This window comes from Rutidosis leptorrhynchoides, chromosome 4 (assembly GCF_046630445.1).
Source record: "Rutidosis leptorrhynchoides isolate AG116_Rl617_1_P2 chromosome 4, CSIRO_AGI_Rlap_v1, whole genome shotgun sequence".
Lineage (NCBI taxonomy): Eukaryota > Viridiplantae > Streptophyta > Magnoliopsida > Asterales > Asteraceae > Rutidosis > Rutidosis leptorrhynchoides.
The window spans coordinates 572,567,108-572,639,196 of record NC_092336.1 but is presented as its reverse complement, the minus strand read 5'-3'; the positions used below and the strand labels follow the sequence as shown (position 1 = coordinate 572,639,196).

The following is a 72,089-nucleotide window of genomic DNA, read 5'->3' as shown; positions in this document are numbered from 1 at the left end:
CCGTTGGACGAAATCCAAATCAATGAAAAACTTCAATTCATTGAAGAACCCGTCGAAATAATGGATCGTGAGGTTAAGAGACTTAAACAAAACAAGATACCGATTGTTAAGGTTCGATGGAATGATCGTAGAGGACCCGAGTTCACCTGGGAGCGTGAAGATCAGATGAAGAAGAAATACCCGCATTTATTTCCAGAAGATACGTCAACACCTCCAACTGCTTAAAATTTCGGGACGAAATTTATTTAACGGGTAGGTACTGTAGTGACCCGAACTTTTCCATGTTTATATATATATTAAATGAAATTGTTATTTACATGATTAAGTGTTTCCAACATGTTAAGCAATCAAACTTGTTAATACTTGATTAATTGAAATAGGTTTCATATAGACAATTGACCACCCAAGTTGAACGGTGATTCACGAACGTTAAAACTTGTAAAAACTATATGATGACATATATATGGATATATATATAGTTAACATGATACTATGATAAGTAAACATATCATTAAGTATATTAATAATGAACTACATATGTAAAAACAAAACTACTAACTTAATAATTTTTAAACGAGACATATATGTAACGATTATCGTTGTAAAGACATTTAATGTATATATATCATATTAAGAGATATTCATACATGATAATATCATGATAATATAATAATTTAAAATCTCATTTGATATTATAAACATTGGGTTAACAACATTTAACAAGATCGTTAACCTAAAGGTTTCAAAACAACACTTACATGTAACGACTAACGATGACTTAACGACTCAGTTAAAATGTATATACATGTAGTGTTTTAATATGTATTTATACACTTTTTAAAGACTTCAATACACTTATCAAAATACTTCTACTTAACAAAAATTCTTACAATTACATCCTCGTTCAGTTTCATCAACAATTCTACTCGTATGCACCCGTATTCGTACTCGTACAATACACAGCTTTTAGATGTATGCACTATTGGTATATACACTCCAATGATCAGCTCTTAGCAGCCCATGTGAGTCACCTAACACATGTGGGAACCATCATTTGGAAACTAGCATGAAATATCTCATAAAATTACAAAAATATGAGTAATCATTCATGACTTATTTACATGAAAACAAAATTACATATCCTTTATATCTAATCCATACACCAACGACCAAAAACACCTACAAACACTTTCATTCTTCAATTTTCTTCATCTAATTGATCTCTCTCAAGTTCTATCTTCAAGTTCTAAGTGTTCTTCATAAATTCCAAAAGTTCTAGTTTCATAAAATCAAGAATACTTTCAAGTTTGCTAGCTCACTTCCAATCTTGTAAGGTGATCATCCAACCTCAAGAAATCTTTGTTTCTTACAGTAGGTTATCATTCTAATACAAGGTAATAATCATATTCAAACTTTGGTTCAATTTCTATAACTATAACAATCTTATTTCAAGTGATGATCTTACTTGAACTTGTTTTCGTGTCATGATTTTGCTTCAAGAACTTCGAGCCATCCAAGGATCCGTTGAAGCTAGATCCATTTTTCTCTTTTAAAGTAGGTTTATCCAAGGAACTTAAGGTAGTAATGATTTTCATAACATCATTCGATTCATACATAAAAAGCTATCATATTCGAAGTGGTAAACTTGTAATCACTAGAACATAGTTTAGTTAATTCTAAACTTGTTCGCAAATAAAAGTTAATCCTTCTAACTTGACTTTTAAAATCAACTAAACACATGTTCTATATCTATATGATATGCTAACTTAATGATTTAAAACCTGGAAACACGAAAAATACCGTAAAACCGGATTTACGCCGTCGTAGTAACACCGCGGGCTGTTTTGGGCTAGTTAATTAAAAACTATGATAAACTTTGATTTAAAAGTTGTTATTCTGGGAAAATTATTTTTATTATGAACATGAAACTATATCCAAAAATTATGGTTAAACTCAAAGTGGAAGTATGTTTTCTAAAATGGTCATCTAGACGTCGTTCTTTCGACTGAAATGACTACCTTTACAAAAACGACTTGTAACTTATTTTTCCGACTATAAACCTATACTTTTTCTGTTTAGATTCATAAAATAGAGTTCAATATGAAACCATAGCAATTTGATTCACTCAAAACGGATTTAAAATGAAGAAGTTATGGGTAAAACAAGATTGGATAATTTTTCTCATTTTAGCTACGTGAAAATTGGTAACAAATCTATTCCAACCATAACTTAATCAACTTGTATTGTATATTATGTAATCTTGAGATACCATAGACACGTATACAATGTTTCGACCTATCATGTCGACACATCTATATATATTTCGGAACAACCATAGACACTCTATATGTTAATGTTGGAGTTAGCTATACAGGGTTGAGGTTGATTCCAAAATATATATAGTTTGAGTTGTGATCAATACTGAGATACGTATACACTGGGTCGTGGATTGATTCAAGATAATATTTATCGATTTATTTCTGTACATCTAACTGTGGACAACTAGTTGTAGGTTACTAACGAGGACAGCTGACTTAATAAACTTAAAACATCAAAATATATTAAAATTGTTGTAAATATATTTTGAACATACTTTGATATATATGTATATATTGTTATAGGTTCGTGAATCAACCAGTGGCCAAGTCTTACTTCCCGACGAAGTAAAAATCTGTGAAAGTGAGTTATAGTCCCACTTTTAAAATATAATATTTTTGGGATGAGAATACATGCAGGTTTTATAAATGATTTACAAAATAGACACAAGTACGTGAAACTACATTCTATGGTTGAATTATCGAAATCGAATATGGCCCTTTTTATTAAGTCTGGTAATCTAAGAATTAGGGAACAGACACCCTAATTGACGCGAATCCTAAAGATAGATCTATTGGGCCTAACAAACCCCATCCAAAGTACCGGATGCTTTAGTACTTCGAAATTTATATCATATCCGAAGGGTGTCCCGGAATGATGGGGATATTCTTATATATGCATCTTGTTAATGTCGGTTACCAGGTGTTCACCATATGAATGATTTTTATCTCTATGTATGGGATGTGTATTGAAATATGAAATCTTGTGGTCTATTATTATGATTTGATATATATATAGGTTAAACCTATAACTCACCAACATTTTTTGTTGACGTTTTAAGCATGTTTATTCTCAGGTGATTATTAAGAGCTTCCGCTGTCGCATACTTAAATAAGGACGAGATTTGGTGTCCATGCTTGTATGATATTGTGTAAAAACTGCATTCAAGAAACTTATTTTGTTGTAACATATTTGTATTGTAAACCATTATGTAATGGTCGTGTGTAAACAGGATATTTTAGATTATCATTATTTGATAATCTACGTAAAGCTTTTTAAACCTTTATTGATGAAATAAAGGTTATGGTTTGTTTTAAAATGAATGCAGTTTTTGAAAAACGTCTCATATAGAGGTCAAAACCTCGCAACGAAATCAATTAATATGGAACGTTTTTAATCAATAAGAATGGGACATTTCATGTGAGGTGCGGCGCTCCTTATTCAGGAGCGGCGCTCTTGATGCTGTTTCCTGCTCTTGTCATTTTCTTTGCACTTTTTGAACATTTCTTGGTCAATTTTACACCAAGTTAGGCATTTTGCCTTGAGTGGACACTTTGGCACAGGAAAACAACTTTAAAGCCCCAACGATCATCAAAACCGAATAAAATGAGGTTGATATTGCGTAATAAATATGTCTAAATGGAGCAATATCAAGAACCCACACACAAACAGAAACTTTGTCAATTCTACTGAGAGTTCATCTGAAATGCAAAAGAATTTTTTTATCAGACGTGACTATTTAGCTTAGTAATTTTTAATTTAAATCCATATTAATTACTCATTAAGTACACAAGGTAGTGTTATCAATCAACTGACCCAAAACAAAAAATGTGAAAATCCGTTGATTCATTATATTACCGTTATTTAAGCTAATGAACCATTTATAGCTTATCATTTTTCATTATTTTTCATCATTAACAAGAAGATTGAATCTAAATTATTAAACAAAGCAAAGCTCTAAACACACTGCAGATTCATGTATGCCACTTGATATATTCTTTGATAGCTTTACTGATCTCCTTCTCAGTTGTGTTTACCTTCAAAAACATTCTCCTATTCCTTTCAATGCATATACAGTACAGTATACTGCAGCAGCAGCAAGCATTATTCTTGTTAAATGGATGTCCAAAATTGACTCACATTTAAATGTGATAGTTTATTATTTGCATTGAAAACATGTGGGTTGCTAGAAATAGTCCAAGACAAGTTTGATTTGGCATGATCACAAGTCTATGTAGGCATGTTTATCATAGTTGCTTTCACATGGAGGTAGTTGTGGCTTGGAAGTATCCTAGCAAGTGTATGCGTGTAAATGTTTCATGTATAAATAGGTGTTTCATGGAGAGAGTTAAAATCATCCACAAAAATAAGATCACAAAAGAAAAACACAGTTGATCAATAATATCAACGGAGAGTGTATTCTTGTAAGGAGTGTAAAAGAGTGTACGGAAAACTTAGATTTTATACTAAAATCTAAGGGGCTTGAGTTTGGGTTTAACTCATAGTGTACTTTTTTCTTGTACCGGGTTCTTTTATATTATAAGAATAAAGGAGACTCTTGGGGTGGATGTAGGCAGGGTTTGCCGAACCATGTTAAATCATCGTGTTATCAGTTACTTTATTTGCTTTCTATTGTTTCTCGCAAGTTTTTCTCAAACAAATTATATTCTAGCTTCCGCTGGTGTGAGTGCGCTACGCAAATTGTCATAACAAGTGGTATTAGAGCGTATCCAGGTTTATCGGATATTTTTTGGTTTGAGATGGCGGGAAATAGCGACATGCAGTTTAAGGTGGAGCCATTTGATGGAACCGGAAATTTCACCTTGTGGTAAGCAAGGGTGAAGGATGTCCTGGTTCAACAGGGCTTGGCAAAGCCGTTGAAGGGTAAAAAGGACGGAAAGCCAGAAAAGATGACGGATGACGATTGGAATGACATCGAGGAAAGATGTGTCAGTACCATTCGCCTTTCCATCAGTGATAAGATCATTAATAATGTCAGTGGCGAAACAACCGTGACAGGGTTGTGGGTGGCCCTCGAGAAGTTATATCTCGGGAAGAATATGACCACAAAGCTAAACTTGAAGCGTGATCTTTATCAGTTGAAGATGGAGGATGGCGGGAATATCATTGAACACATGAACGTGTTTAATGGTCTGGTGGATCAACTTGCAAAAGTTGAGGTTAATATTGAGGAAGAAGATAAGACCCTTATTCTTCTTACCTCTCTTCCCAGCTCGTATGATACTTTGGTCACTACTATTCTTTATGGTAAGGCTACTGTAAAGATGGAGGAGGTAGTACCAGCACTTTTATCTCAGGATAAGAGACAAATATCCGATGGCCGTTATGAGCATGAGTTTGCTATGGTTGGTCATGGAAAGGGAAGGTTTGCCGAAAAGAGATCTGGTAATAAAAGTAGGTTCAGATCAAGAGACGGTGTGAAGGGTGTCCAGTGTTTCAAATGTCAAGAGTGGGGTCATTACAAGAAGGATTGTCCACTCTGGAAGAATGGTGAAGATAACTCTGGGGGTTCATCAGCTGCAGTAGCAGTTAATGAGTCGGTTAATTTGGGAGATGTTCTCACAGTCTCCAAAGGTTCTACTTCTGCTCAAGATGAATGGATTTTAGATTCTGGTTGTACGATGCACGTGTGTTTCAAGAAAGCTTATTTTGATAAGCTAATATTAAAGAAAGCGGGGGTGCTGACTTTAGGTGATGGTTCAACATGTGATGTTGAGGGTGTTGGAATTGTGAAAATAAAATTGTTTCACGGAGCTGCTTACACTTTTGGTGGTGTGGCGTACATACCAAAGATGTGTAAGAATCTAATTTCCTTAAGCCAGTTGGATTCTCAAGGATACGGCTATTCGGCCGTAGGTGGAGTTATGAAAATCACACGTGGCAGGAAGGTCCTGATGAAGGGAGAGAAGTATGAGGGTTTATATCGTCTGGTGGCGAGTACCAAATGTACTCGTGTCTCGAAGGTTTGGAAAGTGTGCACACGGGAAAATTGATCGGGAACATGTAACGACATGTTTGATCAAGTTAGACGATGGTGAGAAGGAAAATCCTACTGAGGATGGAGAGGTGATTCGAGACTCCTATCCGGAGTCAACTATGTAAGTTGAAGGGGTCAGCTACACATGTTTATTGGCCGTTTTATTTGAACCAGGTTCAGGACCGAGGTGATTCAAGGTGTGTGCAGCGGTGATAACGGAGGCCAATGGTGAAAGTACTAGGTGTTAGTATTTTCGGTGACGAAGAAGATAAATGTTCGTCAAGGTGGAGATTGTTTGATGGATGTCCAAAATTGACTCACATTTAAATGTGATAGTTTATTATTTGCATTGAAAACATGTGGGTTGCTAGAAATAGTCCCAGACAAGTTTGATTTAGCATGATCACAAGTCTATGTTGGCATGCTTATCATAGTTGCTTTCACATGGAGGTAGTTGTGGCTTGGAAGTATCCTAGCAAGTGTATGCATGTAAATGTTTCATGTATAAATAAGTGTTTCATGGAGAGAGTTAAAATCATCCACAAAAATAAGATCACAAAAGAAAAACACAGTTGATCAATAATATCAACGGAGAGTATGTATTTGTGAGGTTGAGAGTTTTATTCTTGTAAGGAGTGTAAAAGAGTGTACGGGAAACTTAGATTTTATACTAAAATCTAAGGGGCTTGAGTTTGGGTTTAACTCATAGTGTACTTTTTTCTTGTACCAGGTTCTTTTATACTAATAGAATCAAGGAGACTCTTGGGGTGGATGTAGGCAGGGTTTGCCGAACCACGTTAAATCATCGTGTTATCAGTTACTTTATTTGCTTTCTATTATTTCTCGCAAGTTTGTCTCAAACAAATTATATTCTAGCTTCCGCTGGTGTGAGTGCGCTACGCAAATTGTCATAACAAGTCTATTGAGCACATTCCATATGTTTTTTGAACAAGGATATGTTGCCAAGTCCAAAACAATCTTCTTCTTCAAATCATTATTATTTAACCCAGCTCTAAACATCAACAGTCTTAACATCATACTACCAAACTGTGTGATAGTATAGACACATTTGAAAAACAAATGTTCATGAGTCTGATTTCTAATTATATCGTATCAGCATTATAAATCAAATCTAGATACCGATCAATATGATCAGTAACGTGAATAGCTTAAATTACTGAGAATTATGGTTTTAAGATCGAAATTACTTACTGTAGCAATTACTATCTACAATGTTTAAATGTACGTTAAGACAAAAATGCATAAATTGATTGTGTAAATGATTAATTATCACCTCCTGTTGCTTATACGCCTGTAAATCCTAGAGTGTATTTTATTATTACCTCATGTTGCTTAAACGCCTGTAAATCCTAGAGTGTATTTGAATAATTGAATCCATATATAACCATGTGCAACTACGATTTAGGCTGATGATATATTTGATATGAAGCTGATTGTCACACTATTCAAAAGCATGACTACATTGTTATTGATTACGAGTATTATTGTTCTCACACATAGAATTTTACATTGTACATACGCAATGTAACAGACCATTAGCAGGCACATCATGCATCAGATATAAGACCAAAGTCACGAATGGAATTGTGTTACATTTAATTAATTGTTTTTCTCCTTGATCGCTCTCTAATATGATTTATGATTTGTTTTTGATTTGGCACTAGAAAATAAAAGAAGTTTCGTCGCTAACAATGTATAACATTGAAGTTGTGATGTAGTCTAGCTGTTGGTAGCATGCCTCCTTTAGGGGATGCCAGGAGTTCGACCCGTTGGCTACATATTAAAAACACAATTTCATCTCTGCCATGAAGTATCCACCCATGACACATTTCCCATATCGTTTGGGGGTAAAGGGGAGGGAGTTTTACTTGGTCGTGCCCTTGGACCGGTTTCAAGGTTTCCTCCTAGGCAGCGATGGGGGCGGGGTTATTATCGTTGCATCGTCATAGTCGAAACGGGAGATGATCGCAACAGGTGGTTTAGTCCTCCTCGGGTGATCCCAATTGCTGTCAAAAAAAAAAAAAAAAAAAAAAAAACAATGTATAACCGTTTACTAGACCTACCACCTCATAAGAAATTTCTAGACTATGGTGGAGTTGTCAATACCAAAATGAGGGACTTATTGTGGTCGTTCGAATATGTACAAGGGATCTACAATATCCTTAGTTTTTATTATATCCACAAATTTCTATGGTATGCAACAACTTATCTCTTGTATGTATGAATAGTTTACTTTAGAATTCGAACAAACATTTTTAAAGTTATAATTATAATTATCTTGATACGTTATATTGTACTTGTTAGATGTTACAATGATACGTAGATGACTTTTGGATGGTACAACCACTCGATTGTCGGAACTATAGGGATGAAATGAAGTGTTTCTTACGATTACACCCAACAGCCCACTTGAGCAATTTTCCATTCTCCCATTGATTCATATAAAGATAGGAAACTTGTATATCTCATTTTAAAAATCAATCTGCACATCGTGATTAAAAATGGCTTTTATATACAATTTAGACCAAATAATAAAGATTTATAACTATTGTATGTGTCCTGTTAAAATTATATACGGTATCATTTTCTTGTTTGCAACTATTTTTTTATAGAAAAAATACATAATTTAAATTAAAATAAATCAATAGATCTAATTTCTTCTCTAGATATAGCAAAATAATAAGGTAACATTCTTATATACTTAGAACAAAACGTACTACTTTGTATATACTAATAGTTAGGATTTTTTCTAAAAAAAACCATAAATAGTGTCGTTAATGTGTGAGAGGTGGTGATTGGGTGCCCGTTACACAAAAAAAAAAAAAAAAAAAAAAAAAAAAGGTACTGTAGCTACAGTTGAACAGTGGACAAGTGTGGTATTCCAAAAAAGTACTGTAGCTACAGTTGAACAGCGGACAAGTGTGTATTCCATTTACGCAAATTAGTATATAAAATAGTGTCGTTAATGTGTGAGAGGTGGTGATTGGGTGCCCGTTACACAAAAAAAGAAAAAAAAAAGTACTGTAGCTACAGTTGAACAGTGAACAAGTGTGGTATTTCAAAAAAGTACTGTAGCTACAGTTGAACAGCGGAGAAGTGTGTATTCCATTTACGCAAATTAGTATATAGAGTAATGTGCAATGAGATTCTTCTCCATAACGAGTTTTTATTAAATATAAAGGAACGGCTTACAATACTAGTACACTTTTTAATGACAACAATTAAAGTTGTAATTAGAAAATAAAAAAAAAATAAATTTCTTAAAATGAGTACTGCTCCGTGACAATAAAATCAATGATGTGACAACAATTAAAATGATTGTCTTTTAATTTCTCCGTAAATGGTTTAGCATTCATACTAAGGGTGCGTTTGTTTGCCTCTTAATGGAGTGGTTCAGTGCTGAATGCTGAACCATTCAGCATTCAGTGCATTTGTTTCTGACTTCTGAATGACATATGGTGCTGAATGATTCAGAATTCAGTGCTGAACCATTCAGAGATGAAACACTCTCTTAACCATTAAGAGCTTAAATTTTCTGTAATTTTCTCCTCAAATTCTATCATGAACACTTAACTAACAAGTATATTGAATATTTTATTCATGTTACACTTTGATAAGATACTTTTACTCAATTTATATCATTCATTCTAAATGATTATCAAACAGCATATTTTCATTCAGAACAAACTTTATTCAGAGGCTTTGAATCATTCAGATTCCGAACCATTCAGTGCTAAATCATTCAGTTTTATCAAACAGTGTTAAACACATTCAATGTGTTTTTTGGTAATATGTGAATGACAAATGATGTTGAAGCATTGAACAATCTCTACTAAATAACGAATCAAAATACTCTCCTAATCATTAACCATTTCTGTTAGGTACCCGAGAATGAGTCAATCATACTCCTAAGAGATCCTTTAGATGAGGGCTATATAAAGGATCTAGGAACTCCATAGAAGTTAACAATAGTCAATGTTATGTAATGAGATCAAGGAAGCCGTGGAATAGAAAATCTCATTTTCTCTCAACTTCCTTGATTACTTTGTGGCTATTCGTTCCATTCATCGTGTTCATGTTGATCTTAGGATCCAACATGTGGTATCAGAGCGGGATCTTCAACGAAACGAAGATGATCCGCATGAATATCGATGAATGTTCATATCCGACACCTTACACCTTCATACCTTCAACTTGAAGATATTCATATCTTCGAACCTTCATCATGAAGATCTTCATATCTTCATGAAGATCTTCATACCTTCAACCGAAAAATTCCGAAAACACAAAATCATTCCAAACACGTTACCGAATCTCACCAAAAACACAAACACATTCAAATGAGATTTACCGAATCCGAATCTCATTTTACCGAATATAAACCGAAACTTATTCAAATCAAACTCACAACATCAAATCATCACAATTTATTTCACAACCTCATTTCATTACATCAAACTTCATTTCAGATTCAAAACTGAAAATAAAGTACACTGATTCATAATCAAAATAATTCATATATTACTCCTTATTGCTACAGTGCTCGCCATTCATATTCAACATCTTCAATATCTCAATTCTTCAATTCTCACCTACAACATCAGATTTTTCACGATTTCATCTTCCTGAATCTTATAATTACCTTCGTCAATCATTAAATCATGATGAATATCAACAGATTTATCAAATTTCTAAATCTGAAGCTACATCTACTTAAATGATGACATTGAGCTCTCTGGTGAAATTTAGACATCTTCAGTTTTAATTGAGGAGTGATTCGTGTATCTAGATGCTCATAGGTGCTGTATGAATCATCAAATTGAACTGAAAATTATCACAGAAACTCAGATCTTTAAGTCAAACCTCGAAGGTGTTTGGTCAACAATTTAATTGAAGCAAATCACGAAGTTTCAGAGGTTTTGATTGTGTGTCGAGCATTCATGTGATGATTCTAAGTACTTTTGATTCATACATCTTCACATGAAAACAACTGCAAATCGTTTTTGATTTTTACAAGTTCATATGAGGATGCCGACTGTTCATCATCGATTATTGAAAATTGGTGATGTTTTGGCCAATTCTTGTTCACCAAACGTGTGACGACCCGGAAATTTCCGACCAAAATTTAAACTTAATCTTTATATGATAACATTATTCCGACATGATAAGCGATAAATTTTGACAAGTTTTAAAACTTTTGAAATAAGTTTCATACAAACAATTGATCAACCATTTGTTCGACGATTCACGAACATCATAACTTGTATTAAATATATACTTATGTATATATATGGATATATGGATTATATCTAACTTGAATATATGATAGTTAAGTATCTCATTAAGTATATTAATAATGGGTTTTATATATAAATTGAAACTACTAACTTAAGGGTTTCGAAAACAATATATATATATATATATATATATATATATATATATATATATATATATATATATATATATATAACATTTAACGATGTAATAACCCTTATGTTAAAATGAATATATATGTATTGTATTAAGATGTATTAATACACTTTTGAAAGACTTAAATACATATATTAACATACTTATACTCAACAAAGATAGCTGTACTCATATTCTCATTCAATTTCATCAAGAATCCTACTCGTATTTATACGGTATTTATACGCAGCTTCTAGAAGTACTTACAATTGGTATATACCAATAGAAATTTTCAATAATGGAATAATATGTCATGCATGACCTAATGGTTTTTAACTTATACTAGATATTTTTCACAAAATGACAAATTACAACTAGTATATAAAGACACCATATTTGATCAAATTTTTACCATTTCATTTTCTAATTTTTACTTCATGTTTACTTACACACACATACTCTCTCTAGTTATAGTATCCCTTGCTTTGTTCTTCATCTATTTCTAGCAAGTTCAAGCTTCAAAATCAAGGTATTAACCTTGCCTAAATTCTTGTTCAATTCATATGTTTATAGCTATATATATATAAGAAATTTATAAACTAGAACATAGTTTAGTTGATTCTAAACTTATTTGAAAAACTAATCTAATCTTTCTAACTTAACTCTAATAACACTTATTTATATGTATTATGATATTATATTAAGTTAATATAAGAACTTATAACTTGTACATATGAAGAACACCTTGAAACTTAACATATATCGTTTAATCTCCATTCGGTAAAAAGTGGGCTGTTTTGGGTTGGGAATTAAAAACCTATCTTAGACTTTGAGTTCGAGGCTAAGACTTTGGAAATATGTTAATATATGTAAATAAGACTTCCAGTAATTTTTTTCATGATTTTAGACAAAGTGGAAGTATTTTATCAAAAATCATATATTGGGTGGGTGCCTGGATTCTTTCAAATCTGTCCACCGGCACAAAAAGAGGGTAAAACTCTGAATATTAATACATGGGCTAAACTTTTCGAATTGTTTTTGAAAAATTAACTTATTAAGGAATCCATAGCAATTTGAATCACTTTAAACGGAGTTGTAATGAATATTTGGCGAGCAAAATAAAATCTGCTAAAATTAACGTTGTATGGACGAAATTTATATTGTAAAAACTATATTAACCATATCCTTGCTAACTTTTCCTATATCCTATATATATATATATATATATATATATATATATATATATATATATATATATATATATATATATTTGGACATGTTATCATTAGTATAACATAATATTATAATCTTAGTTAATTCCGAGATTGTATATATATATATATATATAATAATCTTGGTACATTCCATGACAATAAGTATACAATACGTTCTGATAAATCCTAAGACAATAAGTATACAATACGTTTTGATAAATTCTAAGACAATACGTATACAATACGTCTCTGGGTTGATGCAAAGACAATACGTATACAATACGTTGTGGGGGTAATTCTAAGATTATATATATACCGATTATTGGACTGTTGGACATTTCGGACTATTTTGGACTACTAACAAAGGACTACTAACATAAAAATGTTAAAAATTAATATATAAGTATTCTATGAACTTGTTTTATTTTATTCACATGTATTATTATCTGAATTGTTATTATTGTTATAGGTTCGTGAATCCAATGACGTCGGCTATATTTTAATAAGTTGAAAGCTTGTTGAAACTATACTTTTACGACAGTGAGTATATAGTCCCATTTTTAAACTCTACAAATATTTTGGGATGAGAATACATGCATTTTATGTTTTACACCATAGACACAAGTACTTAAAATATATTCTACGTTGAGTTGTACCACCTTGCATATCTTTCCTAATAGCTTGGTAACTAATATTTACATGTTGTAAGAACATGTAAGCGCGAATCCTATTGATAGATCTATCGGGTTTGACAACCCCAACCGGGCTAGTCTCTCTAGTATCGTAAACGGTTGCATAGTTTTTTACTACACTTGGTACAGTGTAGGGAGATTTCATAATAAAGGGAATATGCTACATTAATAATTAAGTATGGTTACCAAAGCGCTCAACAACTTATAGAATACTTTTATACACTTGCGAGTGTACATATATTTATAACTATGAAATCTTGTGGTCTATATTTATATCGATGCTAAACCTATATATCTCACCAACCTTTGTGTTGACTGTTTAAGCATGTTTATTCTCAGGTTCTTAAGAAAGTCTTCCGCTGTTGCATTATCTGAGCAAACTGTGCATGGAGTCTCATGCTTTTAATTAAATAAAGTGTTGCATTCAATAAAACTTTTGTCATGTATTATATTCGACTGTTATGTCATGTGTGTAGTATTTGAAAACCGATGTATTATGGGGATTATTCCTTAAATAATCGCCCAATTGTTTAAAACATGCATTATGTATAATAATGGTGTGCTTTTTATGAAACGAATACAATATTTTCTAAAACATATCATATAGAGGTCAAATACCTCGCTATGGGACCAATGAATAACGTACTGCGTTTATAGTAATATGGACGGGTCGTTTCAGTTGGTATCAGAGCGTTGGTCCTAGCGAACCAGTCTTGCATTAGTGTGTCTAACTGATGGTTGTTAGGATGCATTAGTGAGTCTGGACTTCGACCGTGTCTGCATGTCAAAAGTTTTGCTTATCATTCTGTGTCGAAAATTACCTACTTATCATCCTTAAGAAATTACCTGCTTATCATTCTTAGTCTAGACACGTCTTGCTGCATTGATTGCATGAATAGTGTATAGACAAAATTCATATCTTAGCATACCTGCTAAATCATATCTTATCATATCTATTACTGTAAACCTTGCCTGACATATTCCGTAAATCCCTCCGTAATCTACAAAATCTTTTGCTCGACATTTTCCGTAAATCCCTCCGTAATCTACGAAATCTTTTGCTCTATATATATAGATATTCTATGTAATTAGAACACCATCCGATAGCCGAAAATCATTTCATATCAAAAAATCCTTTATTCAATCGAACGAAATGGAATTCGTCATTTCAAGTCCCTTGGATTCTGAAATGGAATCCCACTCAAGCTCCGAAAGCAGTGTGACCGGAATGGATCAACCAATCAGCCATCATCTATTCTGGATGAATTGGGAATGGGTTGATAGCCTCCTCAATCATTGCAAACAAGAAGAAGGTGATCCATTCCATCTACCACATTGCCCTCTTGGCGAAGAACCGGAAGCACTTACCGGCGAACCTGTCCGAAACACCATTTTCTCTCTCATTTCCAGAGTATCTCGTCACAATTATATACTATATCAATTTCTAGATTTTATTTATCCTCTTGTCCGAACCGACAATCATCCCGGCGTAATGGAGGAAGTCAACGAGCTTCGCGCTCGGGTAGTGGCTTTGGAGAATATGGTGCAAAGGTTACAAACACCAGCAGCAGCACCAGCAGCATAACCAGTACCACCATCAACAACACCAATAGTACCACCACCACCTCCAACCGCAACCGCGTCATAAACCTCAACTTTACAATCTGTCCCACGAGCACCAATGTCATACGCTCTGTAGATACCAAGGAATACCAACAATAACAAACGATGAAGTGTTGTTTCATAACTTCACTGGAGAAACATTTTGCGACGATTATGTAGTCTCTAAAGTCTTAGAGATTATCTATTCTAGCCTTAACTAAAAATCAGTTGAGTGAACCAAAATGATAAAAAGAAGAGTAGAAACCCTGACAAGAATGGTGTGTGATTTACAAGTTAGACTTGTTTTACCAGCAGCATCAACAGTACCATTAGCATCACCAGCACAGTCAGTGCCGTCGGTATTGTCAAAATCAGTAGCACCTATAACATCACAAACTCCGCCAGTTCAAGAATCACCGTGAACATCATTACAAGTTAACAACAAGTATGTCATATTAACGAGTTATGAAGTATTAACTCATTTCCACCGAAGGATTTATATGTAGAGCTTATATATATAAATTTTTAAACCATAATAAATCTTTCCGTACTAAGCTATTATGTGTGAATCTTAACTAATCGGTTAATTCATATTACTAATATGCGATGAGGTACGTCCTTCGTCTGCAATCTAACCATCGTTAACTACAATTTCTGTCTCAATTCAATAAATTTCAACTCATAATAAATCAAGTGTATTATTCAAATATATGTTTGATTTTACACTTTCATCATCGATGTACTCGAAACTTTTCAGATAACATCATTCGTACCTTGCGAAATTCACAAGAATTCCACGAACACTAACATCATGCATCAACAAATAACGAAGTATTGATTCATAATTCATTGAAGAAATACTCCGTAAAAGTTATGTAATTTCTAAAGTTTTTAGGAATTATTCAATTCTAGTTTCAACCGTAAAGCAAATGAGTTTAATTTAATATTAACTCATTAAATATATATTACATCTGAAGAAAATATACACATATATATTTTCATAAAGATGGTAATAAAATTCTTTTGTACAAAATATTAATTGTGAAAATTTTTTTACGGGTAGGTAATACCCGAGAGATATATAAATTCACAATTTATATATTACATTCTTCGAATCTGAATTAGCAACCAGCAACTATACTCACTATACATTCTTCCATAGAAAATCAAAACAACCATACTCATTCAAATTCAATTACATATTCTGATTTTGAAATCGCAAAATTCGATTCGAGATATAACCGGTATCATCGCTCTTAGATTACTACATATTTCAAAGCTATACTTTGACTTCAAAACTGTGTTAGAACATCATAGGTATATTAACAATTACAATCTGTGTTCAAACCCTCCGAAATTCCTGAAGACACTCTAAATAATGAGCAATCGAGATGATGATCCAACCACATGTTACCCACAATTATGTACTTGAAAAACCCTCGAAACCAAAGTCATAGTTTAACACGTATCCGTGTCAGACCCTTTGGCATTTACTAGCTAAAACAACTTTTCAATCTCTTTTCAAAATAGACAGTTTTGTCACAGCTCCAACAAATCACCTTCAATTGTTTATTCAAATAAGCCTTACTATAACGATTACCCTTCGTCATTGTTACCGGGGAACCTTTCATATCTTGCCACATTAGCAAAAAAAAACTTATCAGCAACTTCATTGATTTTTAAGCCTCTCCGAATAATCACGATACTTATTTATTGAAACTTTATCAGGTACTCGTCTACATCTTGTAACAATAATTGCCATATCAAGTACCGGGAAATCAGCAAATCAGTATTTTGAATCTCGCAGCGTTTCTACATCAATAGTTATATGTATACATATAACATTTATCTCTTAGAATTATGATCTTCCAACCTGAAATTCTGAAAAGCACTCTAGTCTACGAATCAGTTCTTTAAATTTTGAGAAAGCTAATAAAGCAGCGAAAACTGTTGATGACTTTAACAGTCAAAAGTTTGATGATAAAGAGTAGTGTATTGGCAAAGCTCAGAAAAAGAGAAGGTTTGGAACTGGAAAACGGATTGAGCAAAGTATGAAGGAAGCTGTGGACAAGTCACAAAGACTAAATCTTCCTGCAAAGGATCCAAATGATTCAGTGCCTGCCGAAGTCATTAACGAATACCTTACTCCTGACTCTAAAACCTTTGCGGACAATATTCTTCATCATCCTCTGATATTAGAAATTCTAAGATATCATCATATATTTCATTATAAATATCCTCCATATTTCTGAAGATATTTTCATAACTATTCTTATCTGAAATATTTTATCTCTTCGCGATATCAGTGTTACATAAGAAGGGAAACTGTTTTAGTTTCTAAATTCTGAAACCTTCGAGTTTGAAATATGAATGTTTTTTAAGTAGTGTTGGGAACTGATGCATGAGTTAGTACAATATAATGACACTTGATCAACGTGATTATATTACAGTAAGTCATGCTGAGTTTCTAAATGGAACGTGATGATTCACAGATCATAACATCATCATGTGCTATGTTACACGACTCTTGTATTCTATTTAACCTCTAAAATATCAAGAAAATATTTCTTAATGATTCGGTCTTTTCCAGGGTATTCTGGTAATTTAACAAATCAGAATCGTGCCATTACCATTTCTTTCTTAGAACATTAACAATGTTCATTCCGAAATTTATATCTGCGAATTCTGGACCATTACAACGGTGCTTAATCGCAAGAAGAAGAAACGAAAGGACAAAGCTCCGAAACAGAAATTGGAGTATAAATCGCAGCAAATAAAAGAGAGCATTAACTGGGGATGACAATGATTATAGAAGACAGAAGCAGGGACATCGAAATATAAGGGAAGATATAAAACTCAACAACCCAGAAACTATAAATCGTATATATCGATACATATAGTAATATAAAGACAGGGGAGAACTAAAAACACTATAAAACCAAGAGTATAGTAGAAGTAAATAGATTCTTTCGGAGGAAGATGAAAAAGAAGAACGACAGATATGAAAGTGAGGAGTATATCAAGAATTAGCACTGAATGAAGCATATTGACGAATACTTTAAAATATGAGTTGAGGAAGAAAGAATAGAAGGTGTGAGTTGTAAGGAAACGAAGGAGGTGGATTTATAGTGAAATATCCGACAGAGAAATCAAGATGGGTTATCGCATTAATTCGAAGAGGATCATAATTTCCTTAATTTCTGAAGAATCAAATCTTATTTAGATTTCGAAGATTTTCTTCTAAAATTCCTTGAATTCCAAAAATCTACCGTAGCTACGTCACTAGATAAGACGAACATGTATTTACTCATTTTCACTCTTTTGCGATAGCTTCACTCGTACTCTTCACAAAATCAAATTGATTTATCTATATTACCCAATGATGATAAAACTCTAATTTTCATCTCTTATGCGTCATGAAAACATACTTATTGTCAGCCATGACGATCCCATCCCGAAATTTCTTGAACGGGTAGGTACTGTGACGACCCGGAAATTTCCGACCAAAATTTAAACTTAATCTTTATATGATAACATTATTTCGACATGATAAGCGATAAATTTTGACAAGTTTTAAAACTTTTGAAATAAGTTTCAAACAAATAATTAATCAACCATTTGTTCGACGATTCACGAACATCATAACTTGTATTAAATATATACTTATGTATATATATGGATATATGGATTATATCTAACTTGAATATATGATAGTTAAGTATCTCATTAAGTATATTAATAATGGGTTTTATATATAAATTGAAACAACTAACTTAAGGGTTTCGAAAACAATATATATATATATATATATATATATATATATATATATATATATATATATATATATATATATATATATATATATATATATATATATATATAACATTTAACGATGTAATAACCCTTATGTTAAAATGAATATATATGTATTGTATTAAGATGTATTAATACACTTTTGAAAGACTTAAATACATATATTAACATACTTATACTCAACAAAGATAGCTATACTCATATTCTCATTCAATTTCATCAAGAATCCTACTCGTATTTATACGATATTTATACGCAGCTTCTAGAAGTACGTATAATTGGTATATACCAATAGAAATTTTCAATAATGGAATAATATGTCATGCATGACCTAATGGTTTTTAACTTATACTAGATATTTTTTACAAAATGACAAATTACAACTAGTATATAAAGACACCATATTTGATCAAATTTTTACCATTTCATTTTCTAATTTTTACTTCATGTTTACTTACACACACATACTCTCTCTAGTTCTAGTATCACTTTCTTTGTTCTTCATCTATTTCTAGCAAGTTCAAGCTTCAAAATCAAGGTATTAACCTTGCCTAAATTCTTGTTCAATTCATATGTTTATAGCTATCTATATAAGAAATTTATAAACTAGAACATAGTTTAGTTGATTCTAAACTTATTTGAAAAACTAATCTAATCTTTCTAACTTAACTCTAATAACACTTGTTTATATGTATTATGATATTATATTAAGTTAATATAAGAACTTATAACTTGTACATATGAAGAACACCTTGAAACTTAACATATATATCGTTTAATCTCCATTCGGTAAAACGCGGGCTGTTTTGGGTTGGGAATTAAATACCTATCTTAGACTTTGAGTTCGAGGCTAAGACTTTGGAAATATGTTAATATATATAAATAAGACTTCCAGTATTTTTTTTCATGATTTTAGACAAAGTGGAAGTATTTTATCAAAAATCATATATTGGGTGGGTACCGGAATTCTTCCAAATCTGTCCACCGGCACAAAAAGAGGGTAAAACTCTGAATATTAATACATGGGCTGAACTTTTTGAATTGTTTTTGAAAAATTAACTTCTTAAAGAATCCATAGCAATTTGAATCACTTTAAACGGAGTTGTAATGAATATTTGGCGAGTAAAACAAAATCTGCTAAAATTAACGTTGTATGGACGAAATTTATATTGTAAAAACTATATTAACCATATATTTGCTAACTTTTCCTATATCCTATATATATATTTTGACATGTTATCATTAGTATAACAAAATATTATAATCTTAGTTAATTCCGAGATTGTATATATATATATATATATATATATATATATATATATATATATATATATATATAATAATAATAATAATAATAATAATAATAATAATAATAATCTTGGTACATTCCATGACAATAAGTATGCAATACATTTTGATAAATCCTAAGACAATAAGTATACAATACGTTTTGATAAATTCTAAGACAATACGTATATAATACGTCTCTGGGTTGATGCAAAGACAATACGTATACAATACGTCGTGGGGTAATTCTAAGATTATATATATACCGATTATTGGACTGTTGGACATTTCGGACTATTTTGGACTACTAACATAAAAATGTTAAAAATTAATACATAAGTATTCTATGAACTTGTTTTATTTTATTCACATGTATTATTATCTGAATTGTTATTATTGTTATAGGTTCGTGAATCCAAGGACGTCGGCTATATTTTAATAAGTTGAAAACTTTTTGAAACTATACTTTTACGACAGTGAGTATATAGTCCCATTTTTAAACTCTACAAATATTTTGGGATGAGAATGCATGCATTTTATGTTTTACGCCATAGACACAAGTACTTAAAATATATTCTACGTTGAGTTGTACCACCTTGCATATCTTCCCTAATAGCTTGGTAACTAATATTTACATGTTGTAAGAACATGTAAGCGCGAATCCTATTGATAGATCTATCGGGTTTGACAACCCCAACCGGGCTAGTCTCTCTAGTATCGTAAACGGTTGCATAGTACTTCGTTTTTACTACACTTGGTACAGTGTAGGGAGATTTCATAATAAAGGGAATATGCTACATCAATAGTTAAGTATGGTTACCAAAGCGCTCAACAACTTATAGAATACTTTTATACACTTGCGAGTGTACATATATTTATAACTATGAAATCTTGTGGTCTATATTTATATCGATGCTAAACCTATATATCTCACCAACCTTTGTGTTGACTGTTTAAGCATGTTTATTCTCAGGTCATTCAAAAAGTCTTCCGCTGTTGCATTATCTGAGCAAACTGTGCATGGAGTCTCATGCTTTTAATTAAATAAAGTGTTGCATTCAATAAAACCTTTGTCATGTATTATATTCGACTGTTATGTCACGTGTGTAGTATTTGAAAACCGATGTATTATGGGGATTATTCCTTAAATAATTGCCCAATTGTTTAAAACATGCATTATGTATAATAATGGTGTGCTTTTTATGAAACGAATACAATATTTTCTAAAACGTATCATATAGAGGTCAAATACCTCGCTATGGGACCAATGAATAACGTACTGCGTTTATAGTAATATGGACGGGTCGTTTCAAAACGTGTTAATCGCAGCTTTTGGATACTGTTGTGATTGATTTCATCAATCAATTGGTTCAAATTCGATTTGATGTTCATCCACGATGCAGATGGAGGTTACTGCACATTCGGTATTTACTGATTGACTCTGATTTCGGTATATGATATTGATGAACATTCGGTATTGATGATTGAATTACACATTCGGTATGATTACGATTGATTGGGATTTGCTAATACGTATTCGGTATGGATGAAGCTTGACAGCAGATTCGGTATTTGATTTCTTATTTGGGTTGTTGATGTACATCTAAAGCCCAACAAAGGCTTAAGGCCCAACCGAATCTGCATATAAGCCTCTTTTATTGGGCTTACTTAAACCTGCTTTCCCAAACCGAATCTGGTGATAACTTTTACAGAATCAGTCCCTGATAGTTTCAAGGAATTTGCAAGGGCAGTCCTTTACCGAATCTGAGAGCTTATTTGACAGTTTTGGCCCCTGACTTTTGACAGAATTTTCAGAGATGGTCCTTTACTGAATCTGGACCTCCAAAGCATATTTTTCCGATATTTTTGAGGCTCGGATTCACACGGATTTTCTCATACGCGTTATATTTGATATTTTGGAGATTTGCCGAGCTCATCAACCATTTTAAACAATGAAGCTCTTATTTCATACGATATTCATGTGAGCATCATTGTGGGGGAGATATGTATATGGTTGATGTGCGTGTGACTTCAATACACGTACGGTATTGGACTAGGACTTTAAAGAAGACAAAATCGTTGCGTTACTTGTTTGACGAGTGTGCAAAAGAAAACGAAAAGCGACTTCCACATCCTTGGGGGAGTATTTGAGACGTTAGGAACTTCGAAGGAGCCAATGATCTACACACTTTATGTGACGATCATGTGTTTGATTGAAATCAAACTTGATCGGCCGTGCCCCATATTCTTTGTGAGGGGAGTTTCTCTAGTTTTTCGAGCTTACTAATCAAGGCAAGTGTTGGAGGGGAGTTATATTCTTCAACGACATGAAGTAATGTTACGATGAATGTCACGTGGTTGCGCATTTTCGCTGTGCAAACACAAAGATCATTGAAGGTAGAAGAATTCCAACATTGAAGATCTACTTCAACGGCCATGCAAGATTCGTGAGGGGAGCTAGTTAGCGATAGTATGTTTCTTTCATGTAATTTTTGTATGTATATCCTATGGAGTGTTCGTTTGGAAGTATGATTACCTCATGAGGGGAGATTGTTAGGTACCCGAGAATGAGTCAATCATACTCCCAAGAGATCCTTTAGATGAGGGCTATATAAAGGATCTAGGAACTCCATAGAAGTTAACAATAGCCAATGCTATGTAATGAGATCAAGGAAGCCGTGGAATAGAAAATCTCATTTTCTCTCAACTTCCTTGATTACTTTGTGGCTATTCGTTCCATTCATCGTGTTCATGTTGATCTTAGGATCCAACAATTTCCATTTAATACTCTCTTAATCATTAACCATTTCCATTTAATACTCTCTTAATCATTAACCATTTTCATTTAACTAATAGACTTCTTACACATTGGCGATTCCAAGATTATAATTCAATGGGATCCCAAATTTTTTTCCAGTATTAATTATATTTGAATGCTATTTTAATGATAGTTTAACTTAAAAAAAACTACAAATTCGAAAAATATATGGGGTCCGAGTAGTTAAATTTAGTAGTGTTCTATACAATTTAAAAGAAAAGCTATAAATTTGAAAATATACTGAGTCCTTCTATTAAATTTAGTGGTGTCCTATACAATTTAACGGGTATTTTGTACTAAAAATTTTCGAACTAGTGGTGTACCGTGACCTCATGGGTTTACACTTAGATTCGCCCGTGTTCTTACATAATTTTAATAACACTTATCAAGTAATTATACTTATTATTAGAATTTTTTTTGAACGACGATTTTTGCATCAGCAGATCAGTTATTTCAACGAATCTCATCATTTGCACGTAAGACACACATTCAGGCGGAACCCGAACCCGATCGACGGTACCCGAGAACACATCCATACAGGCAGTGTCCGGATAGAGGTCCGTGAACGGATCCGGAAAACCTTTTAGCCAAGTTTATTTTAATGAGACACCTTTTCTCACGAATAGATTTAAATTGGTGACCTCAACCAGACATTTTACGTAATGTGGGGGTGAACTTAGGAATTAATTGTGTGTGTTAAAATACAATGCAAATTTAGAATAATATGGAATTAGTAAATGTATATGGGTAAAATATCTAGATATTAATATGTATAAGAAAATATCTAGATATTAGAATATGAGAGAAAAATCTAGAAATTGAAATGTAAAAGAAAAATCTAGATATTTGTAGGTTGTAGAAATATCTAGATATTTATATATCCATGGAAATATCTAGGTTCTAGAATGTTCCATGAAGTAGTATAAATATGGGAGGAGATTTCATTTGTGGTGTGTGAAGTTGTGAGAGTGAAATAAGAAGTGAGTTGTGAAGAAGAGAAGAAAAGTGTGAGTTAGCGAAAGTAGAGAAGAGAAAGCTTGTAAGTAATATTGTAATTGTAATTTAATATAAGTGTTTTTGTTAAGTTTCCCGATCAAGCCTTAGTTTGTGTTTAAGTTCTTAGTGCACTTTTGTTGTTCTTATTATATGGTCGGCTCTGCCGCCTAAGTAATACATGGTCGGTTATACCGCCTAAAGATATATGGTCGACACTGTCGCCTAAGTACATTATGCACTAAGGATTTATAAAATTAAAGGCTAACCAACGTCAAAGTGTTGGTGTAGTGAGTCTAGTATAGTCTAGGTCCTCTATAGTGGGTGTGTTGGGCTCGTCGAAGCTTCCAACAATTGGTATCAGAGCAGGTCGTTCGGGACCATTGCTAGTGGAGGTACTCATCGGTAAACGTTGGACGTTTACATCGTCTTGTTAACACCAAGGCCCTAAGGGAGATTCTGTCGGAGCACAGTTAGGAACTGTGAAAGCTCATCGGTCTGGGACCAAGCTTTTTAGACGTTGGACGTCATGATGGCAGATCTTGCAAGTACGAGCAGTGGAATCAAGAGTCTCAATAACCACAACTATGGTTATTGGCGGACTTGCATAGAATCCTACCTACAAGGACAGGATTTATGGGAAATAGTTACTGGCAGTGACACAACGCCTCCACCGAAAGAAAATGCTGAAGCCTTGAGAAAATGGAACATCAAGGCCGGGAAGGCTTTATTTATATTGAAGACTACAATCGAGGAGGATCTATTGGAGCACATCCGTGACGAGAAAACACCAAAGGCAGCTTGGGAAACTTTTGAAAAATTATTTTCAAAGAAGAATGAAGCACGCCTCCAGCTCTTGGAAAATGAGCTCGCGGGTATCTCACAAGGAAGTCTGTCTATTTCTCAGTATTTCACCAAGGTGAAATCAATTTGCCGTGAGATATCTCAACTTGCTCCTGAAGAGAAAGTGAGTGATGCAAAGATGAAGAGAATTATCATCCACGGCTTAAGATCCGAGTATAATGGATTTATAGCCGCTGTGAGAGGATGGCCTACTCAACCATCATTAATAGAGCTGGAGAATCTATTGGCTAATCAAGAGGCATTAGCCAAGCAGATGAATGAAGTGAGCATAAAAGGAGAAGAAGAAGCACTCTTCACCAATAAGAAGAAAGCTATGTCTCGAAGACAAGAGGCGATGAAAGAAAGTAAGACATATGGGTGGAAGGGTCATCTAAAATCAAAAGGCAACGCTTCAGGGGGAGTTCAACAAGGAAGAAGAGATCATCGTCAACAATACGGGGAAAATGATAAGAGAAAGAATGGTGAATGCTTCAATTGTGGTAAGAAGGGTCATTTTGCTCGAGATTGTAGATTCCCAAGAAGGCGAACTTTCGAAGGAAATGTGGCCGCCGCAAGAGATGAGAAGAAAGAGGTCACATTCGAAGCATCCATTAATGAGGAAACATGGGATGCAGAAGCTGGACTCTCTGTTGAAGCTGACATAGATGATCAAGCTCTTACAACAACTTTAAAGTCAAAAATAAACTACAAAGATGATTGGATCATCGATTCTGGGTGCTCAAATCATATGACCAATGATGAAACGAAGCTGCAAGAAATGGAGGATTACAAAGGAAAAAGAGTCGTGTTGACAGCCAACAATTCAAGGTTGTCTATTTCTCACATTGGAAAGACAATAATTCCAAGTGAAGGTGACTCTCATAAGCTCTATCTCGAGAAGGTGTATCTTGTCCCTGGCCTAAAGAAGAATTTACTGTCAGTACCACAATTGACAGCAGAATGGAATTATGTGCTCTTTGGACCAGAAGATGTGTCCGTATTCAAGAGAGTAAAGGTGGTTGGCAATCTAATTATGCAAGGAAGAAGAATAGAGTCGGTTTATGTACTATCTGCTGAAACAGCATATGTGGATAAGACTCGAAAGAATGAGACGGCTGATCTGTGGCATGAACATCTTGGGCATGTGGGATACAATAAGTTAAAGGACATGATGGTGAAACGCATAGTAAATGGGCTTCCTCAAATTGATATCCGAACAGATACAATATGTGCTGGATGTCAATTTGGCAAAGCTCACCAATTGCCATTCAAGGAGTCAGCGCATCAGTCCAAGACACCACTAGAGCTCATACACTCAGATGTCTTCGGCCCAGTGAAACAAACATCACTTGGAGGTATGAAGTATATGGTGACATTCATTGATGACTTCTCAAGGTATGTATGGGTTTACTTCATGAAGGAAAAGTCGGAGACTTTTCAGAAGTTTAAAGAGTTCAAGAACAAGATAGAAAGTGAGCTCAATACTAAGATTCGATGCTTACGCACAGATAATGGAGGAGAATATTTATCAACCGAGTTCAACATCTATCTTGAGAAGCACAAGATCAGAAGGCAATTAACTTGCCCCAATACTCCACAGCAGAATGGAGTGGCGGAACGCAAGAATCGCCACCTTGCCGAAACTTGTCGAAGTATGCTTCATGGTAAGAATGTACCAGGTAGATTTTGGGCCGAATGTATGAGGACGGCGTCGTACGTGATTAACAGACTCCCACAAACAAAGTTGGGATATATTTCACCATATGAAAGATTATGGAAGATCAAACCAACCGTCAACCATCTCAAAGTTTTTGGATGTGTATGCTACGTCTTCGTGCCAGATCATCTACGAAGCAAATTTGAGAAGAAGGCAATTCGGTGCATTTTTGTCGGTTATGATGAATCAAGAAAAGGATGGAGATGTTGTGATCCAAATACCGGAAAGTGTCATACTTCAAGAAATGTGGTATTTGATGAAGCGTCTTCATGGTGGTCACCTCAAAAGATAGAGCTTCCAGAATCTCATGGATTAGAAGAAGGTCCAGAAGAAAAAGAAGAACATAAAGAGCACATATCGGATCCAATTAAAGAAGGAGATGGATCGTACTCTAAGGAAACGAGTCCATGGAAAACTGGGGTACATCAATCTACATTCGAAGAGGTTCGTCCAAGCCAAATGGATGCCGAGGAGCATGTGCAAGAATTACGGAGATCAACAAGGCCGAGGCAACCTAATCCGAGGTATGCCAATGCTGCTCATGTGGATGAATTAATACATATTGAGCCTTCCACTTATGAAGAAGCAGCACAAAGTCAAGAATGGCAGAAAGCGATGGAAAAAGAAATTAATGCACTAAAAGAAAACCAGACATGGAGTTTAGTTCCAAAGCCAAAAGATGTAAAACCAATATCTTGTAAATGGGTTTACAAGGTGAAGACTCGATCAGATGGCTCCATTGAAAGGTATAAAGCTCGACTTGTTGATAGAGGTTTTTCTCAACAATATGGGCTGGATTATGAAGAAACGTTTAGTCCAGTGGCGAAGATCACAACAATTCGAGCTCTACTAGCTTTGGCCGCTAGCAAATCTTGGAAGTTATGGCAGATGGATGTCAAGAACGCTTTCTTACATGGAGAACTTGACAAAGAAATTTATATGGAGCAACCAAGAGGCTTTGAGAACAAGTCCCATCCTGACCATGTCTGCAAATTAAAGAAAGCACTATACGGCTTGAAGCAGGCTCCAAGAGCTTGGTACGGGAAGATTGGCGAGTTCTTAGTACAAAGTGGTTTCACAGTTGCTCCTTCAGATTCTAGTTTATTTGTGAAACAAGATCAAGGAAAACTAGCCATAGTGCTAGTATATGTGGATGACTTAATCATCACGGGAGATCACTATGAGGAGATCCAAAGAACAAGAGAGAATCTGTCTATCAGATTTCATATGAAGGAGCTTGGAGAACTCAAACATTTTCTTGGACTCGAAATAGAGCAGAAAAGAGAAGGATTATTTCTGGGACAACAGAAATATGCGCGAGATCTTTTACAAAAGTACGGAATGCTTAATTGCAAACCTATCTCAACTCCGATGGATCCGAATACAAAACTACGAGCAGATGAAGGAAAAAGTCTTCAAGATGTTACCATGTATCGAAAGATGGTCGGAAGTCTTATTTATCTCACACTAAGCCGGCCAGATATATCTTATGCAGTTGGAGTGGTTAGTCGATACATGAGCAATCCGAAGAAGCCTCACCTTGATGTTGTACGACGCATCTTAAGGTATGTTAAAGGCACTATTAACTTTGGCATTTTGTACAAGAAAACAAAAGAATGTCACGTGACTGGATATTGTGACGCCGATTACGCTGGAGACTATGATACACGACGGTCAACAACTGGATACATGTTTAGTCTTGGATCAGGAGTAATATCATGGTGCAGCAAGAGACAACCAACAGTATCCTTGTCAAGCACTGAAGCAGAATATCGATCGGCATCGTCAGCAACACAAGAAATTACATGGTTGAAACAACTAATGGAAGATCTTCATCAATCAACAGACTATCAAGTAGAGCTTTTCTGCGATAACCTATCAGCTATACGTCTAGCATAGAATCCAGTCTTTCACGCAAGAACAAAACATATAGAAGTACACTATCACTATGTTCGCGAGAAGGTCCTTGAAGGGGAGATCAAGATGGTGCCAACAAAGACAGATGAACAGGTAGCATATATATTCACCAAGAGCCTAAGTAAACCGAAGTTTACAAAATTCAGAGAAGCACTTGGAATGGTCTGCAAGACATCGTTGGAAGAAAATTTGCATTGAGGGGGAGTGTTAAAATACAATGCAAATTTAGAATAATATGGAATTAGTAAATGTATATGGGTAAAATATCTAGATATTAATATGTATAAGAAAATATCTAGATATTAGAATATGAGAGAAAAATCTAGAAATTGAAATGTAAAAGAAAAATCTAGATATTTGTAGGTTGTAGAAATATCTAGATATTTATATATCCATGGAAATATCTAGGTTCTAGAATGTTCCATGGAGTAGTATAAATATGGGAGGAGATTTCATTTGTGGTGTGTGAAGTTGTGAGAGTGAAATAAGAAGTGAGTTGTGAAGAAGAGAAGAAAAGTGTGAGTTAGCGAAAGTAGAGAAGAGAAAGCTTGTAAGTAATATTGTAATTGTAATTTAATATAAGTGTTTTTGTTAAGTTTCCCGATCAAGCCTTAGTTTGTGTTTAAGTTCTTAGTGCACTTTTGTTGTTCTTATTATATGGTCGGCTCTGCCGCCTAAGTAATACATGGTCGGTTATACCGCCTAAAGATATATGGTCGACACTGTCGCCTAAGTACATTGTGCACTAAGGATTTATAAAATTAAAGGCTAACCAACGTCAAAGTGTTGGTGTAGTGAGTCTAGTATAGTCTAGGTCCTCTATAGTGGGTGTGTTGGGCTCGTCGAAGCTTCCAACAATTGGTATCAGAGCAGGTCGTTCGGGACCATTGCTAGTGGAGGTACTCATCGGTAAACGTTGGACGTTTACATCGTCTTGTTAACACCAAGGCCCTAAGGGAGATTCTGTCGGAGCACAGTTAGGAACTGTGAAAGCTCATCGGTCTGGGACCAAGCTTTTTAGACGTTGGACGTCATGATGGCAGATCTTGCAAGTACGAGCAGTGGAATCAAGAGTCTCAATAACCACAACTATGGTTATTGGCGAACTTGCATAGAATCCTACCTACAAGGACAGGATTTATGGGAAATAGTTACTGGCAGTGACACAACGCCTCCACCGAAAGAAAATGCTGAAGCCTTGAGAAAATGGAACATCAAGGCCGGGAAGGCTTTATTTATATTGAAGACTACAATCGAGGAGGATCTATTGGAGCACATCCGTGACGAGAAAACACCAAAGGCAGCTTGGGAAACTTTTGAAAAATTATTTTCAAAGAAGAATGAAGCACGCCTCCAGCTCTTGGAAAATGAGCTCGCGGGTATCTCACAAGGAAGTCTGTCTATTTCTCAGTATTTCACCAAGGTGAAATCAATTTGCCGTGAGATATCTCAACTTGCTCCTGAAGAGAAAGTGAGTGATGCAAGGATGAAGAGAATTATCATCCACGGCTTAAGATCCGAGTATAATGGATTTATAGCCGCTGTGAGAGGATGGCCTACTCAACCATCATTAATAGAGCTGGAGAATCTATTGGCTAATCAAGAGGCATTAGCCAAGCAGATGAATGAAGTGAGCATAAAAGGAGAAGAAGAAGCACTCTTCACCAATAAGAAGAAAGCTATGTCTCGAAGACAAGAGGCGATGAAAGAAAGTAAGACATATGGGTGGAAGGGTCATCTAAAATCAAAAGGCAACGCTTCAGGGGGAGCTCAACAAGGAAGAAGAGATCATCGTCAACAATACGGGGAAAATGATAAGAGAAAGAATGGTGAATGCTTCAATTGTGGTAAGAAGGGTCATTTTGCTCGAGATTGTAGATTCCCAAGAAGGCGAACTTTCGAAGGAAATGTGGCCGCCGCAAGAGATGAGAAGAAAGAGGTCACATTCGAAGCATCCATTAATGAGGAAACATGGGATGCAGAAGCTGGACTCTCTGTTGAAGCTGACATAGATGATCAAGCTCTTACAACAACTTTAAAGTCAAAAATAAACTACAAAGATGATTGGATCATCGATTCTGGGTGCTCAAATCATATGACCAATGATGAAACGAAGCTGCAAGAAATGGAGGATTACAAAGGAAAAAGAGTCGTGTTGACAGCCAACAATTCAAGGTTGTCTATTTCTCACATTGGAAAGACAATAATTCCAAGTGAAGGTGACTCTCATAAGCTCCATCTCGAGAAGGTGTATCTTGTCCCTGGCCTAAAGAAGAATTTACTGTCAGTACCACAATTGACAGCAGAATGGAATTATGTGCTCTTTGGACCAGAAGATGTGTCCGTATTCAAGAGAGTAAAGGTGGTTGGCAATCCAATTATGCAAGGAAGAAGAATAGAGTCGGTTTATGTACTATCTGCTGAAACAGCATATGTGGATAAGACTCGAAAGAATGAGACGGCTGATCTGTGGCATGAACGTCTTGGGCATGTGGGATACAATAAGTTAAAGGACATGATGGTGAAACGCATAGTAAATGGGCTTCCTCAAATTGGTATCCGAACAGATACAATATGTGCTGGATGTCAATTTGGCAAAGCTCACCAATTTCCATTCAAGGAGTCAGCGCATCAGTCCAAGACACCACTAGAGCTCATACACTCAGATGTCTTCGGCCCAGTGAAACAAACATCACTTGGAGGTATGAAGTATATGGTGACATTCATTGATGACTTCTCAAGGTATGTATGGGTTTACTTCATGAAGGAAAAGTCGGAGACTTTTCAGAAGTTTAAAGAGTTCAAGAACAAGATAGAAAGTGAGCTCAATACTAAGATTCGATGCTTACGCACAGATAATGGAGGAGAATATTTATCAACCGAGTTCAACATCTATCTTGAGAAGCACAAGATCAGAAGGCAATTAACTTGCCCCAATACTCCACAGCAGAATGGAGTGGCGGAACGCAAGAATCGCCACCTTGCCGAAACTTGTCGAAGTATGCTTCATGGTAAGAATGTACCAGGTAGATTTTGGGCCGAATGTATGAGGACGGCGTCGTACGTGATTAACAGACTCCCACAAACAAAGTTGGGATATATTTCACCATATGAAAGATTATGGAAGATCAAACCAACCGTCAACCATCTCAAAGTTTTTGGATGTGTATGCTACGTCTTCGTGCCAGATCATCTACGAAGCAAATTTGAGAAGAAGGCAATTCGGTGCATTTTTGTCGGTTATGATGAATCAAGAAAAGGATGGAGATGTTGTGATCCAAATACCGGAAAGTGTCACACTTCAAGAAATGTGGTATTTGATGAAGCGTCTTCATGGTGGTCACCTCAAAAGATAGAGCTTCCAGAATCTCATGGATTAGAAGAAGGTCCAGAAGAAAAAGAAGAACATAAAGAGCACATATCGGATCCAATTAAAGAAGGAGATGGATCGTACTCTAAGGAAACGAGTCCATGGAAAACTGGGGTACATCAATCTACATTCGAAGAGGTTCGTCCAAGCCAAATGGATGCCGAGGAGCATGTGCAAGAATTACGGAGACCAACAAGGCCGAGGCAACCTAATCCGAGGTATGCCAATGCTGCTCATGTGGATGAATTAATACATATTGAGCCTTCCACTTATGAAGAAGCAGCACAAAGTCAAGAATGGCAGAAAGCGATGGAAGAAGAAATTAATGCACTAAAAGAAAACCAGACATGGAGTTTAGTTCCAAAGCCAAAAGATGTAAAACCAATATCTTGTAAATGGGTTTACAAGGTGAAGACTCGATCAGATGGCTCCATTGAAAGGTATAAAGCTCGACTTGTTGCTAGAGGTTTTTCTCAACAATATGGGCTGGATTATGAAGAAACGTTTAGTCCAGTGGCGAAGATCACAACAATTCGAGCTCTACTAGCTTTGGCCGCTAGCAAATCTTGGAAGTTATGGCAGATGGATGTCAAGAACGCTTTCTTACATGGAGAACTTGACAAAGAAATTTATATGGAGCAACCAAGAGGCTTTGAGAACAAGTCCCATCCTGACCATGTCTGCAAATTAAAGAAAGCACTATACGGCTTGAAGCAGGCTCCAAGAGCTTGGTACGGGAAGATTGGCGAGTTCTTAGTACAAAGTGGTTTCACAGTTGCTCCTTCAGATTCTAGTTTATTTGTGAAACAAGATCAAGGAAAACTAGCCATAGTGCTAGTATATGTGGATGACTTAATCATCACGGGAGATCACTATGAGGAGATCCAAAGAACAAGAGAGAATCTGTCTATCAGATTTCATATGAAGGAGCTTGGAGAACTCAAACATTTTCTTGGACTCGAAATAGAGCAGAAAAGAGAAGGATTATTTCTGGGACAACAGAAATATGCGCGAGATCTTTTACAAAAGTACGGAATGCTTAATTGCAAACCTATCTCAACTCCGATGGATCCGAATACAAAACTACGAGCAGATGAAGGAAAAAGTCTTCAAGATGTTACCATGTATCGAAAGATGGTCGGAAGTCTTATTTATCTCACACTAAGCCGGCCAGATATATCTTATGCAGTTGGAGTGGTTAGTCGATACATGAGCAATCCGAAGAAGCCTCACCTTGATGTTGTACGACGCATCTTAAGGTATGTTAAAGGCACTATTAACTTTGGCATTTTGTACAAGAAAACAAAAGAATGTCACGTGACTGGATATTGTGACGCCGATTACGCTGGAGAATATGATACACGACGGTCAACAACTGGATACATGTTTAGTCTTGGATCAGGAGTAATATCATGGTGCAGCAAGAGACAACCAACAGTATCCTTGTCAAGCACTGAAGCAGAATATCGATCGGCATCGTCAGCAACACAAGAAATTACATGGTTGAAACAACTAATGGAAGATCTTCATCAATCAACAGACCATCAAGTAGAGCTTTTCTGCGATAACCTATCAGCTATACGTCTAGCAGAGAATCCAGTCTTTCACGCAAGAACAAAACATATAGAAGTACACTATCACTATGTTCGCGAGAAGGTCCTTGAAGGGGAGATCAAGATGGTGCCAACAAAGACAGATGAACAGGTAGCATATATATTCACCAAGAGCCTAAGTAAACCGAAGTTTACAAAATTCAGAGAAGCACTTGGAATGGTCTGCAAGACATCGTTGGAAGAAAATTTGCATTGAGGGGGAGTGTTAAAATACAATGCAAATTTAGAATAATATGGAATTAGTAAATGTATATGGGTAAAATATCTAGATATTAATATATATAAGAAAATATCTAGATATTAGAATATGAGAGAAAAATCTAGAAATTGAAATGTAAAAGAAAAATCTAGATATTTGTAGGTTGTAGAAATATCTAGATATTTATATATCCATGGAAATATCTAGGTTCTAGAATGTTCCATGGAGTAGTATAAATATGGGAGGAGATTTCATTTGTGGTGTGTGAAGTTGTGAGAGTGAAATAAGAAGTGAGTTGTGAAGAAGAGAAGAAAAGTGTGAGTTAGCGAAAGTAGAGAAGAGAAAGCTTGTAAGTAATATTGTAATTGTAATTTAATATAAGTGTTTTTGTTAAGTTTCTCGATCAAGCCTTAGTTTGTGTTTAAGTTCTTAGTGCACTTTTGTTGTTCTTATTATATGGTCGGCTCTGCCGCCTAAGTAATACATGGTCGGTTATACCGCCTAAAGATATATGGTCGACACTGTCGCCTAAGTACATTGTGCACTAAGGATTTATAAAATTAAAGGCTAACCAACGTCAAAGTGTTGGTGTAGTGAGTCTAGTATAGTCTAGGTCCTCTATAGTGGGTGTGTTGGGCTCGTCGAAGCTTCCAACAGTGTGTGCAAATATTCGAACCCGCATCTCCCGTGTGATAAGACTGCGTCAATCCACTACACCACATTCACAATTATATTAATTTAAATTATATATGATTTATATATTTTTTTTTTTTTTGAAATGACTATTGAACATGTATTTTTTTTTAAAATTAAATCGTGAATTTTTTAAATAATTTAGCCATTAATTTCAATTGATTCTCGTCCCTCACCGGGTACCTCAACAAGTGGTAATCTTCACCGGAAAACATTCATATTTTTGTGAGAAGCTAATCTGAAGGATATTGGCGGTACTTATTTATTTAACACCTACAAAAACGGAGAAAACAAACCGTTAAAAATGGACGAAATGGAGGAATCATGTTTGTCGTTTGAACAATTGCATTTTAACAAAAGTTTCATAAACTATGCCTGATCAATCCACATATCTTCAAGACACGATGCGATGTTAATCAACTTTACTATTCGATTCAAATAATTAACAATGGAAGCATTAACAGAGTGTATCGATTTAATCATAAAAAATCCAAATCAATATTCCTGCAAAATCGCATGGCTTTGCAAACGATGTCCGTCATCGGAATCACTCCTTTCCGGTTGCCCTTGCATTTCACGTTCTCAACTCAACGCCGTTCTCGCAACCGCCAGATTCATCTCACTGTGTCATAATTACGACGATACAAACCCTAGAATGACCGTTTTAGCATTCATTCGTTCAATTCCGTCGTCATTTACCCAATCATTCTGGCCTACATCATTTACAACCGCTTCAATAACTTTATTTTACAATGATTTCTTATCGTACGTCGTAAAAGCGGCCGATCATTATCAGGATTTCAATACTGATGTTGCTGGTTTTATGGGAGGTATTGTGTTTGCTGCACTGGATGATTTTAGTTTTAATAACAATAATAATAATAATGGAGCTAGTAGTGATTTAGGTATATCTAAGGCTTTTTTATACGCGTTGTCCGAAAGTTTTCCGCAGATTGTTCCATTAGATGCGAATAAACTAGTTACTAGGCTACTTGATGTTCCTTTTTCGAGTGTTGATGTAAGTGGTTCGAGTGGTGCTAATAATATGGATGGAGTGAGTACTCCAGCTAATGTAGATAGTAAAGGTGTTTCGTATTTTAAAGACGAGTCTATTGAGTGTTTGGAGAAACAGGAGATCGCATTGAAGTTGATAGAACGCGTTCTTGATAAAGTTCAGATTGATTCTAATCTTCTGGAACAGATACGCCTTATCGCTAAGGAGCAAATGCGGTTGATGATTTCATTTCTGAAGGTATAACAACTTAATGTAGAAACTATCCTTGCTTTATAACAACTACTAGTGAAAACAGATTATGTAAATTGGTGTTTTGATGGCAGATAAGGAAGCATGACTGGACAGAGCAGGGTTCTTCACTGAAAGCTAGAATTAATTTAAAGCTTTCTGTTTATAAGGCTGCTGCTAAATTAAAATATAGAAGCCATGTCATATCTGATTCAGATGGGAAGTTATCGAAGAAGCTGTTGCATGGGGCTCTTGCGTTGCTGGTAGAAGCAGCCGAAGCTTGTCTTTACTCAGTGTGGCGTAGGATGAGAACATGTGAAGATCTTTTCGACACATTGCTTGATGGAATCTCCAAAATTGCTTTTACACGTGGAGGTCATCTACTAAGGGTTCTACTTATCCGGTTTAAGCAGCTTGTGCTAATTACATGTGCTCAGGTTTATATTATTTAGTTATTGATTAAATGCATGCTGGTTTGTGTTACTTTAGTTTGATTATTTATATGCGTTATGATTCTTTGAATAGACCGAGACTTGGGAATGTAGCCAGGGAGCTATGTTAGATAGTGTTTTGAAGACAAGTTGTGAGATAATTGAGTATGGTTGGAACAAAGACCGTACCCCGGTTGATACATTTATCATGGGATTGGCTACAAGTATTCGCGAACACAATGATTATGAGGAAAAGGTTTGTTTTACTCTTTTAACTTATGATGATCTTGCATTTATATAACAATGTGAGATACCTTGAAACTATTATATAATTACTTTTTGTATATACCATTTCAGGATGCTAAAGAGAAGAAGGCTGTGCCTGTTGTACAGCTCAACGTTATCCGATTACTTGCAGAGCTAAATGTACAAGTTAACAAGTCTGAAGTGGTTGACACAATATTGCCCTTATTCATTGAATATTTAGAGGAGGGTGATGCTTCAACACCTAGCTTGTTGCGCCTCCGGGTATGAACAGTAATTGATAAATAAATAAATAAATAAATCACTTTTTAGGTGGTGAGTAAAAATTTTGTTTGTTGAGTCACTGCAGATTCTTGATGCGGTTTCTCGTATGGCAAGTTTAGGGTTTGAGAAGTCGTATCGTGAAGTTGTGGTGTTAATGATGAGGAGTTACATGAGCAAACTGTCCTCCATTGGATCTGCAGAAAGTAATACATTGCCAGAAGAAGCCAATACAGAACGTCTTGAGGTATGTATGTTGGAAATGTTTTTGTTTATTTGATTTATATTTATTGTAGTTAGTTAATCTAGGCAGAAAACATAGCATGTACTATCAGAATTAAACTGTCAAAGAACAATAACGTTTATATTTTGAAACATAATATCATCTTAGATAGATGCTCACTAGTTCAATTAAATTCTAGACTCTTCCTGCAGGATTTCAATTGATAGCTAGAGGCATTACAGACAATAAACTACGAGCCGACTACCGTCATCGCCTGTTATCGTTATGTTCAGATGTGGGCTTGGCTGCTGAGTCCAAAAGCGGAAGGTATGAGTTATTTAAATCCGTTTCATGTTAATATGTTGGCATGAAGTTATATAAAACTAACGTATATTTTTTTTTTGTATAAATTGCAGCTGTGGTGCTGATTTTATGGGGCCTTTACTTCCTGCTGTGGCTGAAATATGTTCTGATTTTGATCCGACGATGGATGTTGAACCTTCACTTATGAAGCTATTTCGTAATCTATGGTTCTATATTGCACTGTTTGGTTTAGCACCTCCCGTGTTAAATTCTTCAAAGTCAAATCCTACAACATCAGTCAGTGCAGGGAGCTCAACCGCAGTTTCTTTACAAGCTGTAAATGGGCCCTACATGTGGAATCCTCAGTGGTCTTCTGCTGTTCAACGTATTTCTCAAGGGACCCCACCCCTGGTGAGTTGATTTGACTTTAAAGTCCAAATATTTAATGTATTGTTCTGGCTTCTGACATGATGATAGTTTTCTGGAAACTTCAGTTTGCTTAAATGATTCATTGTGCTTGTTTTTGCAATACATTGTACATTCACGTATGTGAGATAACAACAATCAAAATTACTGTTTGTTTATTTGACTGTGGATCTATTGTTTTGTCAGGTTGTTAGCTCTGTAAAATGGCTTGAAGACGAGTTAGAACTTAATGCACTTCATAAACCTGGAAGTCGCAGAGGCAGCGGAAATGAAAAAGCTGCTGCAAGTCAAAGAGCAGCACTTTCTGCTGCTTTAGGAGGCCGTGTTGAGGTTGGCGCAATGAGCACCATTTCAGGTATAAAATAACTGAAATCAATTCGATATAATTATCTATTTTTTTAGGAAGATTATTGGTTCACTTGTGTTTGCAATTAGTTTTTACAGTAATATTCTTGGTTGAAATTTTCAGGAGTGAAGGCAACTTATCTTCTTGCAGTTGCAATTTTGGAAATAATACGGTTCAGAAGCAACGGTGGACTTTTGAACTGTAGTTCTAATTCTAAGGCATCTAGAAGTGCATTTAGTTGCGCTTTTGAGTATCTCAAAAGTCCAAATCTTGTGCCTGCTGTTTTTCAGTGCTTAACGGCCACTGTCCACTGTGCTTTTGACACATCATTATCATGGCTGGTAAATTGTTTAATTAATTGATGGAGTTCCATCCTTTAATTGATGTCACAAAAACTCAACTATAGAACTTGCAACCTAACATACATGGTTACAGGAGGATCAAATATTTGAGACGGGGCATGCCACGGATGTTCGAGAGTCAACTCTTGCTGTCCACGCATGTTTTTTCATCAAGAGTTTGTCTCAAAGAGACGAACACATTCGAGAAGTGTCAGTTAAACTCTTATCTCAACTGAGAGATAGATTTCCGCAGGTACATTGCTTACTTTGCAAAATTAATACTCCTTAAATCAATGTTTGCTCTTCTCTTTGTTCTTATTTTGTACAATCATTTAAGTATGTGATCATATGTTGCAGATATTGTGGAATTCATCTTGTCAGGATTTTCTTCTATTTTCTGTACATAATGACCCACCTTCTGGTATTGTTAGTGATCCTGCTTGGATAGCTTCCGTTCGATCTTTGTACCAAAAAATTGTACGTGAATGGATTATTATTTCTCTGTCACATGCTCCTTGCACCAGCCAAGGACTTCTCCAGGTATGTGTCCCATGTTCAGGCAATATAGGCCAGACATTTTGCTTTTGTTTTTTCATACGCGAATGATTTCATTTGTTAAAAGAACTGAAATAGAAAAGGGAACATTTGAATTGGGTGGATTCTTGGTTCTGTGTTTTGAAACTGGTTATCTGCTTGTTGTGACTTCAATTTGCAAGTATCATTTTCTTAATATGTGGACTAACAGAGTCTGTTTCTGGTTATCTTACCTAAACCCTTTAAGACTTCACTTACCATTTGACAAGAGTACAAGACAATATTTCTTTTAATTATTTTCAAAAAATGTCCTTTTTGGTTTTTAAAATTTGTCAAACACTGAAACAATTGATCATCTGTTTATTTCATTTCTAAAAGCTAAAACATCTTCAAATACCATATCCTACAAACCATTTTATAGAGTTGATAATCTGATCATGATTATCACAATTTCACGCAATCACTTATAAATCACACATCTTTTTGAAGGTACAAACTATTTCAGCTTGACTTATATTATACTGTTTCAGGAACAACTTTGTAAAGCAAACGTGTGGCAAAGGGCACAGCCTACAACGGATGTCGTTTCTCTTTTATCTGAGATACGGATCGGTACTGGCAAAAGTGATTGCTGGACAGGGACCAAAACTGCAAATATTCCTGCAGTGATGGCTGCAGCAGCTGCTTCATCAGGGGGAAATCTTAACTTAACGGAAGCGTTTAATCTGGAAGTTCTTAGCACAGCTATCGTTAGTGCAACCGTCAAATGTAACCACTCTGGAGAAATTGCTGGTATGACAAGATTGTATGAGAATATGGAGAAAGCGGATGATGACTTTGAAGCTGCACCATCTTCTAGCCCTAGTGGTCTTTCAAGATTGATATCTGGAGCATTTCCTCAAGCACCACAACCTAAAAAGGAATCATTTGGTTCGATATTACTGAATAAATTTGTACGGCTTATTCAAAAGTTTGTTTTCAGTGCTGAGAAAGGTGGTGAGGTGGACAAGTCTTCTTTTAGAGAAACTTGTTCTCAGGCAGCTGCATTGCTTCTATCAACTCTGGTAAACATATAAGTAATTAATGTCTGTTAATTTGGTATTATGTATAATATCTAAATGTGGTAAGATGGGAGGATTTGGCAGATTTGATAACGGGTCACGATGGGTACTGGTTTAAACAGGTCAAAACGGGTCGGGCCTGATTGGGTTGAACTGCAAGCACTTTTCTGTCCATTTGGTAACTGTGATTACAGAAAAGTGTATTTTCAATAATAATCCAAGTCTATGAATATACCCATTCAGGTGGTTTTATGCATCAAAATCAAACTTTTAACGACAGACTACTCATTTGATATGTTCCTCTTTTAGAATTTCAGCTACATATATCTTGCTCTGCCCTTTTGGAAATAACTGACAACCCATATCAACCCATTTATAAGTAAATGGGGTCAAAATTGCCACCTCTAATATCCATATTTGCTTAAGAATTGTCGTGTCAAAATATTCAGGACTCAGATTCCAAAACGAATGTAGAGAGCTTTTCGCAACTCCTGCGTCTTCTTTGCTGGTGTCCGGCTTACATTTCCACAATCGATGCAATGGAGACTGGTATATTCATTTGGACTTGGTTAGTTTCCGCTGCTCCTCAATTAGGCCCTGTGGTCCTTGCAGAGCTTGTTGATGCATGGTTGTGGACGATAGATACAAAACGAGGTCTATTTGCATCTGACACGAGGTATTCAGGGCCAGCTGCAAAGTTAAGACCTCATCTATCACCTGGTGAACCAGAATCACCACCTGAAAAAGACCCTGTTCAACAAATTCAAGCACATAAGCTTTGGATTGGGTTTTTCATTGATCGTTTCGAGGTTAGAATATTTCGGTTTGCAGCTTTTATTAAACTATACATAATTACTGAGATAGTCCCGTGGTTTCACTCAAATTGCTGAAATAGTCCCTAGGTTTTTTTATCTACTTGGTCCTCGTGGTTTTCAAAATGTTGCTGAGATGGTCCTTCTGTTACCTAGATAGTCCCTGTGGTTTCACCAAATTGCCTAAACCACAGGGACTATCTCAGTAACAAAAGGACCATCTTGGCAACATTTTGAAAACCACGAGGACTATCTCGGTAAAAAAAACCCCTAGGGATTATTTCAGAAATTTGGGTGAAACTGGTGAAACCACAGGGTCTATCTCAGTAACAAAAGGACCATCTCAGCAATATTTAAAAATCACTAGGACTATCTCGGTTAAAAAAAACCCTAGGGTCTATTTCAGCAATTTGGGTGAAACCACAGGGACTATCTCAGTAATTATGTCATTAAACTATAATAAGATGTCAATGTGGGTGCATTTTTGTGATGCCTTATGCAGGTTGTGCAGCATGATAGTATGGTACAGCTTTTGCTACTTGGCAGGATGTTACAAATGACTACAAAACTTCCATGGAAATTTTCACACCATCCTGCTGCTGCTGGTACATTTTTCACTGTAATGTTGCTTGGCTTGAAATATTGCTCGTGCCAATATCGGGGCAGTCTACAAAAAATTAGAATGGGAATTCAGCTACTGGAAGACGGGATTTATCGGTATGTTTACATTCAATTTATGACCTTTTCTTTATATTAACTGGTGGTTTTGACTTTCGTGTAATCTTACAGGGCCGCGTTAGGTTGGTTTGCTCATGAACCTGAATGGTATGAATCTGTTCAAGGAAATTTTGCACATAGTGAAGCTCAATCTGTTTCTACATTTGTCCAATTTCTCCAAAATCAACAAACCGATTCAAGAGGACCGGGTGAAAATGGGAGCTCTTTAGTTAATATGGTAAGATAGTGATGTTACTTGTTGTTCATTTATCAGATCATTGCTCTCTTACAGAACATTTTTTCTTAGTTTTAATTGCTAATGGCAGAACGATAAGTGTCACCCTGTTTGGGGACCAATGGAGAACTATGCAGCTGGTAGAGAGAAGAGGAAACAGTTACTTTTAATGCTATGCCAACATGAAGCTGATAGGCTCGAAGTTTGGGCTCAACCTGTTAACTCCAAGTGATTTCACAAACATCAGTTTTATATAATATGACCTTTATTTTTTATATTTATTAAACATTTGATATTATATTCTTATCTGTTCTAGAGAGAGCGCATATTCCAAACTTAGATTTAGCGCAGATAAATGGGTCGAGTATGCTAGAACTGCATTTGCTGTTGATCCCCGGATTGCTTTCTCTTTGGGTGCAAGGTTTCCAACTAACTCTTTTCTAAAGGCTGAAATTACTCAGTTGGTTCAGGTCAGCTATATCTATTAATGTTTTAAGTATTAAAAAAGTCTACTTATCATATATTTTCAGTTACATTTTTTGTTTATACTTACAGTCACATATATTGGAGATTCGTAACATCCCAGAGGCTTTACCATATTTTGTAACCCCTTCAGCCGTGGATGAAAATTCTCCCCTTTTGCAACAATTACCATACTGGGCAGCTTGCTCAATTACACAAGCTCTAGAGTTTTTTACACCAGCATATAAAGGCCACCCACGTGTTATGGCTTACATTCTTCGGGTACTTGAGTCTTACCCTCCCTCCAAAGTAACTTTTTTCATGCCCCAGCTCATTCAAGCTTTGAGGTATGATGATGAGGTGAGTATTCAAAAGATTTGTTATGTTGTATACTTTTAAAAAATCCCACCACAACCTTTTACAAGACGGTTCCCTTTACACTTGCTTATATATAAAAAATGCATCAATTTTCAGTTGTTGGTTGAAGCTTACTTGCTTAGAGCTGCTCAAAGGAGTGACGTGTTCGCTCATATCCTAATCTGGCAGTTACAGGTCAGTAATAAATACATTCATTTTAACTAATCTTCGGATATAAGGTTATAATTTCACGAGGATCTTGGTGTGTTTATTGATGTTAGGGCGAGACTTGTGCACCAGAGGGAGGTAAAGAAGCAATCACAGCAAAGGTACTTTATAAATTTTTACAGTGTTGTCTATGCAGAAAATAAAAAAGAGGGCCAATGGAAACTGTGTATCATGTTTATTTGATTTACCATTTTGCCCTTTTCAGACTGAAGAATTTCTGGCTCTGCTGCCAGTGGTTAGAGAACACATCATTGACGGTTTCGGTCCTGAAGCCCGTGACGTGTTCCGCAGAGAATTCGATTTCTTTGAAAAAGTGACATCTATATCAGGTGTTCTCTATCCACTTCCGAAAGAAGAAAGGAGAGCTGGCATTAAGAGGTATCTTTTTATTTCAAGTATAAATATAAATACAATGCTGTAATTAAGTTTTATCAGTTATTAATAACTCCGTAAATGATGCGGATACAGGGAGTTGGAAAAAATTCAGTTGGATGGTGAAGACCTTTATCTACCTACAGCTCCTAATAAACTTGTCAAGGGTATTCAGGTGAATAGTGGAATCCCGTTGCAGTCGGCAGCAAAAGTCCCAATTATGATCACTTTTGATGTGGCTGATAAAGACGGTGACCCTAATGATATAAAACCTCAAGCTTGTATTTTTAAGGCAAGTGTTACTACACTTGAACCTCTACTATAAGTTATTACAAATAAATCAAAACAGATTTCATACATGCATATACCACGTGATTAAATGAGCTTATTTATGCAGGTCGGAGATGACTGTAGACAAGATGTACTTGCTTTACAAGTGATTTCACTTCTAAGAGATATATTTGGAGCAATTGGACTAAATCTTTATTTGTATCCGTACGGAGTTCTTCCAACTGACCCAGAGAGAGGAATAATTGAGGTGACTAATTAATTTTTTTGATATAATATCTATGCATTAAGTTTTGCACTTATATCTTGATCTTCTAGTTGTCATTTCAGAAACTTAACAGATGTCTGTAATTGTGTCCCTGCAGGTTGTGCCAAATTCGCGCAGTAGAAGTCAGATGGGTGAAACAACTGATGGTGGTTTGTATGAAATATTTCAACAAGATTTCGGTCCAGTTGGTTCTCCAACGTTTGAAGCAGCCCGTGAAAATTTCATAGTCAGCAGTGCCGGTTACGCTGTTGCGAGTCTGTTGCTTCAACCGAAGGATCGGCATAATGGAAATCTTTTATTTGATAAGTAAGCTTAAGTAGTAAAGAGTGTGCTAATTTTAGTCTTTATTATAACTACTCATTGTATTGTATGTATGAATTTAGTAATTAAGTTGTGTGTTCATGTGTTGTTGTATAAGTTGTGACATGAAGTCTTGTGGTTGCAGTGAAGGTAGGCTCGTACACATTGATTTTGGTTTCATCCTGGAGACATCACCTGGTGGGAATATGCGGTTTGAGAGTGCCCATTTCAAGCTGAGTCATGAGATGACTCAGTTGCTCGATCCATCTGGTGCCATGAAAAGTGATACTTGGCATTTGTTTGAAAGGTAAGACCATAGTAGGACGTAGGTCATCAGTTACTAGTCGACTGCATATTTGTCTTTCTTTTTCCTGACTTTTAAATATATAAAAGGTAAAAGGTAGAAGGTTTTTCCGTGTTCGGGCTACCCGGGAGGGAGAGTAATCAGACCCCATATGTATATGGGGTTTTAAGCATTTTAGATACACTTTGGGTAACTTTGAACCCGTTTGATACATATACATCTTTTAGCTGATCTTCTAAAATTTGACCCGTAAGAGGCACAATATAACCCCAATCGACATGTTTACCAATAAGTGGTCGAAATTGATGTTGTATGCCTACTATTCAAATATCTTAAATGCCACTTGACAGGGACAATAGAGGAATGCTATGAACTTCACATAGTATTATCAATGCTTTATATGATTACACGTGAACGAAAGATAAAAAGTTTTTATTTTTATTAAAATAAAAGCTTACTAAAAGAAAGCCTTCCATTTTTTTGGCTTAACTAAATATGATTTATTTATTTTATCTCTGAACAGAGGTGTTCCTTTCTATCTATGGAGTATTAATTAAGTAATCTTCTTCAGTGCAACATTATGCCTTTAATAGAGTTATAGCATAACCTTAGCTGGATTACTAACCCTATGTTGTGAATAATGTGTTTATATCAGTTTGTGCGTTAAGGGGTACCTTTCTGCCCGTCGGCACATGAATGGGATTATAAACACGGTATTGATGATGGTAGAAAGTGGGTTACCCTGCTTTAGCAGAGGAGATCCCATTGGGAACTTAAGAAAGAGATTTCGTCCAGAAATGAGCGAACGAGAAGCAGCAAATCACATGATCCACATATGCGCTGACGCCTATAATAAATGGACTACTGCTGGTTATGATTTAATTCAGTATTTGCAACAAGGCATTGAAAAGTGAACAATGCATGTACATACATTTGAGATCATTTTTGCAGTTTTCAAAATTGGATTCTTTTCAGCAGGTTAGTATCATTTTTATTTGTTTTTTACTTTTTATATTTACCAAGGTGAGTGCAGAACTTGTTACATTCTTAGCTTTCTCTTTCCTCTTTTTGTGTTTGGTTGTTATCGAATGGTTAAGTTTCTTCATAATATACGTTACATAGTCAGACACTCGGAAAAAGTAGGAGAGGAAAACTACAAGATAACTACATTAACAGTGACTATTACGATCCAATATGTGTACAATCTTCTTTCCTCAAGATCTGTCCAAAAATTATCATTTTTTTTCTCATTCAATGGACCACTGTATCACCCGTAAAAAACACATATTTATGGACCAATAAATTTGTTAAAGTTTTCTCAATTATCGTCCTTTTAAAGTTTGTTTATTGTTGAACCACATATTTATGGACCAACAGTTATCAATTGGCAAAAATGACAAATTCATCTGACACTAAAACCCACACAAAACGATCATGTTTTTGGTACGTAATAGTAGATATGGAAATAAAAAGAGTGATTGAACCAAAATTCATTTGACCCCCAACTTTTTCTTAAAGAAACACGACTTTCAATTATACAAATTACTGAACTTACTTGAATACGTAGAAACATTAAATAATTTAACTTTAAAACTTATATACGGAGAGTATTATATAATATTATTCCCACAATTTGTTTCTTCTTATAGAACTATAAAGATATTATGCAATATTCAAGTATATAAACATTTTTCATCTAGCCAACAAACATCTACGGACAAGTAAATGATCAAATACCCTCCGCGAAATGGAAATTTTGCATACATTTTACCATCCCATTTCTAAGTTAACTTAATATAGAGACTTATTGGTTATTATTTCAGCCTCTTTTTCCCTATCCAATTCAGCTTGTCTTGACCTCCACCTAAAAAACGTCCCGAAAACTTGCTCAACTTCCTCCAAGTTTTTACCTTGCGTTTCCGGAAACAATGTGTAAAAGAACACAAACGCAATTACTGCGATACTCGAAAACAAAAAGAAGGCGCCACCAATCGTAATTGCATCGTAGAGGGATATAAATGTCATTCCGATAACCCCACTCACCACCCTATTCATTGCCACCCCCATACTACACCCTTGGGCCCGCAGTTTCAAAGGAAAAATCTCCGAGCTGTAGACCCAGGCGATCGGGCCCATCCCGATCGAAAAAGACGCCACAAACGACAATATTGTGGCAATACAAAGGGCTACAGCCCAATTTATCTTGTGATCAGAATGATCGACAATAGTTAGCCCGACCCCAAGCCCCACTAGCGACAAAATCATCCCGGCTACACTAGACAATAAAAGTGGTCGACGTCCCACTTTATCAAGAAAAAACGTCGCAATTAAAATAAAGATCGTTTTCACGAACCCAACGGCTATAGTCGCTAGTAATTTCGGTGTGTCCGCAACAATGCCAGCCTTCTCAAAGATTCTCGGACTGTACAACACAACTGCGTCTATTCCGCTCGCTTGTTGGAAGAAATGGATGCCAATGCCCGCCATCAAGATGTGGCGAACTGTAGGCGTTGGATGAATCAACAACTCCTTCCATACTCCGCGACCCTTGCTTTGTTTCGACACTTGAACGATGTCATCGTTACAGTCTTCTGGTATACCTGCAGCTTCTTTGATATCCGCTAATCGAAGCTTAGACTCCTCTAAACTATCAGAGGTTTTATCAAGGACGACTTTAGCTTCAGCAAGTCGACCCTGCATAACTAGCCAACGAGGTGACTCGGGCATGCCTAGGACCCCCAAGGCTAGGAACACCGAAGGGATGGCTCCGACACCCAACATGAATCGCCATCCTAAGTGAAGTGGTAGCTTTGAGAACGCGTAATCGGATACATACCCAAGCAATAATCCTACATCATCAAAACCAGGTGTAAAATTGTGTAACGATTGTTATTATTATTATAAATAAATATACGTAACTAAAACAACATCAATAAATTTATTAATTTTAAGTACAAAGGTATCTTTTACAAATAATGAAACATGTATAGAGCGATATACTGTAAAAAGGTGTAAATAGGGATGACAATGGATCAGATATGGATCTGATGATGTCATATCCACATTCATATCAATTTAATTTTTGATCATCCATATTCATATTCATATCCATTTAATTTCAGTTCATCCGTCCATATCCATATCCGATGGATTAAGCGGGTTAATGGATATCCGTTGGATATCAAATGAAATATTAATCTAACTACGATTTTATCAATTAAATATAGATTATAATAAATGTAAATATTTAATCTTTATGTTTTTGATTTGTTACTCATGTTTTGATCGTAATTTGTCGTCCGTCATGAATTTAAATGAGCAATATACGTTATAATATAAGTAAATATAAGTTTAAACTAATCTAAATACGCAACTTTGAATATTGTTAGTAACAATTTAATAATTGTGACTATCACAACTCTTATTTTCGTTAATAATTTAAGAATTTGTAGGTTATATGTATATGTCTATCAATATGTAGATGCATATGCTTATATTTTAGCACGTATATATGTATATATAGTAATATAGATGTATTTCGGGTAATATTGGATATATCCGTGGATGATAAGTTGTCATCCATATACGATCCACGAAATATTTAGATCATCCATATCCATATCCATATCCGTTAATCGTCCATTTACATCATCCATATCCATTATAAATGGATCGGATCGGGTGGATGTCCATGAATGAAACATCCATTTCCATCTCTAGGTGTAAATATGAATTTTATGACCCACATATATTTAGTAAAAATATAATTCTAATAGCAAGTACGTTTTAATTAAACCTGTCTTAACGTATAGTAGTCGTGACACTTTTTAATATGTCACTAATATTTATATATGACATTTTATTACTGTACATCAGTACATGACTACTGCTTTCTAGATTCAAAAATTAATATTACGGAGTAACACTTTATTTAGTTTGTCTGTATATTTAAAAAAAAAAAACAATTAACTTTAAAGTAAAGGGCAAAAGATAGCTTACCAGCATTAATGAAGACTTCAGGAAAAGAAGTGAGGAAGCCACGCGCTGATGCAGGTGACACCTCAGCAGTATAGACTGGCGCAATCATAAGTGCATAACCAACACCGATACCGGCAACAAAACGACCAACCATAAGAAATGCGTAGTTAGTAGCAAATCCCATTAATATGGCTCCAACGAAAAATATGGCACCAGCTAACACGATGGTGTACCGACGCCCAATCCAGTCAGATGTTCGCCCAGCAACTGCGGACCCCACCAACGAGTATAAATTTATTATACCAACTAGAATCTCGATTTGACCGTCTCCTAGTTTTAGATCTTTTTGGATGAAGATTTGCGCCCCAGTCATCACACCAACATCTGCCGCAAAATCATTATTTCTTTACATATTTTTTTTACAATTTTTATAACATGTCATATAGCAATTTTAATCTATATATAGACATATAGATTAATATTAATATATACACCGTATTAATTATTATACCACATACTAAAAAAGAGAGCATTGCTCATGATTAGTTTTAAGGACAATGAGCGCTTTTCATCTACGGTGTTTTACAGAACAATAAATTTCAATTATTATATTTTTTTTCCGATACAAATATGAATGGTTCACCATCTGAGTGATTGTTCGCCCCTTACTAGCCTTCGTAAAAACACTACAACTACAAGCTGCCACTTTACATCATATAATAACGAGGAAAGTGAATAACTGTGCGTCATGTACTTAATTGGATATAATAATTGAAATGATTCAGTAAGTTTCAAGCTACAGAGATGATCAACGAACATTCAAAGGATGTTTCAAAACATCTTTCATGCTATGAATTTCAATTGAAAGTTCTGAGAACTCAAAATCAAAGTTTTAGTTCAACAATGGCGGTTTTGAGATGTTCATCGCAGATTCTTCAATTTGATGTAGTTTTGGTCTCTGAATCTTCACAAATGATGTTAAACGAGGCTAAAGGAATCAGTTCCAGTCGAATTCGAGTCTCAATTTGTTCAATATTTGATTTCTTAAATTTTTGTGTTCATCAACATGAAGATGAACTTGAACATACGAATGGAGCAGCTGATCGTGGCGGTGGTGGTGGTTTCTGACGTTGATGATGAAGATGGTGGAGATAGTGGCGACGAAGATGAAGATGGTGATGAAAATGATGAAGAGGACGATGGGTGCAATTTTTAGGAAACTTTAGAGACGAATCGTGTATTTTTTAACTAACAATCGTTAATGAGTTTGACGAAGATTACCCTAATTTAACACTTTTATAAATAGTAGTCATTTTCTTGAGCAAATTAAAATTGAAATTCTTTTCAGGCTTAGGTAAATTGAAGGTTACTTTGATTGTCAAATTAAGTAACTTATGTTACTTTTTCGGATCATTTGCCTAAGAATTAAACTAAGTCACGACTCATTTTTTAAATTATGACTTTAGAGTGATATACAAGTGCGATGAAAGATTAATGTATAGTAATTATAAGTTTTGTTTGAATTAACGGTATATATTTAAAGTTTATTACGTTAACTTGAAGGAAAAATAATATTGACAATATTTAGCTACTACCCCACTTATTTATTATTCAAAATATATAAATATATGTATGTTGAAAATTGAATTGTGACTTGTTTAATTTTTTTTTCTTTTCAAAAAATAGATTTTTTTAATTCTATATCCAAATTAAATATACGAGAGTAGTATTTTCTTTTTCCTCCTATAATAGATAGATATAGAGAACTATTATACACCAACCTATTTTACAGTGACATATATGTTGTTCGTATATTACACAATATATGATACGGAGTAGTATGATTTATTAAATCGTTTAAATTTTTTGTAAATTTAAATTGTTGTTCGTGTTTTAAAATTAATTCTATAATACAAAAAATTACAAGCGAAAAGTATGTGCATATCGTGTAGTGATTTAAAAAATATACCGTAGCCAAGCAGGATGGAAGTCATGGAAGCCAACATGGCACAAGCAAAAGCGTACTTGTTCCTCTTATGTGGTTTTGGTGGATCAAAGTCGGCCATGAGTTCTTTGGTTTTACCGGAAACACCATTTTCTTCGGGCTTCCGGTCAGCCATGGTGGTGACGTGGCGGCGAAGGAAGGATGAGATAGAATGATTAGTTACAACTTACAAGGCATGAAATTGTGTATAACGTGGGTTATAGTATAATATTTGTAGTAGAGTTGTAGTAAGGTAATGTAGATTTTGGGTGGAATATATAGAGTGTGGACATGCTTCTAAATTATATTGGGCAACCCATACCCAATCAACACCACATGCTAATTGCCAACCCACCCAAATCTAGCCACAAAGTGAAGAAGTCTTCATGTTGACTAGTTGATGAGCTAAATGTTACAGTCAACACTAGTTAATCTGTACGCACTATGGGATATACCACTACTACAAAAATCATTAATTAGACTGTGTTAAAAGGCTATTTAGACGTGTTTTTTAACACGTCTAGATGTAACAACATTAATTGCTAATGACATATAATGCGATCCCGTGAACACTTCTAAAAAACTCAATTAGACGTGCCAACATGTCTAAATAGTACTCACTCCGTCCCATAATAAGTGTCTAGTTTAACTTTTCAGTGTCTTACTTCTAAAAATTTTGACTTCAAATATTTTTATTTGTGTTATATAATATTTGATAAAACTTATATGAATAGATTCGGTTTTAATTTTAGTTAATCAAGGATTACACTAAAATGGGGAGATTTGTTGGTAATTTTAGTGTCATCTGAAATGTCCCGTTCTTATTGATTAAAAACGTTCCATATTAATTGATTTCGTTGCGAGGTTTTGACCTCTATATGAGACGTTTTTCAAAGACTGCATTCATTTTTAAACAAACCATAACCTTTATTTCATCAATAAAGGTTTAAAAAGCTTTACGTAGATTATCAAATAATGATAATCTAAAATATCCTGTTTACACACGACCATTACATAATGGTTTACAATACAAATATGTTACAACAAAATAAGTTTCTTGAATGCAGTTTTTACACAATATCATACAAGCATGGACTCCAAATCTTGTCCTTATTTAAGTATGCGACAGCGGAAGCTCTTAATAATCACCTGAGAATAAACATGCTTAAAACGTCAACAAAAATGTTGGTGAGTTATAGGTTTAACCTATATATATCAAATCGTAACAATAGACCACAAGATTTCATATTTCAATACACATCCCATACATAGAGATAAAAATCATTCATATGGTGAACACCTGGTAACCGACAATAACAAGATGCATATATAAGAATATCCCCATCATTCCGGGACACCCTTCGGATATGATATAAATTTCGAAGTACTAAAGCATCCGGTACTTTGGATGGGGTTTGTTAGGCCCAATAGATCTATCTTTAGGATTCGCGTCAATTAGGGTGTCTGTTCCCTAATTCTTAGATTACCAGACTTAATAAAAAGGGGCATATTCGATTTCGATAATTCAACCATAGAATGTAGTTTCACGTACTTGTGTCTATTTTGTAAATCATTTATAAAACCTGCATGTATTCTCATCCCAAAAATATTAGATTTTAAAAGTGGGACTATAACTCACTTTCACAGATTTTTACTTCGTCGGGAAGTAAGACTTGGCCACTGGTTGATTCACGAACCTATAACAATATATACATATATATCAAAGTATGTTCAAAATATATTTACAACACTTTTAATATATTTTGATGTTTTAAGTTTATTAAGTCAGCTGTCCTCGTTAGTAACCTACAACTAGTTGTCCACAGTTAGATGTACAGAAATAAATCGATAAATATTATCTTGAATCAATCCACGACCCAGTGTATACGTATCTCAGTATTGATCACAACTCAAACTATATATATTTTGGAATCAACCTCAACCCTGTATAGCTAACTCCAACATTCACATATAGAGTGTCTATGGTTGTTCCGAAATATATATAGATGTGTCGACATGATAGGTCGAAACATTGTATACGTTTTTATGGTATCTCAAGATTACATAATATATAATACAAGTTGATTAAGTTATGGTTGGAATAGATTTGTTACCAATTTTCACGTAGCTAAAATGAGAAAAATTATCCAATCTTGTTTTACCCATAACTTCTTCATTTTAAATCCGTTTTGAGTGAATCAAATTGCTATGGTTTCATATTGAACTCTATTTTATGAATCTAAACAAAAAAAGTATAGGTTTCTAGTCGGAAAAATAAGTTACAAGTCGTTTTTGTAAAGGTAGTCATTTCAGTCGAAAGAACGACGTCTAGATGACCATTTTAGAAAACATACTTTCACTTTGAGTTTAACCATAATTTTTGGATATAGTTTCATGTTCATAATAAAAATCATTTTCTCAGAATAACAACTTTTAAATCAAAGTTTATCATAGTTTTTAATTAACTAACCCAAAACAGCCCGCGGTGTTACTACGACGGCGTAAATCCGGTTTTACGGTGTTTTTCGTGTTTCCAGGTTTTAAATCATTAAGTTAGCATATCATATAGATATAGAACATGTGTTTAGTTGATTTTAAAAGTCAAGTTAGAAGGATTAACTTTTGTTTGCGAACAAGTTTAGAATTAACTAAACTATGTTCTAGTGATTACAAGTTTAAACCTTCGAATAAGATAGCTTTATATGTATGAATCGAATGATGTTATGAACATCATTACTACCTTAAGTTCCTTGGATGAACCTACTGGAAAAGAGAAAAATGGATCTAGCTTCAATGGATCCTTGGATGGCTCAAAGTTCTTGAAGCAAAATCATGACACGAAAACAAGTTCAAGTAAGATCATCACTTGAAATAAGATTGTTATAGTTATAGAAATTGAACCAAAGTTTGAATATGATTATTACCTTGTATTAGAATGATAACCTACTGTAAGAAACAAAGATTTCTTGAGGTTGGATGATCACCTTACAAGATTGGAAGTGAGCTAGCAAACTTGAAAGTATTCTTGATTTTATGAAACTAGAACTTTTGGAATTTATGAAGAACACTTAGAACTTGAAGATAGAACTTGAGAGAGATCAATTAGATGAAGAAAATTGAAGAATGAAAGTGTTTGTAGGTGGTTGTGGTCGTTGGTGTATGGATTAGATATAAAGGATATGTAATTTTGTTTTCATGTAAATAAGTCATGAATGATTACTCATATTTTTGTAATCTTATGAGATATTTCATGCTAGTTGCCAAATGATGGTTCCCACATGTGTTAGGTGACTCACATGGGCTGCTAAGAGCTGATCATTGGAGTGTATATACCAATAGTACATACATCTAAAAGCTGTGTATTGTACGAGTACGAATACGGGTGCATACGAGTAGAATTGTTGATGAAACTGAACGAGAATGTAATTGTAAGCATTTTTGTTAAGCAGAAGTATTTTGATAAGTGTATTGAAATCTTTCAAAAGTGTATAAATACATATTAAAACACTACATGTATATACATTTTAACTGAGTCGTTAAGTCATCGTTAGTCGTTACATGTAAGTGTTGTTTTGAAACCTTTAGGTTAACGATCTTGTTAAATGTTGTTAACCCAATGTTTATAATAACAAAAGAGATTTTAAATTATTATATTATCATGATATTATGATGTACGAATATCTCTTAATATGATATATATACATTAAATGTCGTTACAACGATAAACGTTACTTATATGTCTCGTTTCAAAATCATTAAGTTAGTAGTCTTGTTTTTACATATGTAGTTCATTGTTAATATAATTAATGATATGTTTACTTATCATAATATCATGTTAACTATATATATAACCATATATATGTCATCATATAGTTTTTTTTTACAAGTTTTAACGTTCGTGAATCACCGGTCAACTTGGGTGGTCAATTGTCTATATGAAACCTATTTCAATTAATCAAGTCTTAACAAGTTTGATTGCTTAACATGTTGGAAACATTTAATCATGTAAACATCAATCTCAATTAATATATATAAACATGGAAAAGTTCGGGTCACTACAGTACCTACCCGTTAAATAAATTTCGTCCCGAAATTTTAAGCTGTTGAAGGTGTTGACGAATCTTCTGGAAATAGATGTGGGTATTTCTTCTTCATCTGATCTTCACGCTCCCAGGTGAACTCGGGTCCTCTACGAGCATTCCATCGAACCTTAACAATTGGTATCTTGTTTTGCTTAAGTCTTTTAACCTCACGATCCATTATTTCGACGGGTTCTTCGATGAATTGGAGTTTTTCATTGATTTGGATTTCATCTAACGGAATAGTGAGATCTTCTTTAGCAAAACATTTCTTCAAATTCGAGACGTGGAAAGTGTTATGTACAGCCGCGAGTTGTTGAGGTAACTCAAGTCGGTAAGCTACTGGTCCGACACGATCAATAATCTTGAATGGTCCAATATACCTTGGATTTAATTTCCCTCGTTTACCAAATCGAACAACGCCTTTCCAAGGTGAAACTTTAAGCATGACCATCTCTCCAATTTCAAATTCTATATCTTTTCTTTTAATGTCAGCGTAGCTCTTTTGTCGACTTTGGGCGGTTTTCAACCGTTGTTGAATTTGGATGATCTTCTCGGTAGTTTCTTGTATAATCTCCGGACCCGTAATCTGTCTATCCCCCACCTCACTCCAACAAATCGGAGACCTGCACTTTCTACCATAAAGTGCTTCAAACGGCGCCATCTCAATGCTTGAATGGTAGCTGTTGTTGTAGGAAAATTCTGCTAACGGTAGATGTCGATCCCAACTGTTTCCGAAATCAATAACACATGCTCGTAGCATGTCTTCAAGCGTTTGTATCGTCCTTTCGCTCTGCCCATCAGTTTGTGGATGATAGGCAGTACTCATGTCTAGACGAGTTCCTAATGCTTGCTGTAATGTCTGCCAGAATCTTGAAATAAATCTGCCATCCCTATCAGAGATAATAGAGATTGGTATTCCATGTCTGGAGATGACTTCCTTCAAATACAGTCGTGCTAACTTCTCCATCTTGTCATCTTCTCTTATTGGTAGGAAGTGTGCTGATTTGGTGAGACGATCAACTATTACCCAAATAGTATCAAAACCACTTGCAGTCCTTGGCAATTTAGTGATGAAATCCATGGTAATGTTTTCCCATTTCCATTCCGGGATTTCGGGTTGTTGAAGTAGACCTGATGGTTTCTGATGCTCAGCTTTGACCTTAGAACACGTCAAACATTCTCCTACGTATTTAGCAACATCGGCTTTCATACCCGGCCACCAAAAATGTTTCTTGAGATCCTTGTACATCTTCCCCGTTCCAGGATGTATTGAGTATCTGGTTTTATGAGCTTCTCTAAGTACCATTTCTCTCATATCTCCAAATTTTGGTACCCAAATCCTTTCAGCCCTATACCGGGTTCCGTCTTCCCGAATATTAAGATGCTTCTCCGATCCTTTGGGTATTTCATCCTTTAAATTTCCCTCTTTTAAAACTCCTTGTTGCGCCTCCTTTATTTGAGTAGTAATGTTATTATGAATCATTATATTCATAGATTTTACTCGAATGGGTTCTCTATCCTTCCTGCTCAAGGCATCGGCTACCACATTTGCCTTCCCCGGGTGGTAACGAATCTCAAAATCGTAATCATTCAATAATTCAATCCACCTACGCTGCCTCATATTCAGTTGTTTCTGATTAAATATGTGTTGAAGACTTTTGTGGTCGGTATATATAATACTTTTGACCCCATATAAGTAGTGCCTCCAAGTCTTTAATGCAAAAACAACCGCGCCTAATTCCAAATCATGCGTCGTATAATTTTGTTCGTGAATCTTCAATTGTCTAGACGCATAAGCAATCACCTTCGTTCGTTGCATTAATACACAACCGAGACCTTGCTTTGATGCATCACAATAAATCACAAAATCATCATTCCCTTCAGGCAATGACAATATAGGTGCCGTAGTTAGCTTTTTCTTCAATAACTGAAACGCTTTCTCTTGTTCATCATTCCATTCAAATTTCTTCCCTTTATGCGTTAATGCAGTCAAGGGTTTTGCTATTCTGGAAAAGTCTTGGATGAACCTTCTGTAGTAACCAGCTAGTCCTAAAAACTGGCGTATGTGTTTCGGAGTTTTCGGGGTTTCCCACTTTTCAACAGTTTCTATCTTTGCCGGATCCACCTTAATACCTTCTTTGTTCACTATGTGACCGAGGAATTGAACTTCTTCCAACCAAAATGCACACTTTGAAAACTTAGCGTACAATTCTTCCTTCCTCAATACTTCTAACACCTTTCTCAAATGTTCACCGTGTTCTTGGTCATTCTTTGAGTAAATAAGTATGTCATCAATGAAAACAATGACAAACTTGTCAAGGTATGGTCCACACACTCGGTTCATAAGGTCCATGAACACAGCTGGTGCATTAGTTAAACCAAACGGCATGACCATAAACTCGTAATGACCGTAACGTGTTCTGAAAGCAGTCTTTGGAATATCATCTTCTTTCACCCGCATTTGATGATACCCGGAACGTAAGTCAATCTTTGAATAAACAGACGAGCCTTGTAGTTGATCAAATAAGTCGTCGATTCTCGGTAGTGGGTAGCGGTTCTTGATGGTAAGTTTGTTCAACTCTCGGTAGTCGATACACAACCTGAATGTACCATCTTTCTTCTTGACAAACAAAACAGGAGCTCCCCACGGTGATGTGCTTGGTCGAATGAAACCACGCTCTAAAAGTTCTTGTAATTGGCTTTGCAGTTCTTTCATCTCGCTGGGTGCGAGTCTGTAAGGAGCACGAGCTATTGGTGCAGCTCCTGGTACAAGATCTATTTGAAATTCAACGGATCGATGTGGGGGTAATCCCGGTAATTCTTTCGGAAATACATCGGGAAATTCTTTTGCAATGGGAACATCATTGATGCTCTTTTCTTCAGTTTGTACTTTCTCGACGTGTGCTAGAACAGCATAGCAACCTTTTCTTATTAGTTTTTGTGCCTTCAAATTACTAATAAGATGTAGCTTCGTGTTGCCCTTTTCTCCGTACACCATTAAGGGTTTTCCTTTTTCTCGTATAATGCGAATTGCATTTTTGTAACAAACGATCTCCGCTTTCACTTCTTTCAACCAGTCCATACCGATTATCACATCAAAACTCCCTAACTCTACTGGTATCAAATCAATCTTAAATGTTTCGCTAACCAGTTTAATTTCTCGATTCCGACATATATTATCTGCTGAAATTAATTTACCATTTGCTAATTCGAGTAAAAATTTACTATCCAAAGGCGTCAATGGACAACTTAATTTAGCACAAAAATCTCTACTCATATAGCTTCTATCCGCACCCGAATCAAATAAAACGTAAGCAGATTTATTGTCAATAAGAAACGTACCCGTAACAAGCTCCGGGTCTTCCTGTGCCTCTACCGCATTAATATTGAAAACTCTTCCACGGCCTTGTCCATTCGTGTTCTCCTGGTTCGGGCAATTTCTAATAATGTGGCCTGGTTTTCCACATTTATAACAAACTACATTGGCATAACTTGCTCCGACACTACTTGCTCCGCCATTACTCGTTCCGACACCATTTGTTCCTTTCGTTCTATTAACCCCTGGTCCGTAGACCTCACACTTCGCCGCGCTATGACCATTTCTTTTACACTTGTTGCAAAATTTGGTGCAGAACCCCGAGTGATTCTTTTCACACCTTTGGCATAGTTGCTTCTGATTGTTGTTGTTGTTGCGGTTATTATTGTTGTTGGGATGATTGTTGTAGTTGCTGTTGTTGTTGTTGTTGTTGGGACGTTTGTTGTAGTTGCGATTGATGTTGCGATTGTTGGGATAATTGTTGCGATTATTGTTGTAATTGCTGTTGTTGTTGTATTGGTGATTCTTATCACCGTTTTCCTCCCACTTTCTTTTGACTTGCTTCACATTGGCCTCTTCAGCAGTCTGTTCTTTAATTCTTTCTTCAATCTGGTTCACTAGTTTGTGAGCCATTCTACATGCCTGTTGTATGGAGGCGGGCTCGTGTGAACTTATATCTTCTTGGATTCTTTCCGGTAATCCTTTTACAAACGCGTCGATCTTCTCTTCCTCATCTTCGAATGCTCCCGGACACAATAGGCACAATTCTGTGAATCGTCTTTCGTACGTGGTAATATCAAATCCTTGGGTTCGTAACCCTCTAAGTTCTGTCTTGAGCTTATTAACCTCGGTTCTGGGACGGTACTTCTCGTTCATCAAGTGCTTGAATGCTGACCACGGTAGTGCGTACGCATCGTCTTGTCCCACTTGCTCTAGATAGGTATTCCACCATGTTAACGCAGAACCTGTGAAGGTATGCGTAGCGTACTTCACTTTGTCCTCTTCAGTACACTTACTTATGGCAAACACCGATTCGACCTTCTCGGTCCACCGTTTCAATCCGATCGGTCCTTCGGTTCCATCAAATTCCAAAGGTTTGCAGGCAGTGAATTCTTTGTAGGTGCATCCTACACGATTTCCTGTACTGCTAGATCCAAGGTTATTGTTGGTATGTAGCGCAGCCTGTACTGCAGCTATGTTTGAAGCTAGAAAAGTACGGAATTCCTCTTCATTCATATTCACGGTGTGTCGAGTAGTCGGTGCCATTTCCTTCAAAATAGTTAAATGGAACAAATTAATCATACAGAATATTAAGAGTAGTTAATAGTATTTCGTAGCATAATATGAACTCATTTATAAAAGCTTTTTCTTCATATTAGCGTTTTATAAGTTTAAATTCGGGTAGTACCTACCCGTTAAGTTCATACTTAGTAGCTAATATACAATTCAACTACTACAATTCTATATGAAAAACTGATTGTAATAATATTTCGCGTTCAAACTTTTATACAATATTTTACAAACTTACAATACCGCTTATTTTACATAAAGCATGAAATATAGCACACAATAACTTTGATACAAGATAGTTGTGAAGATAATTCTAGCTAGTACACAAGTCGTTCAGCAAAGGCAATAAAGACACGTAATTCATACGTCCAGAAACAAGTCATGCATTCTGGTTTTACTAGGACTACTTCCCATCCTTGGTCTTGTGCAACATAACCGTTATGGCCGTTGATAAGACAGCGTGTTGAAACGTCGTCAAAGGGACGAGGGTTACGTAATGTCCAACAGTCCCGTAATAATCTAAAAACCTCATTTCTTACCCCAATTACCGATTCCGTCACTTGTGGAAACGTTTTGTTTAATAGTTGTAGCCCGATGTTCTTGTTCTCACTTTGGTGAGAAGCGAACATTACTAATCCGTAAGCATAACATGCTTCTTTATGTTGCATGTTAGCCGCTTTTTCTAAATCACGAAGTCCAATATTCGGATATATTGAGTCAAAATAATTTCTTAACCCGTTGCGTAAAATAGCATTTGGGTTCCCCGCAATATATGCGTCAAAGTAAACACATCGTAATTTATGGGTTTCCCAATGTGATATCCCCCATCTTTCAAACGAAAGTCTCTTATAAACCAAGACATTCTTGGAACGTTCTTCGAATGTCTTACAAACTGATCTCGCCTTAAATAGTTGTGCCGAAGAATTCTGGCCGACTCTAGACAAGATTTCATCAATCATGTCTCCGGGTAGGTCTCTTAAAATATTGGGTTGTCTATCCATTTTGTGTTTTTAAACTGTAAAATAGACAAGAGTTAGATTCATAAAAAAAATACTTATTAATACAAGCAATTTTTACATATATCATAAAGCATAAGAACACTATATTCCATATATTACACCACACGAATACAACTATCTTATTCCGACTCGCTCGTTTCTTCTTCTTCGGTTTTGGTTCGTTTTGCCAAGTTTCTAGGGATATATGATGTTCCCCTAATACGAGCCGTCGTTGTCCACATTGGTTTAGAAAAACCTGGTGGTTTAGAGGTTCCCGGGTCATTGTTACAACTTAAGGACTTCGGGGGTTGACGATACATATAAAGTTCATCGGGGTTGGAATTAGATTTCTCTATTTTTATGCCCTTTCCCTTATTATTTTCTTTTGCCTTTTTAAATTCAGTTGGGGTAATTTCTATAACATCATCGGAATTCTCGTCGAAATCCGATTCATCGGAGAATTGGTAATCCTCCCAATATTTTGCTTCCTTGGCGGAAACACCATTGACCATAATTAACTTTGGTCGGTTGGTTGAGGATTTTCTTTTACTTAACCGTTTTATTATTTCCCCCACCGGTTCTATTTCTTCATCCGGTTCCGATTCTTCTTCCGGTTCCGATTCTTCTTCCGGTTCCGACTCTTCTTCCGGTTCCTCTTCGGGAACTTGTGAATCAGTCCACAAATCATTCCAATTTACATTTGACTCTTCATTATTATTAGATGAGTCAATGGGACTTGTTCTAGAGGTAGACATCTATCACATAATATCAAACACGTTAAGAGATTAATATATCACATAATATTCATATGTTAAAAATATATAGTTTCCAACAAAAATGTTAAGCAATCATTTTTAAAGAAAACACGGTCGAAGTCCAGACTCACTAATGCATCCTAACAAACTCGATAAGACACACTAATGCAAATTTTCTGGTTCTCTAAGACCAACGCTCGGATACCAACTGAAATGTCCCGTTCTTATTGATTAAAAACGTTCCATATTAATTGATTTCGTTGCGAGGTTTTGACCTCTATATGAGACGTTTTTCAAAGACTGCATTCATTTTTAAACAAACCATAACCTTTATTTCATCAATAAAGGTTTAAAAAGCTTTACGTAGATTATCAAATAATGATAATCTAAAATATCCTGTTTACACACGACCATTACATAATGGTTTACAATACAAATATGTTACAACAAAATAAGTTTCTTGAATGCAGTTTTTACACAATATCATACAAGCATGGACTCCAAATCTTGTCCTTATTTAAGTATGCGACAGCGGAAGCTCTTAATAATCACCTGAGAATAAACATGCTTAAAACGTCAACAAAAATGTTGGTGAGTTATAGGTTTAACCTATATATATCAAATCGTAACAATAGACCACAAGATTTCATATTTCAATACACATCCCATACATAGAGATAAAAATCATTCATATGGTGAACACCTGGTAACCGACAATAACAAGATGCATATATAAGAATATCCCCATCATTCCGGGACACCCTTCGGATATGATATAAATTTCGAAGTACTAAAGCATCCGGTACTTTGGATGGGGTTTGTTAGGCCCAATAGATCTATCTTTAGGATTCGCGTCAATTAGGGTGTCTGTTCCCTAATTCTTAGATTACCAGACTTAATAAAAAGGGGCATATTCGATTTCGATAATTCAACCATAGAATGTAGTTTCACGTACTTGTGTCTATTTTGTAAATCATTTATAAAACCTGCATGTATTCTCATCCCAAAAATATTAGATTTTAAAAGTGGGACTATAACTCACTTTCACAGATTTTTACTTCGTCGGGAAGTAAGACTTGGCCACTGGTTGATTCACGAACCTATAACAATATATACATATATATCAAAGTATGTTCAAAATATATTTACAACACTTTTAATATATTTTGATGTTTTAAGTTTATTAAGTCAGCTGTCCTCGTTAGTAACCTACAACTAGTTGTCCACAGTTAGATGTACAGAAATAAATCGATAAATATTATCTTGAATCAATCCACGACCCAGTGTATACGTATCTCAGTATTGATCACAACTCAAACTATATATATTTTGGAATCAACCTCAACCCTGTATAGCTAACTCCAACATTCACATATAGAGTGTCTATGGTTGTTCCGAAATATATATAGATGTGTCGACATGATAGGTCGAAACATTGTATACGTTTTTATGGTATCTCAAGATTACATAATATATAATACAAGTTGATTAAGTTATGGTTGGAATAGATTTGTTACCAATTTTCACGTAGCTAAAATGAGAAAAATTATCCAATCTTGTTTTACCCATAACTTCTTCATTTTAAATCCGTTTTGAGTGAATCAAATTGCTATGGTTTCATATTGAACTCTATTTTATGAATCTAAACAAAAAAAGTATAGGTTTCTAGTCGGAAAAATAAGTTACAAGTCGTTTTTGTAAAGGTAGTCATTTCAGTCGAAAGAACGACGTCTAGATGACCATTTTAGAAAACATACTTTCACTTTGAGTTTAACCATAATTTTTGGATATAGTTTCATGTTCATAATAAAAATCATTTTCTCAGAATAACAACTTTTAAATCAAAGTTTATCATAGTTTTTAATTAACTAACCCAAAACAGCCCGCGGTGTTACTACGACGGCGTAAATCCGGTTTTACGGTGTTTTTCGTGTTTCCAGGTTTTAAATCATTAAGTTAGCATATCATATAGATATAGAACATGTGTTTAGTTGATTTTAAAAGTCAAGTTAGAAGGATTAACTTTTGTTTGCGAACAAGTTTAGAATTAACTAAACTATGTTCTAGTGATTACAAGTTTAAACCTTCGAATAAGATAGCTTTATATGTATGAATCGAATGATGTTATGAACATCATTACTACCTTAAGTTCCTTGGATGAACCTACTGGAAAAGAGAAAAATGGATCTAGCTTCAATGGATCCTTGGATGGCTCAAAGTTCTTGAAGCAAAATCATGACACGAAAACAAGTTCAAGTAAGATCATCACTTGAAATAAGATTGTTATAGTTATAGAAATTGAACCAAAGTTTGAATATGATTATTACCTTGTATTAGAATGATAACCTACTGTAAGAAACAAAGATTTCTTGAGGTTGGATGATCACCTTACAAGATTGGAAGTGAGCTAGCAAACTTGAAAGTATTCTTGATTTTATGAAACTAGAACTTTTGGAATTTATGAAGAACACTTAGAACTTGAAGATAGAACTTGAGAGAGATCAATTAGATGAAGAAAATTGAAGAATGAAAGTGTTTGTAGGTGGTTGTGGTCGTTGGTGTATGGATTAGATATAAAGGATATGTAATTTTGTTTTCATGTAAATAAGTCATGAATGATTACTCATATTTTTGTAATCTTATGAGATATTTCATGCTAGTTGCCAAATGATGGTTCCCACATGTGTTAGGTGACTCACATGGGCTGCTAAGAGCTGATCATTGGAGTGTATATACCAATAGTACATACATCTAAAAGCTGTGTATTGTACGAGTACGAATACGGGTGCATACGAGTAGAATTGTTGATGAAACTGAACGAGAATGTAATTGTAAGCATTTTTGTTAAGCAGAAGTATTTTGATAAGTGTATTGAAATCTTTCAAAAGTGTATAAATACATATTAAAACACTACATGTATATACATTTTAACTGAGTCGTTAAGTCATCGTTAGTCGTTACATGTAAGTGTTGTTTTGAAACCTTTAGGTTAACGATCTTGTTAAATGTTGTTAACCCAATGTTTATAATAACAAAAGAGATTTTAAATTATTATATTATCATGATATTATGATGTACGAATATCTCTTAATATGATATATATACATTAAATGTCGTTACAACGATAAACGTTACTTATATGTCTCGTTTCAAAATCATTAAGTTAGTAGTCTTGTTTTTACATATGTAGTTCATTGTTAATATAATTAATGATATGTTTACTTATCATAATATCATGTTAACTATATATATAACCATATATATGTCATCATATAGTTTTTTTTTACAAGTTTTAACGTTCGTGAATCACCGGTCAACTTGGGTGGTCAATTGTCTATATGAAACCTATTTCAATTAATCAAGTCTTAACAAGTTTGATTGCTTAACATGTTGGAAACATTTAATCATGTAAACATCAATCTCAATTAATATATATAAACATGGAAAAGTTCGGGTCACTACATCATCTAACATTCATTTTAGTTAATTGAGATTTATTTGAATGCAAGAGTTAGCTAACCATACTTAACAGCGAGTTCAGAGAGTGTGGAGTACACGCCCGTAAGAGTTGGCTACTAATTGACACGTAAATTGCGGGGGTCAAGGGGGTCGCTCCCCCTTGCGGGTCCAAGGGGCGGCGCCCCTCCGGTTTTTGGCATTCTGAATTCAAACACAACACAGAAAAAACACACATTCTCTCTAACAATTTGATTAGTGATTTCATAGTTGAAAACCACGAGGACTATCTCGGCAAAAAAACCCTAGGGACTATTTAAGAGATTTGGGTGAAACTGGTGAAACCACAGGGGCTATCTCAGTAACAATAGGACCATCTCAACAACATTTTAAAAACCACGAATCTCGGCAACATTTTGAAAATCACGAGGACTATCTCGGTTAAAAAAACCCTAGGGACTATTTCAACAATTTGGGTGAAACCACGGGGACTATCTCAGTAATTATGTCATTAAACTATAATAAGATGTTAGAATATGGGTTCGTTTTGTGATGCATTTTGCAGGTTGTGCAGAATGATAGTATGGTACAGCTTTTGCTACTTGGCAGGATGTTACAAATGACTACAAAACTTCCATGGAAATTTTCACACCACCCAGCTGCTGCTGGTACATTTTTCACTGTTTTTTTTTTTTTTCACTGTTATGTTGCTTGGCTTGAAATTCTGCTCGTGCCAATATCGGGGTAGTCTACAAAAAATTAGAATGGCAATTCAGCTAGTGGAAGACGGGATTTATCGGTATGTTTTCACTCAATTTATGACCTTTTCTGTATATTAACTGGTGGTTTTGACTTTCGTGTAATCTTACAGGGCTGCGTTAGGTTGGTTTGCTCATGAACCTGAATGGTATGAATCTGTTCAAGGAAATTTTGCACATAGTGAAACTCAATCTGTTTCTACATTTGTCCAATTTCTCCAAAATCAACAAAATGAATATAGAGGACCAGGTGAAAATGGGAGCTCTTTAATTAGTATGGTAAGATAATGATTAATGATATTGTGTAATCTTCATTACTAAATCATTGCTTTTTTACAGAACATTTTTTTCTGAATTTTATTTGCTAATGGCAGAACGATAAGTGTCACCCTGTTTGGGGACCAATGGAGAACTATGCAGCTGGTAGAGAGAAGAGGAAACAGTTACTATTAATGCTATGCCAACATGAAGCTGACAGGCTCGAAGTTTGGGCTCAACCTGTTAACTCCAAGTGAATTCACAAACATCAATTTTATATATATGACCTTTAATTTCAATTTTTTATATTTATTAATCATTCGCTATTATATTCTTATCTGTCCTAGAGAGAGCACATATTCCAAACTTAGAGTTAGCGTAGATAAATGGGTTGAGTATGCTAGAACTGCATTTGCCGTTGATCCCCGGATTGCATTCTCTTTGGGTGCAAGATTCCCAACCAACTCTTTTCTAAAGGCTGAAATTACTCAGTTAGTTCAGGTCAACTATATCTATCAATGTTTAAGTATTAGAAAAATTCTACTTTTTATCATATAATTTCAGTTACATTTTGTTTATACTTACAGACACATATATTGGAGATTCGTAACATCCTAGAGGCTTTACCATATTTTGTAACCCCTTCAGCCGTGGATGAAAATTCTCCCCTTTTGCAACAATTACCATACTGGGCAGCTTGTTCAATTACACAAGCTCTAGAGTTTTTTACACCAGCATATAAAGGTCACCCATGTGTTATGGCTTACATTCTTCGGGTACTTGCTTCTTACCCACTCCCTCCAAAGTAACATTTTTCATGCCACAACTCATTCAAGCTTTGAGGTATGATAATGAGGTGAGTATTCAAAAGAATCTTATGTTGTGTACTTTTTAAAATTCTACCACCACCTTTCAAGATCATTAAACAGGCCTGTTTATTTTAAAATTGCATCAAATTTCAGTTGTTGGTTGAAGCTTTCTTGCTTAGAGCTGCTCAAAGGAGTGACATATTCGCCCATATCCTAATCTGGCAGTTACAGGGGAGTAATAAATACTTTTATTATAACTAATCTTCTGATATAAGGTTACAATTTCACGAGGATCTTGGTGTGTCGATTGATCTTAGGGAGAGACTTGTGCACCAGAGGGAGGTAAAGAAGCAATTACAGCAAAGGTATACTTTATAAATTTTACAGTGTTGTTAATGTTAAACACAACATAATATTTCATCATGTAATTCATTAGATAAAGATTAAGGCATGAAGATGTAAGGCTTACTTGAATGGAAAGATGAAGCCATAAGAACAAAACTAGGATGTTTGATCTTCTACTTGATCCTCTCCTTTAGTGATGGACTTAAGAGTAATTGTAATGTGTTGTTGTTATTGTATGTTTAGAGGTGAAGAATGAGCCTCTATTTATAGGAGATGTCAAGGAGGAATCAACTCCAAATAATAAAGAGTATGCAACTTAATATTGTTGATGCATAATCCCAAGTTCTATTATGTAATATGTTCTATTCGTATTGTGTTTACAATTTCAGTCGTGTAAGGATTTCGTCATTAATACATTGTGGTTGTTTTGATTAATGTGATGACGTAAAATGGTTCGAGCTGTTTGGTTGGCAGCTCAGACCATCGACCGTTGGTAGAGACCATCGGTCGAGGGACTATCACCATCAGCCGTAGGTTAGAGACCACCGGCCGATGGTCACTGTAACTATATATAAATACGGGTGTTGGGTTACATTGTGAGGTTACACACCCTACACCCTCTAGCCGTTGTATTTCACTGTTACCATTGTCCCTAACCATACTCCAACCGAATACAATCATCTAGGCGTCGATCCTATCAATATTTCATTGGTTAGATTGATCCCAAAGTGAAACTCGTATTCGATTCATCCTAGTTTATTGTTTTTCGCCTTTAATCTAGGTATAACGTTTAATCTAAGGTCCTAGATCGTCTACAAAGTGGTATCAGAGCATTGGCTTGCTGATCTAAATGTTTTTGAGTCGAATTATTTGTTTTCAATTTTAGGGTTTTTGGTCAAAACGGGTTTTTGATTAAAAGTTGATATTTTTACGTTTAAATCTCGTGTTTTTGTGTTTCTTTGTGTCTCTGGGTGTATTATCTAGGTTTCTACCGGTTTGGTTTAAGTCTAGAACGTCAAAAATCGATCAAAATTGAAGTTTTAGCGAAAACCCTAGATTTTCCTGTCCAGTATTCGTAAGAACTACCCTCGGCCGATCGTCTTTGACCATCGACCGTTCGTCCCGACCCTCGACCGTTCGTCAGACATAATCGACCGATCGTATCATATTGAACCGGAGGACAGTTCATATCATAGAACCGTTTGTCTTTACCATCGGCCGTTCGTCTCTTGACCATCGACCGATCGTCCACTTCCATCGACCGAAGGTCTTAATTCTAAGATTCAGTTCCAAAGATTACACCATCGGCCGTTAGTCATAGACCTCCGACCGATTGTCTTGTCCGTCGGCCGATCCTCATTTGAGACAGAATCTTATAACTACATTTGATTTAATACTCAATCAGTTAAAATGTCTGACACAAACGAACACGTGACGAATGAATACAGTGCGCTAGCAATTGCACCTGGACTACAAAAACTATTACTTAATGAAAGTGAATCTGGTTCATCAAATAAAGTACCTAGACTTGACAATCTTAAAAACTTCTTGGACTGGAAAGTTAGGTTTGTTATTTACTTAAATGGTGTCAATTCTAGACTTTGGGAATGTATTGAGAATCCGTATGTATGGCCATGTGGAGTAGATGGTGAACCCAAAGAAACTACACAGTTTAGTCCTACAGAGCGTGAATAGTACAATCTTGAGTGTAGATATTATGCTCAGCTAACCCAAGCTTTGTCAAAGGAGATTTTTCAGCAATTAAAAACAGAAACAAAACCTCGTATACTATCTGGTTGGTTCTTCAATCTGCAACAGAGGGTACAACTACTTATCGTGCGACTAAGAGTAAGGTTTTGAAGGATGAATGGAGGGTGTTTGCAGCTCTTCCATCAGAATCTCTAGGACAAACTTTAGAGAGATATCGATTATTGGTTGCAGAGATGGAAGATTATGGGATTGAGGTGCCTGATGATAAGGCAGTCAGGGTGTTGAAAGATGGTCTTCCAGAAAAGTGGGATCATGAGATAGAAAAGATTCAGAACAGGTACAGTTCATCAGGTCGTACGTTGACACTGACAGCTTTTACTTCGAAGTTGATGGAGAAGGACATTGAGGATGAAGCAAAGAGAAAGAGACTTGGTTCTGTAGATACTGCGGCATCCACTATTGGGACATCTTCTGGTACTCATGCTCCACTACGGACAGCATACTTAACAGCCAATGCTTCACAAATGTCTGCACCATCGTCTCAGTCCGGCTAGTTTAATGCTAAATTACAAGCTCAGAATTCTACAATTAAGATGATTGAGGCTTCTCCGATTCAACAGACTCAGACTCAGACTCCTGTATTTCAAACTGAGAATATCAAGAAGAGATCTATCGAATCTATTCTGGAAGATATGGCTTTGGCAGCTGATGTTATGCGAGGTGTATATGAAATAGCTTATATTTTACTAGGAAATACTATTAAATACGATACAATTTTACACAAGATATTTATTTATTTAGAGAATGGATATACTTAAACCTTGCTACAACACTTATAGGCAGTGTACCTAATCGTACAGTAGTGTAGTTTTTAGTAAGTCCGGTTCGTTCCACAGGGAAAAAAATCTTTAAACAAAGCTTAACGCTATATTAGTTTTATTTTATAAAAATACAAATATATATATAAGTAATATTATTATTATAAAGGGGGGGTTTTACCGTTTAATGACCGGTTTGTCGATTTTAAAAACTTTAGTCGCAGTTAAAACAAAATGTAAAATATTAAATAAATAAAAGACTTAATTTAAAGCGTAAAGTAAATAATGATAATGAAATTGCGATAAATAAAAGTGCGATAAAATAAACTTGCGATAATTAAAAATTACGATAATTAAAAGTGCAATTAAATACAATAACAATAAAAGTGCGATAATTAGAAGTGCAATTAAATATAAAATAAAGGAAATTAAATATGAAATAAAAGAATTATGCTTATTTAAACTTCCGTAATCATGATGTTTGACGTCTTGATTTTAGTTTTATGCCCATGGGTTAATTGCCCTTTGTCCTGGATTATTTAATATGTCCGTCTGGTTTTTGTCCATAACAGTCCATCAGTCATAAATATAAAGTGCGAGTATCCTCGTCAAATTATCCTTATACCCGAAGTTAAATATTCCAACTAATTGGGGACTTAAACTGTAACAAGATTTTAATACTTTCTTTAATAATTACACCAGGTTATTGACTGCGTGTAACCCAAGGTTTTAATACTTTGTTAACAATTATGCCAAGTGTCCTTGTACATAATTTCACCCTTGTTTTAATAATTCTAGTGGCTATTAATCCATTCCCGTGTCCAGTTAAATGAACGATTATTCGGACATATAAATATCCCGCCCATCGTGTCCGATTGAGTGTATATGGTTATTTATAGGGACGTCCAATTGTAAATCTTTATATTAAAATTAACAAACTATCATTTAGTTAAACAAATATAAAGCCCATTAATAGCCCATAGTCTAATTTCCACAAGTGTCGTTCTTTTGTCCAAACCCCAATTATGGTACAAAGCCCAATTACCCAATTTTAGTAATTAGCCCAACATCATGATTACTTCGTTTTAAATAAGTATAATAATAACTTAGCTACGAGACATTAAATTAAAAAGGTTGAACATAACTTACAATGATTAAAGATAGTGTAGCGTTACACGGACAGAATTTCGACTTACACCCTTACAACATTCGCTAACATACCCTTATTATTAGGATTTAAAATTAAAATTAAAATTAGAATATAAAATATAAATATAAATATTACGTATACATATATAGAGAGAGATCAAACTGCGTTTGCTTTTATAGGCAGTTTTTGAAATTGGGGCTCCGCGAGTCGCGTAATTTTTTGCCTTCAAACTCCGCAAGTCGCGGAGTTTGTAATTCCAGCTCACCCAGCTTTGGCTCTTTGTTTGTCGACGGATTATATAAATAAATATAATATATAAATAATTTTAGTAATTATTTAAATATTATATTATATTTATGTGCATAGTTGACTTGTAATTTTTAGTCCGTTGCGTCGAGCGTTGAGAGTTGACTCTGGTCCCGGTTCTGGATTTTCGAACGTCCTTGCGTACAATTTAATATCTTGTACTTTGCGTTTTGAATCTTGTACTCTTGTAATTTCGAGACGTTTCTTATCAATAATTGGAACCTCTTTGATTGTCTTTTGTACTTTTGAGCTTTTTGGTCGTTTGCGTCTTCAATTCGTCGAATCTGCCTTTTGTCTTCACCTTTTATTATTTAAACGAATATCACTTGTAAATAGAACAATTGCAACTAAAAGCTTGTCTTTCTTGAGGAATAATGCTATGAAATATATGTTCGTTTTTAGCATTATCAAATATTTCCACACTTGAGTGTTGCTTGTCCTCAAGCAATATAGTCTTGAAATACTAGAATCACTTCTTTATTCTTCACACTTTGTACATCAGTGATTTCTATACGGCGGTATAAACAATGGTAGTAACGATATGGTTTACAGTCTCACATGACTATAAAAATTTAGATCCATTAAGGAAATTGGATCTTTATGAAAACATTTGATCTTTTGAAAATTAAATCTAGTTTTTACCCTAGATAAGTTTTCCGGAATAACCCTTCACCGGTGTTTGCAAATTCTTTTTGTGGGTTTGGTGGGTTTCAGATTTGAAAATTTTAGCTTAAAACTTGTGGTTTTGTGTCACCCACTTGCTAACCTTGTATTAGGAAAGCAACACGTCCAGTATACTTGCTCCGTATATTACCTTTCTGTAAACTACCGTCCGGTTGTAAAGGAAAGCGTTGAACAAGCAACTGTTAAGGCAATGTCCCTTGACATGCTTTTGATTATGGTCTATAACGTGTCGGACGCAATTACTATCCTTGGTAGGAGCAATAGTAAAGCTCACCCTTATAATTTTTCGGTCTGGCACAAGGTCCTATCTTTGACCATACTATGCAACCACCGTTCTTACGGTTGACACCCGATTTGGTTCAGGTGACCTAATGAATTCCAGGTGAATTCCTAGGATTTTACGTTCAATGGTAATGAACGCATTTAAAATGGGGTTTTTAGAAAACAAATCGGTTTGTAATTTTGATCAAAATATTTTCTCGTTCAAGCTCGAGTTTAGATATCATTGAATTCCATGAGTTTGAATTCTCAATCTTTAAGGTCAATCTCAAGGATTGAGTAATATCAGTCTTAAAAGCTGATTTTTAATCTTTAAGGAGATTATCCTTTCTGGGGATCTGATTCATTAGTCTTATCAAGCTAATTTGCACGGTGTCCCCCCCCATTGTACGAGATAAATCCTTCTCATGGTTAGGATAAATCTGACCACTTGGCGACCCTGTTTGATGCTGAGGTCCGTGAATTTCATGCTGATTTTAGTGATGACTTTTCTAGATTTTTCGTCAACCTACAGCTGGTCTGGACGACAACTTCATGACCTAAATCAAGAAGCGCGTTTCTTTTTCGGAAGACTTTACTTTCTTTTAATGATGGAATTGATTCATCGTGTAGATCCATCTTTCTTACAGTAAATCGGGTAAAACTGTTTAGTTTAGTCCAAAGCAAAAGTATCTTTAATTATTTGTTACAGAAATATGTGACATATGTTTAAAATAACTTGGTAATTTTCCCACACTTGGCTTTTATTTTCCTTTTTATTGTCCTCTATTCCATTTTAAATGAATTCTAACATTTTGGTTTGTTTCTCAATTTATGTCCTTTCCGAGGTAACAATAATTTCGGTGTTAACACCTAGTTTTATCGTTCATAAATATGTATAAACATGATTTTGAGTTCATTTAATTGAAAATTTTGAAAAATTTTACTAGAATTGGGTAGTCAGTATATAAGACTAGGGCTGTTCTTTATTATCAGAGAGCACCAGATTCTAATACAACTACTGCGTTACTAGTATTTTTAATGGTAACCAAGTGTTTAAGAT

The 72,089-nt window shown here is 35.2% G+C and overlaps 2 protein-coding genes across 2 annotated transcripts; one reads left to right on the top strand and one right to left on the bottom strand.

The window, feature by feature from the left end:
* Nucleotides 1-34,743: 34,743 nt before the first annotated feature.
* On the top strand, nucleotides 34,744-45,089 carry LOC139842800 (phosphatidylinositol 4-kinase alpha 1-like). Its single transcript, XM_071832905.1, has 26 exons — nucleotides 34,744-35,547; nucleotides 35,634-35,954; nucleotides 36,064-36,225; nucleotides 36,327-36,497; nucleotides 36,583-36,741; nucleotides 36,917-37,044; nucleotides 37,134-37,431; nucleotides 37,633-37,801; nucleotides 37,916-38,133; nucleotides 38,228-38,386; nucleotides 38,491-38,673; nucleotides 39,198-39,731; nucleotides 40,178-40,537; nucleotides 41,043-41,257; nucleotides 41,330-41,495; nucleotides 41,584-41,720; nucleotides 41,809-41,962; nucleotides 42,048-42,314; nucleotides 42,429-42,506; nucleotides 42,593-42,640; nucleotides 42,745-42,917; nucleotides 43,008-43,203; nucleotides 43,309-43,449; nucleotides 43,565-43,773; nucleotides 43,913-44,074; nucleotides 44,727-45,089. Exons 1-26 carry the CDS (start codon nucleotides 34,744-34,746, stop codon nucleotides 44,983-44,985), a joined length of 5,871 nt encoding a protein of 1,956 aa, XP_071689006.1. The 3' UTR covers nucleotides 44,986-45,089.
* A 660-nt stretch (nucleotides 45,090-45,749) lies between these two features.
* LOC139839714 (polyol transporter 5-like) lies at nucleotides 45,750-50,297 on the bottom strand. Its single transcript, XM_071829851.1, has 3 exons — nucleotides 50,019-50,297; nucleotides 48,071-48,433; nucleotides 45,750-46,920 (listed from the first exon to the last, which is right to left on the bottom strand). Exons 1-3 carry the CDS (start codon nucleotides 50,167-50,169, stop codon nucleotides 45,863-45,865), a joined length of 1,572 nt encoding a protein of 523 aa, XP_071685952.1. The 5' UTR covers nucleotides 50,170-50,297; the 3' UTR covers nucleotides 45,750-45,862.
* Nucleotides 50,298-72,089: the final 21,792 nt, after the last annotated feature.

Excerpts from the sequence above, each read along its gene's own strand:
- LOC139842800 (XM_071832905.1), top strand. The coding sequence starts at position 34,744 with ATGGAAGCATTAACAGAGTGTATCGATTTAATCATAAAAAATCCAAAT. Across the intron at positions 38,387-38,490 it reads TGAGAGATAGATTTCCGCAG|ATATTGTGGAATTCATCTTG; the intron begins GTACATTGCTTA and ends CATATGTTGCAG. Across the intron at positions 41,963-42,047 it reads AAATTACTCAGTTGGTTCAG|TCACATATATTGGAGATTCG; the intron begins GTCAGCTATATC and ends TTATACTTACAG.
- LOC139839714 (XM_071829851.1), bottom strand. The coding sequence starts at position 50,169 with ATGGCTGACCGGAAGCCCGAAGAAAATGGTGTTTCCGGTAAAACCAAA. Across the intron at positions 48,434-50,018 it reads TTCCATCCTGCTTGGCTACG|ATGTTGGTGTGATGACTGGG; the intron begins GTATATTTTTTA and ends ATTTTGCGGCAG. Across the intron at positions 46,921-48,070 it reads TGAAGTCTTCATTAATGCTG|GATTATTGCTTGGGTATGTA; the intron begins GTAAGCTATCTT and ends TTGATGATGTAG.